The following is a 56713-nucleotide window of genomic DNA, read 5'->3' as shown; positions in this document are numbered from 1 at the left end:
AGGAATCTTGTCAGGATGCAGCCTGCCCCTAAAGTCGTGATAATGCTCATCAAAACAAGTCCAATGTTGTCTTTAACAATGAAACACAGGCATCTCACACGCTACATCAACTCTCCTCTTCTATCCGGAGACACACAAAGCTGATTGTCCCAAACTTTCTGAACCACATACGAGGCATGGGGGGAACTGTCGTGTCCCCATATGCTGCATCCCAGCATGCTCTCTGTTTGTCCCATGTCAACATTGAGTCCTATGAACATTCCACACATACTAACACCTAACTGCAGAATACCCTACCCACAATGCCTTTCACCAGGCACCTGTATTTATGGCCAAATGCCTCTCCCTTTCACCCAGTGGGCTTAATGGTCTTTAGGATTGTAAGAAATATCCAAACTTTAAGACCATTTTGGTCGAGCTCCCAAATGCTGCATTCTCCATTTTCCACTGCAGCCAAAAGCCAAAGTTAGTTTGACCCTCTAAACCTTGTCTCTCAACTTAATCCAAGATAATTTAGTTGGCGTCATCAATGTAATTTTCTAAAGCTAATTCAAATTGGCTATTAAGAGTAGGTAATTGGTCATGTAATCCAAGATACATCTTATTTCTGCTTCAATCTTTTTTTTCATAGTGACTATAATTGAGTGTCCATCCGGAGTTCTGTTTGAACGGGAGAACGGCTGAAAAAAACGACTTGGTCAGTGAACTAATCAGCTGATGGACGTGTCGCTCCTCATAGAGAATCGACGGGAGATTGGCAGCTCCACTTTGCAAGCTGTGATGACGTTGGCTTTACTGTTGATTCAAGAACAGCAGCAAGGCTTGGGTTAGGCAGCCCGTGTTAATCCTAACAATAAACAGAGTGTATATGTTGTTAAAGATAAAATCAATACGCACAGTGTGCAATATTTGGCACACAGCTATGAAAACTATCAATCACACAGAGGCTGGTATATATAAATGTACCTGTGAGGTCCATTTGTGTATGTGTGTGTGCTCACGCCTAAATGCTATTAAGTAGATTTAGTCCAAATAACCGCAGAATTCCTGACATGCCTAATTAAAAAAAGTTTACAGTATTCAATACACATTTATTTATAAAGTCAAAGGTCAGATGAGTGTTGAATCAAACAGCTGGTAATCCAATCGTAGTATTAAACTGGGTTATCGCAAGCAAACACGATAAGAGAGACAGACGGATGATAAACCAACACGAGAGGACAGCGACGTCTATTAGAGAGGTTTCAAAACAGTACATCAAGCGTGACAAGAGTCTGCAGACTGTCTGTCTGCCTCCAGCATGTCTCACACAATAAATCAGTATTATGAGTTTGTCTGTGGAAGCAGATGTGTAGCAATGTGTCAGTAGTAGCATAGTGTGACGAGGGAGTATGGGAGGTTCTGTACATACGTGTGACTGTAGGGTGTTTAGGATTGTCCAGCAGGTGAGACTTTACATTCCCATAAGGATTCCCTCCACAATAAAACCGTGTGCACACATGGGCCTCAGCAGCGTGAACACTTTCAATACATATGAGAGGTACATACAGTATGAGAGAGAAGGGCATGTTCAACGGACAACCCAAGACTGTTGTATGATTGCAGAGGTTTTCCTTTGAGTGTTAAAAACATGTAGATGGTCTATACAGAATTATTGTGTCCATCAAGTCTGCGTTAAATCTGTCTGAAGCAACTTTGGTTGTGAAGCATACATCCGCATTCTTAGGCACTCAAAAGCAGGCCAAGAAATTGGCTTTCTTATGGCCATGTCACAATTTCAGGAAGGACAGTTTCACACTCCTATTTAATATGATTGAGGACAGATTTTGGTTTTGATCTCCATGCAGACATGATGGTAGAACACCTGGCAACTTCCCAGTAACATGTCATAACTTTCAGACGCCGCCTTACAGACAGTATGAGTTAAGAAAGATAGATCAAATGTGATAATATTGTACTTATAGAGGTATTGGTCAGTTTCTTTTCTTTCACTTCTCTCAGACGTTGGTGTTAATCTTTTCATTTTTAATCATGCGAAGCAAATGAACATGATACAGTACGTATTTTCCCCACATCAGACGTTTCTACATCACACATTCACAAAGGGAGCGTTCCTAAAAGAGAAACTTGCCATGGCAGTTTTGTTTGTTCTTGATGTCCTCTTACGTTTAGCCAGTTTAGGATAAACTGCCATTTTTGAAATGGGCTTGAACCACCGAACCACGTCAGACCTGGTAAGCGGTCTCTCCCGGCACGGTGATGTCACCGCTGGACATCCCCGGGTGAGAGACAGGAATGTTACAGCCTGTTGACTGAGGCAATGGATCGTAGGCCTGCGTATGTGTTTTTCAACGTGTGGAATGAGGAGGCTATGGAAGAGAGGCCGTGCACATGTTTGCGTACGTGTACGCCTATGTGCATGTGGGGGGCTTTGCTGCAACACCGCTGTGTGAAGACTTGTCTCAGTACAGACCAACTGTGAGAGAGGGGGGGGGAGGGGGTACCGCCTGTACATTCACAGGAAACTCACAAAGCTAAATAAGCCCACTACTCACTTGGAGACAGAGACACATGTACAGCAGGATGTGAATGAATGTAGCCAGTGGGTTTGGACAGGTTAGACTGAGTGGAGACTGTGGGTTTTGGGGTCATGGTGCTTGGCCCTGAACGATAGGATCCCCCAGTCAGGGATGTATTAAACATTCTGTTCTGCTCAAAATACATGACACAATTATACAAATTTGTGTGTAACCTAAATTGTGCAGTAGATACAAATAACGTTCACATGCCAGACAGGACTATTCTATTGAGATAAAGCAAAAGCTGTGGGAATTTGACCTCGTTGGAACGCCTCACTTCTCAAACACCACAGAGTGCATTTGTTTCACGGGGTGGAGGTCTGGGACGGAGGGAGGGGGTGGTACAAGTCTTGGGAGCCCCACTGTGTGAGCAACAAGCTTATTTTCTTAAAAAAAACGAATAACAAACCTCTGGCCTTGTTGGTGGCGAGAGGGACATTTTTGAAGTGACACAGGGGACTCTTAAACCCGGTGATTTATTGCTACACCCACGGAGCGGGGCAAGGAACGAGCAGCACCCACCCCGAGTGTTGCAGGTGTGGGGTGAAGGCTGCACGGTCATCATAACCCACGTGGAACTGTACACTGTGGAACCAGTTGGCTAACATTTGATTAAACCAAATGCACATCATACGGTGTATTTTGCTGAATACGTTTTGTAGATGTTTTAAGGAAACATCCAGTCATAGAGGAGAAACTACAATTATTTATTCTTAATTGGAGCCCTTCAAGTAGATTTTTGAAAGAATAATAATGAAGAAGTAAGCATTGGAATCTTTAGGCAAATCTTTTGCAACTTGTTTTGGGATTTTTGGAGTCAACTAAAAAGTGCTCAGCGCTACGTGTGTTTGCAATCTGCAGGCCGCAAGTTTATCAGCACTTTTAACACAACAGAAAGGCTCTCATATGAATCTATGTATAAATCACTCGGCTGTGTTTCTCCGCTCTACCTTAAAGAGTTTGAACCACAAAGAGTTTGTTGAGCTGTCAAGTGTATTTTTCGACAATATGCTTGTGAACATTAGGTTGATGGCCAATAAATAGGCATGTAATAACTTTATCTTTGTTCGAGTGGTTTAGCATGTTAGCCTGCTAACCCTTTCTAACTTCCAAGATGAGGAATTTAAATTGGACCTGCTGGTGGTGAAAGCAGGATTTGTGTTGTATAAATATTCTCTTGACGTAGTTTGGAGTTGCTTGGTTTACTGCCCTCCATTGTTCACGTGTGGGGTTAGTTCAGCGTGACCTTTAAGGTCAGTGGAGGAAGGTCAACGTTCACTGTTCACGGGGCAAAAGTTCAAAATAGTAAATAGTAATAAGTCTTGAAAGAAAGACGCTGACTACACACTGATACACATTGAAAAGCATCGCAGGTATAACCAGGATGTTCTTGTCTGCGTGAAGAATCTCCCAGCCTCTGGATAACAGTGGGTGACATCATTCATACCTAAATATTTACCCAGAATCTGGCATGGGGACATGTGTTCTATTATAGCAGTACGGGGACCCAGCATTACAAATTTGAAAAAGAAAAGAAAAGGGAAAGTAGCATAAAGCATGTCACCCTCATGTTGCTGACACCGGCCGTTTCATAGATTCCTGGTATTTTTAGCTGCTCGCTGGCGCGTCTGAATTCCACAGCGGTCTGTCCCTGCGGACGAGAGGTGACACAGACACTGTTTACTCCTGTTTGCTCTGCAAATTCCGAGATTGCCTCATGGTGAAGAGAGGGGCAAGGAATGTGGCCGCCTTACAAACTCAGATGCCATAAACGCATCCGAATAAGTGATCAGGGACTATGGGAAAGCAGCAGCTTAATTGTTGAATACAGATTTTAAACTGTCATTTACTGAGGTGATGGGCTACTATATCACGGTAACCAATAAGCACACAGCTGTGCAAATGGTACCAAAGATGCATGTGCAGTTGCCGCGATGCCGTGAAGCAGAGACGGTGAGATGCTGAACGCCTTCGGATACCTTGATAGTCGCGGAGGCACGCACGGTTTAAGGAGTGGAGGTCACAGAAAATGATCCGCGAAAGTTGCAGACCAGGATCGAGCCACGGACAGCGACAAATGACAGAGAGCACACAGATTGCCCAGTAATTTACAAATACACGTTGAGCACATTTCCACACACCGACACACATACTGCATCAGCGGTCTAAATGCCAGTCTGTCTGCCGTCCACTTGTTCTCACTATTAATAAGCAGTATTCATAGTAGGACCAAATGAGTGTTTTCGTAGTGCTGCAAGTGTGCGTCTCATCCAGGGCCTCTGGACAATGTCATGCATAATACGCATCACAAACTCTCTCATGAGGAGGCGTGCCAGATGGCGGGAAAACAAAGACAGACAATTCTGTGTTTGGGTAAGTGCAACCAAAATATGCCCCCTGATTGTTTGTCTGGGTTTCTTGTAAGGAAAAATCTATAGGTTTATCATCAGGCAGTGAAGAGCGTCGTATGAATTTCTGCCCAACTCTCATGAGCGCCACTGCAACTTTACAACTATGTATCTTTACTAGCCAAGTATTTTAAAGCTGGCAGTTTAGTCTGTTTTATTTAACTAGTGGCTGACACGAAAAAGCCCAAATGGACACACCAAAAGCCGTTCTGGGCTACTGTAGACATATGGCAGCCGGCTTCAATACTTGTATCATGTCACATTTCCCTAAATGCTATACGCACTGTACCTTTAAACCTGAATGAACACATTTTTCATCACTTGACGGCATTCATGTATAAAGTCGTTAAGGCAAACACAGCGTGGTGCGAATAGTTAGCACACGGAACAAGTATTGAGTTTGTTTTTTTGGTTTCCACCAATTGCGGAGGGGGATGTCTAAATGCTCCACTTTGTTCACCAGTTTGTTGCCCACTTTGTGAGCTGTGAATGACCCGGATCCTGAAGGGAACGAAAACAAGCTGAGACGAGTCACAGGATCTGCTCTCACACGCAGCAGCGTGCAGCACGACAGGTGCGGGCCGGATGGAGAGAAGCAGTTTGAGGCCTATTGAGGCTTCATTAATGGAGCAGGAAGAGAATTGAAGCACGAGGGCAAACACACACAACTCATTACCCCCTGGTTATCGTGTACCTTTCACACCGAAACTCTAAGTGTGTGCCTGCGCCTGCGTGTATGTATGCGTGTGTGTGTGTGTGTGTGTGTGTGTATTTGTGTGGTGTAATTGCATTTATATGCGTTTGAGTGGGCGGCTTCTTCGAACCATTAAAAGCTAAGAGATAAAAAATCCATTATTTGATCTTATGGTTACATTAGATATACAAACATTATAACAATGAAGAGAACAGAAATATTGATGGTTTTCCAATATGGACAATAATTAAGCAATAATCTCTTAATGCTATCCTCAATCAACATGGAAACAAACATTTTAGGACCACTGAGAACATCATCGCATCATCACAAAAGACTGACAGTCCTGAGCTACAGACTGAGCTGACACTTGGCTGTCAGAGGTGCAACAGGACATCCACCCTTTTACACCACTGTGTCACATTGGAACCGCACGCAGCCACTATTCACACACACACACGCACACACACACGCGCACACACACACACACACACACACACACACACACACACACACACACACACAATGCCACCCTTAACCAGGACACACTGCTTGCCCCTGTTCTGTATCTGGAATTCCGTGAGCAAGAAAAACAGTGATTGACGTAGAGGAAATAAAAGAGAAAACACGCAGTCATGGCCGAGGTGCAGCAGACAGGGTCGTGCTGTATGTACACACCGTTTAATAAGAGTTACTGCCTGGACACGTCAGAGTTTCTAAGCTGTTTGTGGACAGGTGTCAAACCTGCCTTGGAAAGAGTCTGTCATCCCTGACCAACAAACACCCTCTGAGAAAGAGTATTTTTAGTTTTTAGTATTTTTAGGCCGGCCGTGCACTCACGCCAAGTCCACATGGAGAAGCTTTTCACCAGGTTTCCTGCTGACCAAATCTGCCACACCGTTGCTATGACAGGTGTGTGTGTCAGGATCAGAAGTTACTGTTTTCTGCTTCTGGAGAACAAGCTTTCACTCTTAGGAGATGACCCCTGTAGGACTTCAACAAAAAGCTTGGAATGTTGCAGTGTAACTTATGCAAATGTAATACATTTTTATCCACAGCCCTTTGTTCAAATTTGACCTCAGTAATGCCACAGAATTTGAAGTTTAATTACAGCAATACGTTTCGCTTAACTTGTATCGCTCATATTTCCAATATTTAATCCAGTTTTACGGTGAATTACGGTACATATATATATATATATATCGGTCATTATCTGGAAGATATATATGGTATAAGATATATGGACACACCATAATATATATATATACCTATTTCTAATTTCTATGTTACTTTTACGGCTGGTAATGTCTGTGTGTATGTGTGTGTGCCACATGGATTATTTTACAGTCGCCCCCCAGGTGTGTCCCAGGGCAGCTGATCTCTAAACCAGCTCCAGTGTGTTCGGCCTTAATAATGAAATACTGGTTACGGCATGCATGGGCTCAAAGATCACAACATTAATGAATGAATTTGGGAGGTTATAATTTTACTCTCAGTCCAGTCTCCATCCCTCCCTTGCCCTCTCTTTCTCCCTCTCTCTCCCACCCACCCGAGTGGCTCCACCCTCCAGTAGATATAAGTTGGGTCCTCAAAGTGTGCGTCTGTTATGAGCACAAATCCCAGGGTTCTCTCTGTGTGATTGTCTGTGCGCCTGCTTTTCCGGCTCTTAGCCTGACTGCATTGATTATTTCCCCATAAACGGCCGCTCACAAAGGTAAGCACTGTCCTATTATCATTATATTGTGTGTTTTACATGAGTTTAAAGCTCTTATTTGTACGATTGGTGCAACTTTTTATGGTGCAGCGGTTTGATAGTTGTTTGATTTCCTTTTCTTTCTGCTAGTGTTGTTCAACTAAATAATATGCATTCAATATATCTTCTAATTTGTTCACTTACATTTTGTTATGATAGAAATTGTAATTTGGGAGGAATGCATGGTGAAAATATTTTTATTGGGAAAATAGTTTTTTTCACTCTTTTAAAATGAAATGATTCCTTCTTCACAACTTATCCATTTTAATGCTATTTATAGCTCTAATTTAAATATAACATGATACACATACGTACAATAGTTTATCATTATTAACGTGACCGTTAGCGTAAATCCGGCACATCATCTTGCAGAGAGGCAGGCGAAACATCTGCTAAGCTGGAGTGGAGTTTCCAAGGCTGCTGCATCCCTACTTTGTCTGCTTTTTCCTTGAAGCCAAACTGTCAGATGTGTGTGACGGAGCTATAAGCAGCAGTTTGGTGAGAAGAGACTGCAGAGCAAACAGAGGCTCTGAGCAGCTCTGTCTCTCTGGCCTTTGCATCGATTCTCTGCCTTGTCAGTCACGGCGACAACTAAAGGACACACCTGATTGAGGGCAAAATCAGTTTATTTAAATCTATGTGTTTAGAGAGTTTAGGTTTTCACCTCATAAAGGCCTGTTAGAGTGATGCTACAGCTGAACTGTGTTTCAGGAAAGTCATCGGCCATTTAAACAGATCTGCCTTAAGAGAACAAAACCTTTTAAAAGGAACACAGTTTTTTAGTTGCATCACATTGAATTTATTATAAAATATTGGATCCATTTGGGAATTGTAGAATCAACATGGATTTGGCCTCAAGAAATTTCCATCCATTTCTCTTCTGTTCTTCAAGGTCATTTCACTTAATAATCCCTAAGCATCTAAAATTAAATGCATATTATATTGTGTTCAAATAAAACTATTGCACCAGTTTCTCAAGGTTTTCACTGTCCCTCACATCATAAGGGATCCTTCATCTGTTAATCCTATTTTCTCTCTCCTTTGCTTACTCACAGTATTAAATCTGTGTATGGTGCTTGCAGTGATCTTAGTGTGAGAAAGTGCAACAGACGCTGGTGCTGTGCACATGAATCAGCCTGCTTGCACTTATGTGTGTGTGTATGTGTGTGTGCACATTGTACCCTGCTGTACACATTATTCCGCCAACTCCAGGAATGCACTGGACAAAGGGAAGAAAAGCCAGAATAATGGTATATGGTGAAGGAGAGGGACAGAGGTAAACACTGCTCATTTAGCTGCACAGCTGTGGCACTGTGTGTGTGTGTGTGTGTGTGCAGTACCTCTATTCCTTTAGTTTGTGTACGAGGTCTGTTTGAACGAGGACGTTTGCAACGTGACTTGAAGAGGTGTTCATTTTATGAGGGGTGCTCCGTGATAAAAGCTGCATTTCGGGAGCCGAGGAGCTCAAAACGCTTTTCCCCTTTCTATGCGAAAACACGTCATCAATGGACTAACCAAGGTTGAGTGCAATGGGGCGGTTTGCTTATGTGTAAATTTGTAGATTTTTTGCGGCGCAGGGAGGAAGGCAATGTGCTTTGCTCTGTGATTTAAACACCAGCCTTTGGTCTGGTTACGAAAGGAGAAAGTGGAAGAGCATTTAGGTGCTAAATACCCCTTTCTTCCGTTATAAAAAATATAAACTTAAAGCACACGCAAAGCAAATACATGTGTACCTGTGTTAATGCTCAAACACAAGATGGATTGCTAAATCCTAGCACATAATGTGTTCATTGCTATTTCACCTCTTACATCCTTTCTGTGTTGCCAGTCCCTGTTCTGTTAGCAATGTGGTTTAAGGAGATGCTCCGTCTGCAAGGTCACAGACTGGCTTCAGGTCACTGAACCTGGATGTTTCCGAAGGGAGGAAGCGATAGAAACGAGGCAGAGGGGGAAGGACGTGCAGAACAGGCATTGCTCTGTTCACGCAGAGACACCCGCAGGAAGAAAAGGGAGATGGGGAGAAGACAGTTGTCTGACAGAGGAATGAGGATAGACAGATGTGTCTGGAGACAAGAGGAAGAATGTTGGGAGACCCGTCCCCCCAGCTGAACTCTGCCACTCAATGCGTGTGGAGTGAACAATATGAATCAAGCCCACCAGAAACAGGTTCATTTTGACACCTGAGGGATCCGCTGGCAGTTGTTCTAAATCAATATCAGTGATCCTGTCAAGCATTCGCAAGTATGTATGATGCAAACTTAAACATATCTGCATAACCTTTTCATTTATTACGCTATGCTTCCATGTTGCTATTTTTATCTTTAACGCACAGTGTAAAAACACTTTTCCACATTTCCCCAAAACAACAAGTTTGCAGCCTAAATCAAATAATTTGTCAATTTCCCCTAAAATAACTTTGACTCTTCAAATTTGACTAATTCTTATTTAACTCAGAAATCAGAAGTCAGAGGAAGGAGTAGCGTCACACTGGAGATGACTGAGATTCAGTACAAACAAGTCTGTAAACCTAGAGGGGTTTACTCGAGCAAGGATACCTACTGTTGGCAATACCGGTTGACTGCAACTCGTAACGCCGCTAAATACGCAAAATTAACCATTTTTCTTTATTTTTGCATAGCTGCCTTGGATTCTTAAGCCGTTTTTTGTAAGATTCAACCAACTTTAGGGTTCTGACTTAAGGCAACATTGAACGTTGAAATTTCCGACTGGCAATTTGGGAATTTTCAACCTCCCAGTTCATTAGCATTAAAAAGCTCCATACAGTACTTGTGTTTAGAGCGAAATACCCGCTAAAGATTTCTTATGAACTAGTTTTGCTAACAATCGATAACTTGAATGGCCATGCCAGCTCTCTTAAAACACTGCATTATTATTGTTATCATTATACTATTTGTTGTTAATGTTTAATGTTGCTGACCCCCCAAAAAACACAATCAACAATATTAATATAACAATAAACAAGTCACACCAAAGCATTTTAACTTGCCTCAATATTAATAATGAATTCCCACGCACTGTAGTTATGACAACCTTATTCTTTGGTACACATTTATTAAGGGTCGTACAGCGGCTGCATTTTTAATGAGATTTTCGCAGCTTGTTTAAACCATTGAACCAACTGGCTGTGGGTTAACAAAAACAACATCTCACAGACACATGATGCCCATGAGTCCTCACACGTCACACACCTGAATTTGGTGTGTTTTAATTAGTAAAATATAAAAATAAAGGATGGACATCTGGAAACAGTTGTGGAAACAGAGGCGGACACATACGTTACATAAAATGTAGACTACTTTCAGATCTGCCTTTTTTTGAGACTGTCTGGGCCGGCAGGACATGCTGACAGCTCACGGGTGGATGACCAGCTGCACGCAATTTTGGCAACAAATGTTGAAAAATTCGAGTCTGCGGATATTTGAACCTTCGTCGACCTCTGAGCTGTTTCTCAACGTAAATCTGTTGGCTTCATTTTGAGTGACAGAATTTACTGAATGTAATGGATATGCCAAGTGGGAAAAGGTGAATGATGAATTATGTAGAGTTGTTTCACTATTTCACTGTTGACTATTTATAAGGTGACATAAAAATCTACTGTTAAATGGATATTCAATATTGGTAACCTGAGCAAATTTCAAGATTTCAAGATTTTTGGTAGCATGGCTCACTTCACCACTTTTGTTAAGCCAAACCATGGGTGACATCTGAAAATGTTCCTGTTTAGTCACTGTTACGAATGACTGCTTGTCAGTGATTCATCGTTAAGGGAGGCGGATTGTTTTACACCTGCATGAAAAAGATTCAACTGTAAATCTCACAAATGAGAGAAACAGCCTACAACATGTTGCTGACACCATCATGACTTTGCAGATTTATAAGTGACTTCATGTCTGTCATTTGGAGGGAGACACTAAGTGAAGTAGAATTCTCTATAGTTGCTTTTGTCATAACTGAACTCTGCAGTTAGGAGTTTGGTGGTAAGTGTCAGAAAGTGGCCCGACTGTATAAACAAGTCTCTCTGCAAGCAACACGTATGTCGATTAATGTGGTGGAGGAAAGCAGGTAAGGACGGAGGGTGTTTCCATCACTCTGCGGTTGCCATGACAACATCATGGTGTTGCTAATGACACTGAACAGACCCTCGTTGTCGGTGCACGTTTTGTCAAAATATTTCCAACTTTTTAAAAACACCTGTGCACCCTCCCCACCCCATCTCACGCTACAGACACCTACACCCATTCCCCTACACACGCGAACAAACAAACAGAAACACACACGACAAAGTTTTTCAACACTCATTTTGTCATCTAATTCCTCTAAACAGAAATTCCAGTGATGAATATTTTTTTATAATGGGATCTTTTATGAAACATGTGAAAAAGAATATGTGTAAGCGAAATTGTGTCGGAACATTTTCATTTTCTGACCCCCACAGCCAGCCCTAACCTCTTAAAGGTAACCTACATAATACATCATCATATACAGAGTCACCCTTTGCAAAGAATCAGTCTCTCGCTCTCTCTCTGTATCAATTTCTCTTTACTTTTATTATTAGTAGCATCTAGAGAACCTTTTGTCGTCCACTTCCTTTACATCTGTGTATTGCCTTTAGACCTGACATTAGGATTTGTGGAACTGCTCACAGCTTCCATGGTGCGTTCAAAAAAAAGGTCTGTGTACTCATTGGGGAAAATTCAGCCGTATTCCTCCGAAATCTATGGTATGTTTGGCTTTTGTCGCTGTGGAAACTAAGTGGGCTTCTTTCAAAGGACAGCTCTCAAAGGGGGAGAGAGTGGCACGGCTACGTCAAAATCACCATTCGACTGAGAAAAGGTCAGAGGGCAGAAAAGATCCAAAGAGTTTATGATGGAGTAGACACAAAGATTGGGGCTTAGGATGTAAATTATAAATACAAAAAAAGTGTGGCAGAACATAAGTGAAATAAAACTGGCACGGAAATGGCCTTACTAAATGACGAAATAAAACAAGTAGACACTCAGAGGAGCAGTTTGTGGTTAGTTATTCACCTGCTTTTGAACCTGCTTTGCCTCGTTCGCTGTTACTGACCATTTCAAGCAGCTATAGGGTTAAAGACATAAATATACAGTTGAACCGCACAGCTGGAGCGTATCTCTGTTTGTTAAAAATTGCCCTTGTTTGACCAGACATCTGATAAGCACTTGCAGATGGCTATAGACATTTCTCACCAAATCATCCGTGCGTCATTGTGTGACATCTACTCACTTGAGTGTCTTGAGAATTTTTGAGTAAAATACCCGGTTAAATGTCGTCTGAGCAATGCATCAACAACAACAATGCTCTTTTGAACGGCCATTACACATAATGTGCAGTTTATTTGAATGGCATCCGCTGACAGGAAGTGAGCCTGGACACAAGCTGTTGCTTTGCAATGGAATTTCATAGAAACAACCTGATTTCACTCCCAACTCATCAAATACTGACTGATCAGAGATCAGAATTCAAGACATTTCTCTGAGGTTCTTCCTGAGATCCAAATGTTCCAAAATCACGTTCTAAAAGTAAGATTTTGGAAGACTCCAGATGGGTCATTTTTATCATAGCCCATGTGCTTTTCCTGATTAGAGATACATAGACCTGACAGTTGTGATTCACTTTTGTAGCTGTTGTTTGGCATTTACTTGATACCCCTCTTTCTATTTCTATCTTCAGAAAAGGTATTGAACAAATGTTTGTAATGTATGCTTCCAGTTCCAGTTTAATAGTTTCCAGTGGTTGATTTAAGGTGGTTATATGAAAAAATGCATACACATTCAAAAGGTTGGAATGATGTTTTTAACTATTGCAAAAGGCCCACACTTAACCAGTCTGTCTATTGCAAAGTCAGTTAGACAAAAAACGTCTCTTGTCTTCCTATGATAATATTACATGGTGACACTTTTCATCGTTTACACTTTTACACTCAAGTGCAACTGATCCAGATTGTTGTGTAGCTCCAATTTATATCAAGCAGTGGGTCACCTCATCAAGCTGCATGTTGAAAATGAGGCTGTTTACTTATCTCATAAACTTGAAAGTTCATCATTTTTCAGGAAACAATGTGCTAAAATAGCACATCTACTTTCTAATGTATGGGATTTAAACGCATAACCATCCCTCGTATCTGTTCCTCTCTACCTTCCATACAGGCCATGGCAATGCTTCCTCGTCCGCTCCCCCTGTTGCTGACACTATTACAGCTTGCAGTACTTACTTATATGAGTGCTGGGGCATACTATGGACACAAGCAACACCCTCAGCAATACCAACCAATGCAGCACCTCCAACACATGGGCAAAGAAGGCTTTCCCCAACAACAGTATCTTGGCAAAGAAGTACCATATATGCAGTATCCCCACTACAGGAAGGAGCTACACCCAATGCCTATGCACAAGGGCAAAGAAAACCTGCGTAAAGGGGGCGGCTATCATGGTGGCCAGGACAAAGGTGAGAAAGTTAAAATTTTCATAAACACATATGCACATTTTTAACACATGAGCTCAGACCCCAAAAGGTAAATATTTTTTAAATATATGTATAGTATCATAAACATACCAACTGGGTCTATATTATGTGTGTGTGTTTGTGCCGTTGATAACCAAAATGTTGTTTATATATTTTTAAAATCATAATCTCTGGCTGAATATCTATCTTATCTTATCTCATTCCTTGTCTGACCATTCCTCAGGTCAGACAATCCCAAGCGGGCCTGAGGGAATTCCCCAAGGAGAGCAAGGCCCTGCTGGGCCACCAGGACCAGAGGGACCCACGGGTCCTCCTGGACCTCCAGGGATTGGACAGCCTGGACTTGCAGGCCAACCTGGATCTCCTGGTCCACCAGGAGGGCCCGGATTTGGAAAACAAGGTTTGCCAGGACTGCCAGGAAAGCCAGGAGAAAAGGGTGATGCTGGACTCCAAGGAGAAATGGGCCCTGGGGGGGAAGAAGGGCCAGCCGGCCAGACAGGGCCTCAGGGTCCGCCAGGACCACCTGGGCTGCCAGGAATAGGTAAACCAGGAGGACAGGGATTACCAGGCCAACCCGGACCTAAAGGAGAGCCAGGTCACAAAGGTTTGCCAGGACTACCGGGACTACTTGGACCCAAAGGCAATAAAGGAATGGGACTACCTGGACAACCTGGTCACAAAGGGCTTCCAGGGTCTCCAGGACAGCCTGGCCCTCGAGGGCTAACTGGTTTTGGAAAGCCTGGCTTGAATGGGGCACCAGGACCACAAGGACCTCCAGGAGAGAAAGGACATCCTGGAGAGTTAGGACTATCTGGACCATCTGGTGAAAGAGGACAGCCTGGCCCACCAGGTCTACCTGGTCAAGGAAAGCCAGGTCAAAATGGCCTGCCAGGACAGCCAGGCATGCCAGGTGGGAAAGGTCATCCAGGACCACCAGGTTTGCCAGGAAAGCCAGGGCCTCCTGGATTTGGTAAACCAGGACTCCTTGGACCAAAGGGTGATAAAGGCATGGATGGGTCACTTGGACCTCCTGGACCAAAAGGAGAAAAGGGCCACGGAGGACTACCCGGTATGCTTGGACCCCCTGGAGCAAATGGTCCACCAGGTCCTCCAGGCTCAATGGGAATCCCAGGTGGTTTAGGCGCACCTGGTCCAAAGGGAGACTGTGGAGAAAGAGGGCATAATGGGTTAGATGGAGCCCAGGGTGACCCTGGTGCCTCTGGAATACCTGGTAAAGATGGTCTGCCTGGAGAGCAGGGAGAGCCAGGACCAAGAGGCCCACCAGGACCAAGTGGTGCAAAAGGAGACGATGGACACAAGGGTCTACCTGGTACCCCTGGTTCCCAAGGAGTGCCTGGGCCAAAGGGACAAGTTGGATTACCTGGCGGTGTTGGTCCTCAAGGTCCTAAAGGAATCCCAGGAATGGATGGAACAGCTGGACCAATTGGGTCGCCTGGGGTTCCTGGGCCAAAAGGAGATAACGGTGTACCAGGTCCACCAGGCATTGCAGGTGTGGGAAATCCAGGAATTCCTGGACCTATAGGACCTCCAGGAAAAGAGGGCTCACCAGGAACCCCTGGACAACCAGGTCAGCGTGGCCTTCCTGGACCGCCAGGCCCACCTGGAGCATCTGGTTTGTCTCCAGACCTGGTAGGAGTGCTCTCTGAGATGGGCCCTGGGATAGATGGTGTTAAGGCTGGTGGCTATAGTAAGAAGGGCAGGTATGGAGGCGATGGGGCCGAAGTGATGGGTGCCACTGGTTTGGAAATGCCAGCGTTCACAGCAGTAATAACAACTCCCTTTCCACCTGTGGACACCCCAGTCATCTTTGATAAGCTCTTGTACAATGGTCGCCAAAACTACAACCAAGAGACAGGAATCTTCACCTGTGACCTGCCTGGTATTTATTACTTTGCCTACCACATTCATTGCAAAGGAGGTAATGTGTGGGTGGCTTTGATGAGGAACAATGAGCCAGTGATGTATACGTATGATGAGCACAAAAAGGGATTTCTCGATCAAGCATCAGGGAGTGCAGTACTACCTCTAAAACCCGGGGACACTGTGCATCTTCAACTGCCCTCGGGTCAGGCGTCAGGACTTTATGCTGGGCAGTATGTGCACTCCTCCTTTTCAGGGTATTTGTTATATCCAATGTAAAGCCATAAACCGCAGGGGGAGAGGGGAGCTTCAGTGAGAACAAAGTGGGAGCATATTTTTGTATAATATAAAACATGATCAGAAATCCACTTTCTATGACTCAGCCGTCTTTGTAATGTAAAGTCAAGAAAAATGTTGATCTTGTCAGCTGCGATGAGAGGTGAGGGAAATTTGGAAGTATGCCGTTTTGCATGTACAGCAGCTTTTATACTTTATAGCCTTATAGTTCTGGCAATAAAAAAGTATGTTTAAAAAGGTATTGAAAGAACACCTCAAAGGTAAATGTATTTTCATGCCAAAAACCCATTGGAGTGGAATTCATAAAAAAAATATAAAGGGAACATGTGAAGAGTATACCAAAGGAGATAAAAGAAAACCGTAGAATTCTGGTTGCACAAAGGCACATTTCATTCCTGCACCTCCTCATACCTGGCAGCTACCCCATGCAGCAATGAATGTGAAATACTGTAGATGATCAAAAAGGCATATTCATTTTGATGGAAATCTACATTGTTTGCATATATGCTTCAGTATGAATACAGTTCCTTGATTAATACTGGCACGCATGTAAAAGGATCTCTTAAGATTGGCAATGCATTGGAAGCAACGCAGTTTGTTTAGAAACTAACACATTCCTGTGTAACCTGCAATGAGGAAATCTATTGCAGGAAGTTATTGCGTTGCTCACTAAAAAATTACCACATTTGCAGAATATAGTTTGAGAGCATCTCAGTAACTGTACAATGCCTTATGAATACAAATATTGGTGGTGACATATTGTAGGGAAATTAACGTGTCACTTGTAAGAGCACAAAAAATTATAAAATGAAAAAAAGGTAAGAATTCAATAACAACACGCATAGTATTTGTTGCTCACTGACATTTCCTCCAATGAGTAAGATTCAAAGAATGTAATATTAATTGTTAAATGTTTTAATGTTTGCTTATAGCTTCATCAGAGTGCAGATACGTTAGAGGTCAAACAAACACCTCATATTGCCTTGAGCTATAAAAATATTAAGAAATAAATTAAAATTAAATGTATTCTTACCTACTCTTTAATCTAAAATTTGACCGATTATATTCTGTAACTGTTTTGTAGGCTTAATACATTTGTAGTTGTAATGTCGGTATTCATAAAATGATGTCTGATTTGGGAAACAAATTGCGCATTGATCTCGATGAAATGAAATAGAAATGGTCGTTCATTCCCGCTGGTGTGATTTGTTTTGAAGCACGAAAACCGAATAAAGTTCCACAGCATCCTCGGTGGGTTACATTTAGTACATTTTGCAAGTATTGAATGTTACTGCAATTCATAAACACGGTAATGTCAATAATTTATTATTTGATGTGATGATGGCTGATCACCTGCAATGACAAGGGCATAAAGCATGATATAATTTCAAGGAAAATAAATGTTAATTCCACCATCCGACTATGGTGCTATTACTGTCATTGTAAGCAAAGATTTTATGTCTTGATGTTTTACGTTTGTTATTATTGTCCATGTTGTTTTTTCTAAATAAAATCTGTTTAATTCAAAAACAAATGATGAACTATTTGACTAAATATATATATATATATATATATATATATATATATATATATATATATATATATATATATATATATATATATATACACATTATACATTACATTGGGAGAGAGCATACCTGTCCTCATTGACACTTTGGGTCGGATTTCCTTCTACTAACGTTACCTGGTTGGTTGATAGACTAATAGGTAGATAATTAGGTAGATAAAGGTACACAACAATGTAACATACATTAGATTATACCAGCTATAAAACCTCGGCTCTATGGCAACTGGGCTGATTAGTTTGACCATATTAAGGATATGCTTTTAAACAACAGTTATGTTGATATCTTTGATCAATGCATTTTATGTTATCTTATATATACACGAAATACACAAAATGGTGCATTTTCCAGCTGTCTTTTCTGTCTCTCATCAGCAAAGCAGGTTAATTTGCGAATGGGCGTCCCGGCTGCCTGTGTGGTGTGTGCAAAGATGATGCTGATGCTGCGGTGGGAGGTCTTTACAGTGGGTTATGCGCATGCGCACACCGGCTTAAAACATCTGTCACATCTTTTGTTGGTAGATATTCAAACAACGAGCTCAGCCAGAGAAATACGCAGCGGTAAGTGTGGTTACTAATTGAAACAGTACGTGTTGTCATACTCGTACTTGCTGATAACTAAACGATGCCAGCTCCAACATACAGCACGTACCGTATCTGTTTAAATGTAACGTTAATGCTCGATGACATTAGCTAGCAAAAGCAGCTAACGCGCTAGCATGAGGCTAATCGGTTCGACCAATCTGCCCGAAATAACTTATTTTCGTTTTAAATCGTCGGTAGCAGTCCTTGGTAACGGGGTTAGACAACGGCCTGACTTCTTTTTGAATGATTTTAGGTTATTATTTACTTGATTTTGTGTCCCTTCCGATGTCATATTTCTCCTCAGTTCGCGTATCACTCTGTATTATGAAAAGAGTCGAAGGTTTTGTCTAGAACTGAAATAAATAGGCTAGTTGAGTAATCTATTGAGCAACCCAAAAAAGGAATTAGTAACTATTTTAAATATTCGGTTATTGTTGTGAGTATTTCAAGCCCAAAGTCCAAGCCTTACACAATTCCTCTTCCAGTCGTGCTCCTTTGTCCACCTCATGTGATAGACAATGAGGAAATATCTTTGACTATATGTGGGCTTTGGATTCCTGCTAAACAAGACATTGGAAAACATCACCTCAGGGTTTATGAAATTGTGATTGCCATTCACTATTTCCAAACGTATTAACCAAATAATCAAATAAGTATTCATTAAAAATAGGTAATTTTAGCCGATGTTGTTTCACTATTGGTCTTTGTTTTTGAGTAGGTCCCCCTTACCATGACATCACGGGTTGGTCTCAGAGCTGCTGGTACCAATGGAAGTGATTTCAGACACAGAGAGAGGGTGGCCCCAAAATACCAAATGTGGCAAGTCGCTTTTATTTATTCATGAAATTGGTTAATACACATGAATATTACCTCTGAATACGACAATGCTGCTTAACTAACCTTGTTTATCATTTTCATAGTGCTGCCTTGAAGTCAGAGGTGCGTAAGTTAAACCTGGTCCACCTTCTCCTCTGGTTGCTGGTGGCAGCGCAGGTGACCGTCAGCCACTTCGACCTGGTGTCACATGATACAGTGTCCATGCCGTACCAGTGGGAGTACCCTTACCTGCTCAGCCTCCTCCCTCTGCTCTGCAGCAGCCTGTCACTGCCAAATAACAATATAAGTTACCTGGTCTTATCCATGATCAGTGCAGGGCTGTTCTCTGTAGCACCACTCATTTATGGTGGAATGGAGATGTTTCCTGTAGCGCAGCAGCTCTACCGCCATGGAAAGGCCTACCGCTTTATTTTTGGCTTTTCTGCAGTGACTGTTATGTACCTCATTATGGTGGTTGCTGTTCAAGTGCATGCCTGGCAGTTATATTACATGAAGAAACTGTTAGACTCATGGTTCGACACCACTCAGGAGAAGAAGAAGAAATAATTGAGTGAAGAAAGCTGTGACTGGTCAAAATTGTTTATTTCCTAATTTATTTATGTGATCTGCATCTTATTCATGTATTTATCTATTTATTCAGTCACCAATTAATTATTGTTAAAAATGATACCTATACGAGTGTTTTCTAATGCAGATACAATGGAGTGAGATATTTCCTTAAATTATTATTTAGGTGTGTAGTGGCATCAAAGGAACATCCATGCATAAACAGGTTCTGCAATCATCCTGTTCCCTCTTCATCACTGTGGGATTGTGATTTATTTAACTCACAATACATTTTTTCAGAATGCATGTAAGCCATTAAAAAGAAAGTTGATCCAAAAAGATGTCTGTAGTGTTTTGTTTTCAGGTGTTCCCATTCAGCATCAGAAAGCCAGCTCAATACTGTCTATTGTAATGTGCGTTGTAAAAAAACTAAATACAATATGTTATATTTGTAAGTTGATCATCTTGACTATTAGGCGAGTCAGTCACAACGCACTTAGTTACTGACGGTCTGCGCCTGCGCACAATGAATGCCACGTAACGTTACTGGGTGACGTTGACGGTCGCGGTGGACACTTCCTGATGCTGGTAACCGGGTCTAGCCAGGCCAGCTAACAGATTTGATTTTCACGGTTTGGGGAAACCTGTGAGGCACAGCGGGGTCAAGTCGTCTGATTCAGGTCAAATACTTTATTTTGTTCGGGTCCAGCCGTATAATGGCTTTGTTTCAACCAGTTACAGAGCAGTGGCCGTCCGCTCTCTGTTTGAGTGGTGTTTAACTACGTTAGCTAGCAAGCTAAGTGGTTAGCTCCTCATATAGCAGCTAACATTAAACCTAACGTTATGTTCGCTGCGCAGGGAGCTAGCGGTACTCTAGCTCATCCCAAACAGTTGTCGAGGAAGATTCGTAGGAGTTACAAATAGGTCCGACACCAAGCAGTTCTTCCCTTGAGGAAGATGGACTTGATGTACGACTGTTTTCAGAAGGCTGGTGTAAATCGCCTTAGCTATGAATGCCAGTTAAAACTAACGTTAGTTGTTTCGTTACACTGGAAACCGATTCTGTTTTTTTTTGCTCAACAATTAAATTAAAGCAAGGTCCTTTTATCCAAATCCATGAAATGATACATTGGGGGATAACCAGTTCTATTGCTTTTAGCTGTGCATTTATGTGTCATGAATTGGGCTGTCAGCATTGACAGCAATACTGAAACGGCCTAGCTAACGTTAGCTGCCGCTAGCTGTCCACATACTGACAGATGACTATGCGAATGAGCGTGTTTTTAACGCAGCGTTATCTTGGCTTAAGTGACATTTAAAAATATAATTCCCATGTACCGAGGGTTTCTCCAACTTTTCATATGGTGCCAGTCTCCGGTGTTGTTATCCCCATTTAATTAACTGAGAAATGTAGCTATGTAGTGCATGCTAAACATTAGCTACCACACAATCCCTAGCATCCAGCCAATTATTCATCTGGCTTGGACAGTCAAAGCCGCAGCATTTAAGGAATGCAATTCACTAGTGTTTATTGTTCAAACTAGAACATCATACATTAACGTCACAGATAATCCAACTGCTGACTACTTACTATCGATGCGAGACGTGTTTTTATCACGAACCTTTAAGGCTGACTGACTAAACGTAGGGGACAGTTCCAGGATCACACACCAGCATTGGCGAGTTCTTGTGTTATATTTTTATCAAATTGTATTTTCGTAGTAAATCTAATCGCAGTTGAAAGATTTGATTATCATATCACCGGTTATTCTAATCTGTACTATTGGAGCCTTTGCCACCTCACAGGCTGATGTTTGACCCTTAGACTGGACTACAGAGTCTAACTGTGATAGACTGACTGCGAGGTATAATCTTTATTTTATTAGATAATGAGTATGAACATCTGTACCCTACGTGTCGATAGCCTCATTATTAAGGGTACTATTAAATATAAGAGAAGCACTTATCCTTAATATGTAACTGTCTTTAAAGTTGGCAAAACAGATCAGTTACAATAAAGAGTTCCATTGTCCTTTTTAATGTAATAAAACAACACATTTATATCATAAATAACATTACAGCAATGACTTGCCTGACCCTTACACAGCCAGTGTATTATCAAAGGCTCCCCTTTTGTCTATAATGATACATCTATATATTTTAATTATATTTTCTTCATTGATAACGTTTTCTATTTCCAAGACGCATGTGCATTATTTAGTAAATAACTGAGATCTGTCAATAATAAACAGGGATTATTGTGAGTATTTTTATTTAAATTTTCTTATCTTGTTGAAGCCTGAAGTTATACAAGACCTACTTTACGGTTTTATGAAAGTAACCTTTCTTCTGTAACTATCAACATGTGATCAAATTTAGTTCAATTCGGCTGTTGATAATTTGTCGTACTTTCTCAGCATTGAGAAAGAGGATGAAAGGTAGTGTGGCAGACTTGGTTCTTTTTTAAAACTAGCTTTCCTCTGACCCTGCGAAGTTGTGGGAGCAGAAGAGGTCGGACAGCACCATGAACGGCCAGCTGGACCTGAGCGGGAAGCTGATCATCAAAGCCCAGTTGGGCGACGACATCCGGCGCATCCCGATCCATAACGAAGACATTACTTATGACGAGCTGGTGCTGATGATGCAGCGTGTCTTCAGGGGGAAGCTGCAGAGTAACGACGAGGTTGCCATCAAATACAAGGATGAAGGTGCGTATATACATGGGCCCATTGCTCTAATTGGTCTCAAGGGTAAAAGTGGGAATGTAGACGGGGAGTGTTCCTGATGAACTAGTGAACTATTCTAATATACTGATTACATAACCACGTCATTTGTTTGACCTTTTCCTAGATGATGACCTCATTACCATCTTTGATAGCTCTGACCTCTCCTTCGCCATCCAGTGCAGTAGAATACTGAAGCTGACTTTGTTTGGTAAGATATCAAATGCATGTACTTTCTGCCCCACCCACACAGACATACACAGACATGCTGTGTGGGTAATTTTGCAAACTTTTCAATGTCTTAAATCATGTGATGTCTTCCATAATGATGAACTGTAACCCAAGATGTTTCGCATCAGCTGTTACAGCAATCCGTCACTGGGGGGCAGTCCAGTTTATGTTTCGCAAAACAAATCTTCGCTCCCCTTTGTCTGTAAGAAGTTTGACTACACTCCCTTCTGACTAATTTGGGTTGGAATTTCTGTGTGTTTCTAAGCGCTCGTTCAGCAAGCAAACAAACAAACAAAATGACCGTCACTAGATGATTGTATGCCCAAAGTATTTCCATTCAATTCACTATCAATCAAGTTTGATTTTCATCATTTTAAATACTTGAATCAGATATTATGAGTTGATATGAGTTACATGAACAAAAAATAAAAACAGAAATTTGTGGGCACAAAAGCAAAGTTGAAAGCTAAGTATATGGTAATGTAGGTAATTCCACCCTCTCCTTCATCCATCCATCCATTAGTTGTACATGCTTCTTCAGGGTCACAGGGCCCTCGAGCAAACTCCCAGGGAAATTGAATTGGGTCTCGGCACAGTGGCGAATGACCCTGTGCATCTCTGTTCAGCATCGTCCAACCAAACAGGGAAACCTGTGTGAGAAAACAGCCTCCTGCGTTCACCATTTGATAGCTTTATTTCTATTTCATCAAAAAAAGCACAACAAAGTGGCTTTGCTGGTGACACTGAAGATTTGTGTCCCTCTGTCGATCCGGCTGCTGTGGTGAGCTGCTTTGTCGGTTCAACCATGAGATGTATGAGCGCTGTAATCCCAGGTATTTAGAGCATGGAGCCGACCGCATGGGAAAAGGTCCTCATTCATAATGGGTCCATACTAATTATAGTAGTTTAACAGCTTTTCCAGACCAATGAACATCATGGCTATTGGTGTACACTGTTTAATTTACATCAGCAGATAATACTGCTTGTGATGATGAACACGTATGTCAGTTTTTGTTTGGTTTAGAAGCTGTTGACACATTTGTGTACGGTTTGATTTTGATTATCCTGTAAGCTGATGGCTATAACGTTTCTCTAGATCAGGATTTATGTGATTGGGCAGCTCCTTTTTAGAGGCAACCTCAAGTGGTTATTGATTACAAAAAAGCCCCATTAATAAAGGTATGAATATGTGACTGTTGTCTGCTGCGTCCAGGTATCGGGTACTATCAATTACCCTCTTTGAGGTGTCACACACAAATGGAGTGAGCTGTGCAGAAGCAGAGAAATGTTTGTCTTTTTTCGTCTCGTGCTCCCAAAAAATACGATATACGATTTGTATAATTTGCTCACTCGTACCCGTCTCCTGTTATCCGCAGTGAATGGTCAGCCGCGGCCTTTGGAGTCTAGTCAGGTGAAGTACCTGCGCAGGGAGCTCATTGAGCTCAGGAACAAAGTCAACAACCTCCTGGATAGCCTGGAGCCCCCCACAGAAACTGGTCTGGCTGCTAAAGCACCTGACAGTGGTAAGCGCACACACACGCACACACACGCACACACACATGCAATCTGGCTGATCGGTTGTTCACCAAGAGTGTATGTTAGTCGTTCATAATCAAAGGAAATGTAAATTAACATGCCTATGTGCTATTTGTCTACCATGTTCTCATTTCTATGAGGCTCACTGTAAGAAAGAGGGCACGCTTGTTTGGGTGGAAAACCCGTACAAAGAGAAACGGTCACAGTGGAATTAAATGAATACTCCGCTTCTCTCTCAGTTAGTATATTATTATTATTATTATTAGAAATAATAAAAACATCATTCTGTGTTTGTCATTTAGCTTGAATCTAGGAATGAAATGAATCGGTGATCTGGATAGCATTGGCTTTAAAAAAACACTTTAATCCTCATACCTCTTGTACCAGTCTGTGTTATTGGTGTGATGACAAACAACTGGTTCAAATGCTGCGTACGTGCATCCCGTTAGTGCTCTGCATTTTGTCTTTGTCTCTGCTGCTACTGAAACATTTCTGTCTCCGTGGTCTTTAGAATCGGTGGATGGTCGTGAAGGCCGAATGATGGCAGCAGACACCACAGTGAAGCACGCCCCCCCGGTCAGCGCCGCCAGCATGTCTGCTTTCGACCCGCTAAAAAACCAGGACGAGGTCAGCAAGAATGTCATCTCGGCGTTCGGCCTGAGTGAGGACCATGCGCCAGGTACTCCACCCCGTTTGGAAGCAGAGCGATTGAATGTGTTTGCTTCTGATGTGCAGCTCTCGCTTAAAGCTCTTTGTGCTTCCTCCCCGTGCCGCCCGTAGCTCCTCAAGCGCTCGCCCCAGAGGAGCGCTCAGGAACCCCTGACAGCATCGCCTCCTCGTCGTCAGCAGCCCCTCAGCCAGTGGGGCCCCCTCAGCCACAGGCCCCCTATGCCGGAGTGCAGCAGGGAGCCCCAGCTGCCATGGATGGTGAGACACACACACACACACACACACACACACACACACATTATCCAAATGTCCTGGTTCACACACAAACGGTAAATAAAACCCTATAGAACACATCTAGATGTACGACAACACAAGAAATTAAATTGCCACTTCAAAGTGCAGTGAATCCTTGTTGTCATGAGGTCACTCAGTCAGCCATTCAGATCATTGCTTTGTTTGAGATGTAATTTCATGCCCTCTCAAAATGATTACACATTCAAATTTAATAGACTAAGATCAACTAATGCACCAGATCCTGCTACACTACCTTTGTTTAGTTAGCTGTGTTGAGGAGAACCTTGTTCTTTATGTCTCTGTGGATAACAAGCAGCACTCTTATCCAGCCAGCCGGTAGACCAAGAGAACTGTTCGGAATCTCCGAGAAACAAAAAAAATACTTTGAATAATATTTTATGGACAGTACTCCCTAAAAGCCTGCACATCTAGATGACAAATACTAGTGGACACGCATAAAACAATTCAGTTCTCCTATGAATATTTTATTGATTACTTCCAGTGGCAGAGGAGGAATTATCCAGCTTGTTACTCCTGTTTGTGTAAAGATCGTCCCAGGCAGGTGCAGCCACAGAGCACCGGCCCTTTGCATTGTTTACCACATTGTTGTAAGTGGATCGGATCGTTTTCGTGACTGGATGAGGAGACCACTGGAGGAATAAAAAAGGGCGGGGGGGCCGGGGAGTTAATGTAATGTTTTGAGAGCTGTAACGTCCTCAGAAAACTGTGGATTCCCAACCTGCTACGCTGAGGATCAGTACGCATGTGGTTTGACTGCTGTGGTTTGTGGTCCGGCCTGACGGCTCGGCTCAGGCCGTAGAGCTCAGTAAGAGCCTCGTCGATCCGAATGTAGACTTATTCAAGCACAAGGTCAGCCTACAACAACAAGCCTACAACAACCCCCCCCCCCCCCAGAATCTTAAATGATGATATTGAAATAGAGTATCAAAATATGGTCCCCACATTCTGACGTACACTTTCCCTTTCCTTTCCTGTTTGTGATCCAAATCGATAGACCATGTGCCGTGTATTTGGCTTTTGCTGTGGTGTTCTGAGCAGGTGAGCCGGGGGGACTCTGTGCTCTGCAAATGGGTTTTCCCCTTCAGCACTTTGTGGCTTTATGAGCTTATTTGGCAGCTGCAAGGAAGAAAGATTAAGAATTGTATTATGCCGAGTGATTGCGGCAGCTCCGGAGGCTTTTCTTGTCTTCCAAAGACCCACACAATATATTTCAGGCTTCGTAATCATATTTTGTTGGATCAGGCTTTATTGTTTAGGGTCCTTCTTCATCTCTTGAATCACTTCCAAGGCTGGTTGGCACGCAAAGCCATAAAGATCCTCCCCAGCCTCATCTCCCACTCGACCCTTTCCTCCCATTATTCCGCTCTCTGGCTGCGGCCTGTTTGTCTGTACAACAGCCTTAAGGCGAATCAAAACAGATGCACAAGACTTTACAAGAGGTAATACTTCAGTTCGGATGCCAACTGAGCACATGTGGCCTTTTTTAAAGCCAGCCATAAGCTCACGTTCAATGCAAGTTTACGTTATCTGTTACCATAAGAATGCTGCTAACGAGATCCATACGCAGCCGGCGTACCTGTTGTCTGTCAGATGCTGATCGACCGCTGGCAGTATGTGTGCAAGACGGAGAGAAAGCGCAAACACGTGTACACGTGGCGAGAGCTTAGGCACTTGCACGAGGCTCTTAATCAAATAGGCCAGCACGATATTGGTGTGTTTATTTAAGAATAGGACCTCGTTGTCATTAATCTTTGTTGAGGCATGTTTGGAGGTCAGCAGGACTACAGCCAAAACGCTTCTTCGTTCCAGTATTTTGAATTATTAGACAAAAAAAGTTGTTTCTGAGTGCATTGATGTTCTCTGATAAGTCACTTCTCTGCTGTAAAGTGTTCATGTCTGTTCAAGCAGAGCTTGTACCTGTTTGTCTTTACCCCGATATGTATATGACAGGCAGGACATCTGGGAGTACAGTTTAGGTCTTATTAAGGAGAGCGCTACTATGCAAAGTCTTTGTCTGCTCGATGAGAAAATTAGTTTTCATGTCTTTCGAAACGTGAAAATGTGCAAAAGCATCACTCTCGAGTAGAGATGGGTATCGTTTGGGGGGTTTTCTGATATTGGTGCTGCAGGGGTAGAGCGGGGAACCGCAAAGTTGGTGGTTCGAGTCCCTGCTGCCCAATGTCCCATCTCGAAGCGTCCCTGAACCCCTAATTGCTCCCTGGGCAAAAATGTAAAAAGCCACGGGTTACAAATGTAATGTAAATCGCTTTGGATAAAAGCGTCAGCTAAATGACCTTTAATGTATCTATTATTCATTGGAATTTTGGGAATATTAATCATTTTAGATGTATGCTCATTGTGCAGGAACTAAAATTGGATTGACGCTCCTTGTTCGTCTCATTTATTGACGTAATGATTGAGTGTTGCCACCAGAGGCTCCAGAGACTCGTTTTCTGATCTAACGTAACTTACGTGGGATTTTCCAAAACCAAAAACCCTAAAGGCAGACGCAGCTCCGCTCTTGGACTCAAGTTGTGTTGGTGCGTCTCTGGTCTCTCGTTGTTCCTCCGGTTTCGCTCTTTTCCGTGTTTTCATGTAGCAACAGAGTTGCTTCTGGTTGTGAGCTCTACCCAGCATGCAGTTTGGCGGGGTCATTTTTAAATGTACAATTATTAGTGTTACAACATCAGTTGTTATGGCTAAACACCGGTATGAACGGTACCGTATCTACACCGATACTACACCGACACTGATAAGTGTTACATAAAGCCTCAGGCCGCCCTGTGTGTCCAGAGGCCTTTTAAGGCACGAGAGTAAGAAGACTGGAGCTGTGGAGATGATGATGGCCGTCCCCCTCTGCAAGTATGCAGCGCGGACTTGTCAAGTTATTGTTAATGAAGGTGCAACAGGAGGTCACCTACTGCAAACATGACACACATACTGTAACACAACTCCTTGCCTGAGCTATGGATGTAGCTGTGCGCCAGGTATTGTATGCATGCAGCTAACTGAATTTAAGTGCTTTACAAACTTTAACTTTGTTAACTTTTATACCGATAGATGTACTGGATAATTGCTCATTTTGGCATTGGCCGTCACTTTGGTTCTGTCTGTTTTGCTGATGATGCTCATCCCTGTCTCTTCAGGTCAGGTGTATCAGCAGTACCAGGCTCCAGGTGGATACCCACCTCAGCAGCCGGGCGCCCCCCCTCAGCAGCAGTACAGTATGCAGTACTCTGGTAAGAGTCAAAATGAACGAAAGAAGTAGCCGATGTGTCTGGGCTCTCCTTCCTCTCGAGGATGGATTAAAGAGACTCCATTCCTCCCTCCCTCTCTCTGCAGGATACAGCACTCAGCCCGGAGCCCCTCAGCCCGGCCCGCAGCAGCAGCAGCAGCAGCAGTTCCAGAACTACCCTGCTCCCTCCTCCCAGGCTTCTGCCCCCGCTCCAGCTCCAGCTCCGGGCTTCCAGGGTGGCCAGCAGCAGCCCCATCCAACACAGGCAGCCCAGCAGTATCCACCAGGAGCCTTCCCTCCCCAAAACTATACCTCCCAGGCATCCCAGCCTGCCAACTACACCCTCCCTCCCAGCACCCAGCCCGGCTCAGGATACCAGCCCCGCCCGGGGTACACCCCGCCCCCGGGCAACACTGTTACCCCTCCACCAGGAGCTGCTAACCCGTACGCCCGCAACCGCCCACCGTACGGCCAGGGTTACGCCCAGCCGGGCCCCGGGTACCGGTAAAAGAAGATGGCGGCTGCCACTGATCCACACCGGCCCCTTAACCCTTCCCATAAGTGTGGAACAGTTTTAAGTGGGTGCTAGAAACACGGCTCTGTACAACCCCCCCCTCCCCCCTCCCCACCTCCACCGTCCCATACAAATAGCAAGTCCAAATATGAAACAAGCACCCCCACCCCCACTTCCCCAGTCTGATGGTTTGTATACCGCTCTGGCCCTGGTGTACGCTCCCTGCCTTATTCGCCCCCCTCCCCTCTTGTCGCCACCTCTACTGTCTGCTCTTCCCTCTTGTATCAGTAATGATGTGATCTGTCTGTCTGTCTGTCTGTATGCACACACCTGGGAGACCAAAACAGGCTGCTGCACAAGTCCTTCGATCTTTTCATGGTCGCCCTCCACAAGCGAGTGAGATCACGCGCGACGATGAGACGAGACGATGAGATGAGACGTTCATAAGACACTATCTAAATTAAAAGTAACCCTTTCGGTGTTTGTTTCTGTCAGTTTTTATCTTGATTTGATCAATTTCACAACCATGTCGGTATTAATGATGTGTGAATGAAACTGCCCCATGTTGGGAAAACTAGTAAAGTGATGGCTCATGGGAAGTGTAGATCCCAGTGTCACAAAGAAGGCTTCTTTTGTATAGCGAATTATATCATCTCCATTAAAGCTTGCTACTCCTCTTTATCTTATCACTGGTTTTTACTAATAAATCAAATTCTGCCCTCATGTGAGATTAGTTGTTTATGTATAAACTGTAACTTTTTGTTCTTGAACCTAATAAAAGATTGAGACCCAGTTGGGAGTTTTTATCTTTTTGTTATGACTTGCTGTTGGCCTACATGTTGTTTTGACACTTCCTCACTGTTTGGTTTCTGACTGATTCTTGGCTTCTCTCCCCCCCCCACACCAAGAGTTGGAAAAATGCAACGCTGGTATCGTTTTCGTGCCTGTGTAATTGTGCTTGGCCTCGACATGCGGCATGGGAGTAATGTGGATGCATTTCATGTCGTCACGTTGCTTGAAAGAAATTGAGCCCATCGGGTTTATTGAAGATAATTTGGAGAAGTGTGTTCAGCTTTGCCCTTCAGCTTATCTGCCAAACCAAAATCCACTTCCTGAGGTGTTATTAGTACTGTTCGCACAATGTTTGGAATTTAATAAACTGATCTACTAATGCCCTTCTGCATGAGTTCAATGCCATATTAAATTCTTCTTCATTCATTCTCACTCATCCGTGGAAGATTTGAGTTGAAGGTGCAGCCAAGCGTTGCGAGCTAAAGTGCAAGTTTAGTGATTCACGACTGAACATGCTACACTGTCAACATTAGCCCTGAATGGTACCACATATTTTATTGTATAATTAGGTGTAACGAACATACGACTCAAGAGTGTATTGAAATTATTATAAGTCTACTGAGTTACTTTTACGATTTCCCAAAACATAATTCACCGTACATTATGTAGCATAGCATAAATACATTTAATTTTAAATGGAAATAAAAATCAGTCCTTAGAAAAAAACATTTATTGCTGGAAACATGGTGCATTAAAGACAACGGCAGTTGTGACAGATGTGTAATATCTCTTCAATGATTCAAAGCACTAGTTTAAACACAAACATGTATTTTCCTTATTGACGCTTGGTTCAATTATACTTTTTCCATATTCATTTGAATTTCTTTTGATAAAATGCAGGACTGCACAAGCATTAAACTTAGCAAAAGACCCCGTAGAAACATTGGGCTCAAGCTTCAGCTTCCTTACAATAGATTAACAATTTGGCTAATAGCTGTTACCTAAAATCTATCAAACTATATGATCCCTCGTTTACATAATGAATTTCACACCATATACATATATGAACAAAGGTATAATACTGTGCAAACTGCAACTGCTAATAATCCCTCAGGACCAGCAGAATGTCAATTCTGCATCTCTATGTGTACGTATATTTTACATAGTCCAAATGTACAATGGAAGTAAACAAATTACAAAATTTGTGTGCTCATTGACATCATGTTGGTATTGGGAACTATTTTTACTTTCTTCATCTCAAAAGCATAAGCACATACAGAATACTCAATAACGATCCCCTTTGATAAATAATATCATACAAGTTATTACACTTTGGGAGCCAGCTTCCCAACACCTTCTCTGGAATTACTGTATATTCAACATTTTGGTTCCCTTAGACCCCCTTTGCATTCCTTTGTTAAACACCTTTTTGATAAATAGGAAAATAGGACTAATGTTACAAATGCACTCAATAGAGTTTTGTGCCACAATAGCCCGGTATAGGTTCATACCTGTAGGAGTAGGCTGAGTTCAAACCCATCAGATAGACCTATCTACATTGTCCAAGGTAACAGGAAAGAAAGGAGACATCTTCTTCCCCCTTCGGGAGAGGCCTGTGGGATCTTACCACTTCCCCGGTATGGGTGTGCCACACTCGTACCAGCCCACGTAAGTCACATGTGACTTCCCGCCAATCTCTCCAAAGTAGACAGGTTCTTGTCTCAATGCCCTATAAAACCCTGGTGCATTACAAAGACACGGAGCAGAGTGTAAGAGTCAACGGAAATGAAAGCTTGGTTCCTTCGTGGTTGTGATGAACCAAAATACCTGGTCTGCTTTGTAGCTGGTCAGCCAACAACTGGGTGCCGGTTCGTCCATCCAGAAAAGAGTCCACAAATTGACAGTGGTCCTCACCATGGCCCGACTGATCTCCAATGTTGTAAAACTTCCCTGTGGGGAGGAAACATAGAGCAGATTTCATGAAGAAGAATTCAGTCACAGCACAGTATGTGATAACAAATAAAAGACTTTCCATGCTAAAGCTCGTTGTAAAAATGCCTTAAAAAGTGACATAATTTATAAGCACATTCAAAAGAGTCCTTAAAAAGTCATAGTATAGTATGCCATAAAATATCATAGTATGGTTTGGCATTAAAAATGTAGTGAAAAATGATATTCCAATGTCATTAAAATGTCCTTAAAAGACGCTATGGTACAGTTTGTCATAAACATGTTGTGAATTGATAGTATACTATATTACCTGGTAATTATTTTAAATAAAACATAAAAAAAGTAAGAGCATCGTGAGTCAGTCTGTAATTACCGTTGAGGGAGTCGCTCAGGTAGATCTTGTATCTCAGGGAGTTGCAGAGCTGGATTCCCACAAACTTACGGTACCAAGTTCTCTTCACATACTGCTTTCCGTTGCATTCAGAGTAGTCGTCGGATTTAAATGGGAACTGAGTCCAGATGGCGTCTTTGCCTGTGACGGAATCGTTAGAAGCACAGGCATTGTTTGATGTGTGTCATCTGTTCAAAGAGGAAAGTTGTACATTTAATTTTGCTGGAACACACTAAAAAAAATTCCATATTCACCTGACACATGTTCACTCACTCGCGGATCCGCTAAGAACACCAGAAAAGGATGCAACGAATAAGGTCAATAAAACTTGAATCAACAGACATGAGACATCTTGAATCCTCGTGTTAGACAATTCTAGTTTGGATCAGTTTTCTGGTCCTTACTATACAATTATTTAATGTCTTCTCTTCCCTAAGAGCAGAGCAGAGCAGGTTTCTCTAGTAGGACTTCTCTTCTTAGCATTGGTTTGTAAAACTTGCCTGATTCTGTGCTGAAAGAAACCGGATCACTGGAAGGTCCTACTCCCATGTCATTCTTTGGTGTAACTGTGAATTCATAACTGAAAGGAAATGGAACAAAAATTAATAAAAGGCACGATTCCCACTTCATGGAGTTTTTGTTCTAAATTCCTACAAAACCTCGAGAACTGGGATGCAAAAGGACATTTTAATTTCTTTGACAGCAAAGTATAAGTCTCTCTCTTTCGCACACACACACATTGCCACACACTCGCACACATAGCTGATAGTTATTCCATATGCTGCATTCAGATGTCCCGGCAATAGTTTGGCCGGCCGACCCGCCCAGGGGAGGGTTCTGCTGAGTGCTGAGACTCCAGATGCTGAGATTTAAGTGAAAACCTCTGTGAAACTCTCCACCCAGATTTCCTCAGCTTTTGTGTCGCTCTTGCCATTTCTGAGTTGCAAAACTAAAACATAACTCACTGCGCATTTAAAGTAGTCTATTGGCCATTTAGTTCTCCTCTTTTTCAGATCAGCCAGCAGTTCAAGCATTCATCCTTTTTTCTTAGAAAATGACTGCACTCACTGCACTTCATAAAACACAATTATTCTTAAAAAATTGAAACCTGTGGTTTTTCTATCCATGTTTACTGGCTAGAAGAATGCTTCACAGTGTTTTGGGGAGCATTGGTGTCTTTCTTGACGCCCCCACCGATTCATCAGTGGAATAATATGACACCATGGTGCAAGCATGAAGCTACGCCTGCATTGGATAAAACTACGGGGAAAAGGAGCAACCTTTTATTAAATGTCTTATGTTGACAACCTTAATGTAATGTAGAGCTGGTTGTGCACAGACCCAAGGGGAGTAACACAAAGGAAAGAAATGTTAAGGTAGCCACACACCTGCTCTCCGGTTTGAGATTCTCCACGGCTGTGTGTGTCTGGTTTGTGGTCAGTACGGACACCTCGTCTCCGTTTGGTCCTTTGGTGGTCGATACGACTTCGTACTCTGACAACAGGAGCAGGAATGTCATGGTGCTTTAAGTTTAAGTTTAAACTCCACAATTCGGCTGTGAACCGCTACAAATGATGCAATCTCATTACCTTGTTACCACATGCAATAAGTTCATTTAAAGCCTTAAACCCCAGTGATGTGTTTTTGTTTCAAAAGTTTATTTTGTGTACTGTACATCTAATTGCGTTTACACTACCTCTGGTATCATTGTCAGATTTCTGCCAGTCGAGAATGACAAAAGACGGGCAGCCCTCCACGGTCACCACAGTGAGGTTGGAGGGGGGGATGCGGGGAGGACCGGTCACGTTCTGATCCCCACCCTCCTCGTCAGGGAAGAAAGCGAGGGACGAGGTGATGGAGCACGGCTCATCCGGCTTTTTGTCCGTCTTGTATATCACGTGCGGAGCTGCAGACAGGAACAAGAAACAGATCTAAAATCGACTGATCCAACCCGCCTCACGCCAACGATGGAGAGAGAACAGCCGCGTGACGGAGTCCTACCAACGAAGCGCTTCTTGCCCATGAAGTCCACGTCTGACGCGGGCATGGGCCTGAATATGGACGAGTTTTCGTTTATGTCGAAGCGGCTGGCTGAAAAGAAAACAGGAGATAGGAGTTCGGGGTGAGATTGTGGTGGCCAGCCGTAGCCTGGCAGCTCTACCGGGCCTCGTTTTCCGTAGCTCAGGCGCTGGGGCGACGGCGAGCCAGCTCAGCACCTGCTCTGGCCTGCATTCTGGCTCGTGATTAAAGCCATCTCGTGTATCTCATTACCTTTCAGGCTTCTCACCTGCACGCTGCATGGGCCGAATCCCCTCATTGCTATGACACACGTACATCTCTGTCTCGAAGACAGGAAGCTTTTAACAACTATTTCCTCCCTGGAAGGTTAATTAGCGTCACGCGTACTGTTTACTGCCGGGGCAGAGGTGGTTGTCTGCTGCTGTCTGCGCTCCTGCTTGGGCTTGTCTGTGACCGGAGGGAATGTCTTCAAGATGGACTCCTTGTTTCCCTGCTTCAGGTCCATGGGTTTGTCTGAGGACAGAGCAGCAGGAGGAGTAGAGGAGATCAGTCGTTCACCCTCATTAACTGACTCATAGTCATGCACAGTTGTGATCCATTTGCTTTGACCATCCTGCACTGAGCAGTTCAGTGGGGTTTTCCTGGCTGCAGACATTGCTTGTTGAGTATTATCTCTTGTGCTCCTTAAATGGGGGGAAAAAGGTCACCCAGAATACATCTGCTGAGACCAAGGATGCCCAGATGCTTAGAACCATAAAAACACACGTTCTGTAACCATATAAGGGAGAACAGGCTGAATGTCAAGAAAAAGGTCCTGGCGAAAAGGGCTTCTCAGATGAGCTGCAGCCTTAAGTGTTGTTTTGTTCATTAGTAAACAGTACATTTTATTACAAGCTGCTTTTTTCAGTTGCAAACAAGAGAAGAGTTCAGGCTGGTTAAAACATTGCAGCCGTGGCTTATTTGACCTTGTGGAAAGATATGTGAGTGGGACTAATAAACAAACAGGAGAACTTTCACACTAGCGTACAATAAGGATTAAGTATAGAAAGCTTCATTCAGACAGCAATAAAACATTAAAAGAAAAATCATCAGCATTTTTTAAAAAGGAAAATAAGAGCACTCTTTAAAGGAATAGTTCGTCTTTGTTATTGAGAGTAAAACAATTGAGCAGACATGAAGGACGCTCTCATGTCTGCTCAATAAGTATAAGCAAGTCAGCTTATTTACCCTACGAACGCGGTTTCACCCGCAGAAGGAAATCTAATTTACTTTTTTCCAAAGGTGTTGAGTTATTCCCTGTGAGTGCACTTTGGCTTGTTTTGTCAACTCCAACCTGGTGGATTTTAAGGAGGCATAAAACATGCTCAGCATTGGAAGGAGGAGATGAAGGAACAGTTTGAGAAGCACAGGCTGAAGACGAGCCTGCTGTTGTGTGTATAATTACAGTATACAGGACAAGGTGCAGCAGTGGTCAGAGCGGCCATCCCTGTTGCCCTCACCATGGTCACTAGGTTTCCCCACCAGGTTGGGTCTCTTGTTGACAGGAATAGAAGGACGCTGGACTGCAGGGACTTGTGGGAAACAAGATAATCCATTTTCAGATTAAGAATCACATTGATGCAGAACAGGCGGTCGGCACTGAAGAAGAGATAAAAAGAAACTGGAAACAAGTGTTGTTGGTTATTTTTTATAGTGCAATAATGAGGAAAGAATGTGAAGTTTATGGAGGGACCATAAATAGGGAAGAAGACTGCAGTAATACTTTGTTTGTTAAAATGTGAGTGTACAAACCCAGACATAATATACAAACAACAACAAAGCACATGAAAGACGACAGGCTTGCATTTAAAGTGCTTTACTTTGTAAAAGTGCTGCCACAGAGCATTTCCATGGTCTTTGACTAATGAAAACCATGTCAGTGTTGAAGAACGTTGAAACTAGAAACCGGGGCTACAGCCATTCACCCAGAAATCCCCGCAAGAACAACTTTAGAATGGAAAATCCTTATTGGATCTCAGATCCAACCGTTTTTTGTATAATTTTGACTGTCGTCATCTTGGATCTAATACTGTTCCGCAATATTCCTGCACCATGGAGAAAATAATAAAATACGCCCTAGCCCCCCTGAATAAGTCCTGCAGGTCAGTTAAACTGAGCTCTAAACTGCTTTAACGAACACAACGGTTACATTTCCTCAACGAACTAGATGAGTAAAAACAATTTAACATTAGAGATATTTGTTGAGCAGGTCTATGACTCAAGTCCTGAATCTTTCTTGGCATATTGTTGGGTGCTACCCAAACCGGTTAGGTGTGAAAACAACTTCAGAGATGTTGGGTAAACTCAGGGGAAGTTGGGAACATTCTATTTCCTTGCTTTTACCAGTTAAGAGTTCATTTCCAGAGCATCCCCAGCCTTCACCATCACTCACGTCCTTATCTAGGAGTCATCATTGGTAACTGTGTAAACACAATTCAGTAATTGTTGCGGCCAAAGCATGTTCTTTTGGATTAATTCCCTCCTTTGGAACGGACCTCCCTTTAAGTGAGCATAAATCAGTGATCTATGTCACGCACTCCCAGGAGAAATTAGTTAAACCTATCAAGACAAACTACAATAACATCTGCCAGCAAGCCTCGCTGATTAGCCTTGAGAGTGCATTCAAGGCAGGCCTGTTACTACCACGCGGTATAACGGACAGCAGATGGCAAACATATGCTCATACAGAAGGCCACACAATATGGTGTTGCAGTAATTTAAATGCCAGTCTCAGGACACGGTTACGTAGCGCAGTGAAGGACAGTCAGTCCAGCCAAGTGATGTCATGCTAAATTGGGCAGAAAATGACAATCGGGGCCATTTCATTTAATGTGAAGAGAAGTGCGCCTTGGTCCTCTCTGGAGAGGCAAGTTTCTGTTGATTGTCAAACCTCTACAACCTGCTCTGTCAAATGAAGGCAAAAATGCCCCGAAGCGTGCGTGTATATGAATATATATGCACAGCCTGCTCCTGATGTATAATTTGGCACCATACACAGCGGTATGCGTCGTCATTGTATCAATGTGTGTGAATGTTGGCATTCAACAGTTTCTACAGCGGGTGTGTTTAGTTTGCTGTCGCACAATAAACCCCTCAAACAGCAGGCCGAGTCTCTGCTGAGCCAAAGGCCTCGGTTTCAGTTCTGCGATGATGTAAAACAGCAGCCGTGTTGTGAGTGCTGGCTTCTGTCAGAAAACTTCAGGGCGAGAACAGGAAAATAATTTGAAACAAAACACCAATATATTATATATATATATGAATATATTCCAACTGAAAAACATACCCGTGTCTCCCATCACTGGGCTTTGTTGCTTTTACTCAGATTTCATGCATGGGATTCATGGATGGACACTGCCCATTGCACACCTGCGGTCCGCTAAAAGCAGATCTTTGAAATCATTTCAAGTAGAAATGCCAACGTGAAACTGAGCTCTATAAAACTGTCAAGGAAAGTCTCTAATTCACAGCAAAAGCAAACGTTGTTCTAGCTGCTGTCTACTATACAGGGTCGCAGTGTGCCGCGTAATATAACAAATAATGACGATAATGTGCTGTTTTACATCTTTTACTCCATGCGGGGGAAAGGTGACCAATGTGCTGCGTCTTTGTGGAAAGGAAGAAGCAGTAACAAGAAGCTTTGTGCAGGAAAGCGGGCAAAGTTACTTATTTTCTGTAGAGTTCCTTCCAGAGAGCCATCTGACTCCTTGAAGACCTCTGAAACTGTCAGTTTCCAGAAATAACACACATGAGGACTGGACCTGGGACTGAAGCACAACCTGTGCTCACTCCATGCAAAGAGTGAGCAGAGCGTCAGCATCGATACATGTGGTCAAAACTTGGTTTGCATTACTACTTGAGATGGATTCCATCGCTGTAATTACCCGAGCCCGCCAGGCACAATCGAAACAATGTGAGAGACCAAAAAAAGGACAGAGCACATTCACCTTTCGCAACAAGCAGGCTCAAGCTAGTCTAAAACTAATTGAAACCAGTGCCCGATTACAGGTCCATATGTGGCTAGACTAAACAATGTGAAGAGGGCCGGTATGTACCAAAACGAAAAGTATGGCTTCAGTCTCAGTGGAGGTTATGGGGACGAAAGGACCACACAGATGATGATCAGACACAAAACGTCACGCTGACACACGAGGTCACAATCACAAAGCATGAGAGGATTGTGTCAAAAGCAAAAACCCGTGTGAGATGGGACATAGCAGTGCCTCTTAGGTTAGTGAATGAGGAACACTCAGGAGGTGGTTATCTTTGTTTGTTTACCAGGTTTGTCTTTCGACCACACCACAGGTTTAGGTAGAGCATTGCTCTTATGACGCGCCCCATCGGCTGTTGGAGGGAGAAAGAGGTTTGTTATATAGTCATTTGTTTCACTGTGATGAACAAATTCCAAATAAGAAGAAAGAACGTCAGAAAACAATAAATGCTTGTTGTCTTTCTTTCTTACCATCTACTTTTCTTTCTGTCTACTTTCAGTTAAAACAAAGCTGCAGACTTTGTTGTTGTGTGGTTTTTGTTCTGGATACACAATTGGGAATGCCATGACTATAAAACCGCTCATTTTGTCGTTTGAAATTTGAATCTTTATTTTTCTCCAACTCTTTGGGGAGAGCGGAGGAGACGCAGTGACAGAAAGAAAAGAGTGACTGGCTATGGAAGCTATACTGTCTGCACAGTGCTTGGCTTGGCATAGTTGGTGTAAAATGTGATGTGTTCTGGCCAGTTTCTGTGGTCCAGAATTCCCACCCGGCAAGATGGACTGTAAATCATGTTAACGATTCTGACCCGAGAGACGTCCGTGCTGCTCGTGGCAAAACTGTGAAACACTCCTGGAGCACATGTGGCAGAGTGTGAGAATATATGGACTGTGAGCTGAGGTAGACGAGGAGATCAGAAGGGAGGAGGAGCATCCAAATGGTGGTGCAATTGTGTGCATTCACACAGATAGAATGCTACATCAAGGACCATCAGTTTCGGTTTGTGACGCACAGTTGCAGACAACAGCACGAGAAGTGCCACCAAGGGAGGATAACCTGAGGGAGCTACTCGGGAAAAGGGAAGGAAAGGAAATTCGGATCTCCATTACCCTCAGGTGTGTGGGAGCTGTGAGGAGAGGTGAATATCTTGGGTGGAGAAAATGGCCTGCCATTATTACGAGTGGAATGAGGAGGAGCCTTGGCGCGGGACCCCGTGGAGTTCCTTCCCGAAAGACGAACTGATGAACTAATGGGAGAACGAGGAACTTCAGGTACGGATGGCCTGTGGACGCCTGTTCCTAAATAAGCAGAAAGGCATTTTTGGTGGTTAGAGATGGTCCACTCCGGTTAACTTCACCTAGATGGAATAAATGAGACAACACATTGGTGAAAACAACGTAGAACAGTGGACAATGACTGGAATGACAGAAAGGCATAGATGAGATCGAAAGCTGGCAAGACTGTTCTGGCCGTGAATGGGGCGGGGGTGAAGTGAAGGCACGCATGGAGGCAGGGGCAATGATGGGGTGGGTTGTGTAGGGTGGTAGGATGGAGATGGAGATGGGGAAGCAGTGATATCATCCAATGGTTTGAAGTACAACTGAAGCACTGGGCTCCATGTGACCTGACGAAAGCAGAGATGATAATGGGACAAACTCGTCATGGCGTTTACCCTGATTGTAACTACCGGCCTTCTCTGTAGCCAGGGCAGGTCTTGGTAGAGGTTTGCCCTCTTCTGGTGGACTAGGAGCTGTATAAAAGAAAACTCACTATTTATCTAACATAGGACCAATTTATTATTTACTTTTAAAGGGGGCATAATGGAGATAATGGAAGAGGAGGTTGTTGTATTGTATTTAAATAAAATCAGCTGTGGGTTTCTTGTGACTATGATATCCACAAAGAGAAACTCACGTAGTCAGAAAACTCTCAACTCTGGACTAGAGTAAAACTTTTAAATGGTGAACATATACGGACTCCAACATTGTCTTTCTTGTATGAGTTTCTCAAGATGACTATATCAACCAGATTTTAGCAATGTCTATCTAGTTTTTCTTTAAAAACTCAATACAAATAAACATCTTCTAATCAATATGCCCCTTTTAAAATGAAATTTAGAGGCGGTCTTAGTACTTAATTGTACTGATGGCAAAAAGAAGGGTCTTTACCCGTAGAGACTGCCTGCCTTGGGGTCACCTTGGTGGGATCGGAGTAGGTCCTGGTCTGAGATGGAAGCCCAGGTTGAGGTTGTGGCCTGGGTAGAGGTTCAAGCGGGGATTGAGTCTGGGCGTTGGGGGCGGGATTTGGTTTGGGAAGGGGCTGAGTATGAGATACAGGTTGGGCCTTGTTCTTCGTTGGAGGTTGTGTTTGGAGCAATGGCTGAATCTTTGTGTGGGCTTCATGCCAGTCCCTTGTTCGGGGCTTTCCTTGAGACTGATTTTTTGTTTGAGGCTGTGTTTTGAGCTTAGGTTGAGGAAAACTGATTATTGGTTTCCTAGATTGTTGGTCCTTCGACTGCTGCGTGGTTGTAAGCTGAGCCTGTGGGTTGGTTTTTAAAGAAAATTGTGGGTTGATATTTGTTTGAGTTTGTATTAGGGTTTGTGGCAGAGTTGTAGTTGTAGATTGTGGTTGAGGTGTTTGCACTTCAGGCTGGGTCGTTGAATGAAGTTGTGTTTGAGGTTTGACCAGGTTCATGGGCTGGAGTGTTGGTTGAGGTTGTGGTTCGTCCCGGGGATGGGTTGAGGTCTGAGGCTGTACTTGGGGATGTGGCTTTTGCCGAGATTGTGACTGAGGTTTAGTTTGGAGTTTGGGCTGAGGTGTTGTTTGGAGCCGTGATAGAGGGTGGGTTTGGATTTGGGACTGGGATGGACGTTTGGTATGGGGTTCGGGTTGTGACATTGGGAAGTTGGGTTTATGTTGTGGTTGGGTCTGGGTAACGGGTTTTGGTTTAGGTTTTTGAACTTGGGAATTAGGTTGTGGTGGTTTTTGATCCTGTGTCTGCAGCAGAGAATTAGCTTGAGGTTGTGTTGGAGGTTGGGCCGATGGCCTTTTTTGTGGTTCACCCAGAGGATGTTCTTCATGTTCCTTAATATTTTTCTGAAAAACTGCCATGGTAGTGGCTATAATGTGTAGTGGAAGATGGGATTTGGGGGCTTTTGTAACCTCCATAAAAGGAGGCAACACAGATGTGGAGAGGTCCCCTCCTCCTGGGTTGTGTGAGAGAGAAAATATATCCATGAAGGCTCCATACCTAGCTAGAAAATATCATTTTGAATATAATATTATTTAGGCAAGGTTCTTTTACAAAATTAAATAAAAAATAAAATTACTGGAGGGAGAGAGAGAGAGAGAGAGAGAGAGAGAGAGAGAGAGAGAGAAAGAGAGAAAAAAACACAGGAAGGCAGAGAAACCAATAGAAAACATTGATATTTGAAAGATTTAGAACAGTTTTAAAATACCTCTCATTCTAGAAGATGTTGGTCATTTTAGTGTAATTTGTCCACCAACCAAACATTTTTATGATTTGGAAACTATGGAAACTATGGCTGTCCCAACAGAGACTGGATCCTCCAAATCAACCTATTAATTTGTTCATATTCATTTGACTAACTTCCTGGTGCAAAATGAATTGTGGTATAATGTGATTTAATCTTTCCAATCCAGGCTGCGTTTGAAGGAGCCTTTGAAATTATAAAAGTCTATTATGTTTTTTGGATGCATCCAGGTTGGTTGTTTGATGCATTCAGCACAACATTGTGACAAAGCAATTGAACGACCAAGCTTTATAATAATCAATAGAATTAAGGTTACCTGTAAATATTGGAAAAAAATATAAATAGGCAAAAGACCGTCACTTGCTCTATGTGTTCGTTCCTGATCACGTCCTTTCGTCTGAATACAAACATGTCAATATTAATTTGGTTTTGTGGTAATTCTTTTCTGGAGAATGGGCTGGTATTTTATATTAAATACTGTAGATCTTACATACATTTCAAAATCAGTTACTTCAACTTCACTTAAATGACAGAACCCAGAAATTATTACAAATCCCTGTTAGCTTTGTTGCTTTGCTAAAATATCCTATTCAATCAGAACATGCTTTTCTTAATCTTGTAGCTAATTACAGAAGACACTGTGAAGCATTTACAGCCGATTCTGCCACGTCTGTGACTGAAGAGAACCTGAATAAGAGCGATGGCATTTTTTCAAAAGGAACCATTATTCACTGATTACCGATTGTCTGTTTGTTGGCCGCGGGCCGTGCGGATCCACTGGTCAACAGAGATTCCTGAGCAGTAGTTGTGGTGGGAGCTGAGAAATATAGTGTACATTAGTAGACCTGGGGGAAAAGTTAATATTGTATGTGCTGCAGAATGTAAACAAATAAAACTGTGGAATAAACAATGAAAAGGACAGTGAGAGAAAACACATGTTCACATATAAGGTCAAGACTGTTTTTCTGACCTCAGATCTCTGAGTTTTACGCCAGAAAAGTAATTACCAACGGTTGTCTTTGGGGCTATGTTCCGCAAAACAAGTTGTCCACCGTGGGTCCTGTTATGGGGAACTGACATGGAAGTAGAGATTTAAGTCAAGGTGTCACACATAAGATCTCCTTAAAATCCTGAAAAAAAGAGTTGTGTAGATTATAAATATTCATGCACCTACTCCAACACAATTCATTCTCATGAAAAACTTTTCTGGCTTTCTCCAATGACTGACTCTTACTATATATATAATACTAATGTTAACAACCTAGTTGTTATACTTCATGCATATGCTGTTTGGTGCTGTACTGGCAATGTATTGCAGGGTTCTGACCCTTATATGCTGAAGACTAGTGCCGGCAGTCAACAATTAAACTGGAATGAACCGTAAGAGAAAATCTAAAAGGTGGTGTGCTTGAATTCAGAAATACTTTGTGTGATTATTTCACATTGCACACACTCTTATTGGTTGTAACTTGTTGGGTTGGGTTTATCAGCTTTTTTGTTATCTTGATTTGTGGAGCACACAGTAGATATTGCAAAACCGATCAGCATGGACTCAGAGTTGGCATAGTTTCTGCAACAAACCAGCAAGATGAAAATTAGGAGTTTAAAAACATTGGACTCGATATAAACAGGTCCTGACTGATAAACGAGGAATCATAAGTCTAAGATAAAGTCCCTGCAGTGCACAGTAGAGTACAGTAAGGGTCAGTGACAATGGCTGAAAGAAAATCTTTTGCGTGGTGATAAATCACAGTATTTCATAAACATTCTGCTTCTCTATAAAAAAAGGCTCAGTGGGCTTGACCCAAAGCGGCATGTCTCTATTGACTTACCATGGTGTGGAGAAAAAGGGAAGGAGTGTGGACCTGGCGTTAAAGGTTTCTGAAGAGTGAAAGACAAAAAGAAGAAGATTGAAAGACATATTCCTCAACTTCACGTCAAATGTATAAAGTTATTTGAAGTTTTCCTCTGGTAGGGCAACTGTTGTGGTTGATTCAGCTGTGGTGTTTTACGAGTGCGGAGCCAGGAGCATGGCACATTGGCCCTCCGGTGACAGTAAACCTATTTTATCCTCGTATGGCACCAATCACCAAGACAGATTCCTCCATGTGTAACATACGTGGCAATAAATGACTTCTGACTTCTGATTCTGAACTCAACGCCACTAATTTCCACAGTTAGCCCTCCTCTTCTATCTTGTCTTTTTCTTTCCTTTTTTCCTCTTCTTTCTTCCTTGCTAGGTACAGACTGCTCTCTTGGCGTGGTTGGTCCTGGCTGAACTTGTGCTGTTTCCATTCGACAGTTGGATGGAAAACTAATGAGGCAAACAACCCAGAGAACCGCGTAGTGCTCAACATGGACTCTAAAGCATTTTGACTGTTCCAAATAAACAACCTGTTCCCAAATGTAGTCATTGTGAGGAAAGGAGGTGTCCCTGAAGTTTCACTAGTTTATAGCCACTCAAGTTTAATTTCACACATCCATAGTCTAATATAAGACAATCTACAAGATACAGCCTCATATTAGAAATACTGCTTTAATTTAAGTGATAAAATGTGTCCAATACTTACCACAGGGTTGACTGGACGCTTAAAGATTTTCTTGATGTTCTTTTCTAGAAATATGACACAAGATGATCACTAAAGACATCAGCGCACTGGAACTAATGTAGCAGGAAATGGACTAAACAAAATCAACACTTTCCTCAAGATGCATTTCATCTTGGAAGAATCAATGAGAGAGTTCCTCAGAAGTGCCTTGAATGTTTCCACACGATGGTTTTTATTCAGGCTGAATAAAAACCATCGTGTGGAAACATCAGATGGATCTGATACGATTGAAGCAATACTTTGTTGAAGCGGGGTTTAATTTGTCCACAGAGGACAAGACCGAAGTGGTCCGACTGACCCTTTCTACCTCCAAATAGGCCCAAGCATACATACATCTTGTGTTTAGCTACCTATTTAAACCTATATATGTCACTGTGACTGACATAGCACTGCATGGATATTTGATGATTCACTTTTAATGGTGCTTGTTTTTAGTCTTTTTGCAACCGCTGCAGTGCCGTTGGACACTTTCAAAACGTACCTTCTGTGCCCCCTGAGCTGATGTTGTGAATGACCGGCTTGCTCCACACTCCCGTGCCGTCCTTGGAGGTGGGCTGAACACCGAACTCATAAACCGCGTTGGGCCTCAGGTTGTCGATGACCGTGTCGCTGGTGGGGCAGGTTTGATAGTGCCACTTCCTGCTCCGCTCGCGGTAACGCACGGTGTAGTGTCTGAGCGGGACGAACACGAGGATAAATCAGCAAATCAAATTACTTTAAAGAAACTCAGACATCGAGATGGACGAGTATCTAGAAGTACAAATATCAACTGCTGAGTACATTCAGAGCCCATTAAACTTCATTTTCTTGTCCTAAAAATGTTCAGCAGGGGTTGATTTTAGTTTAGGCCGGTTTTACAAGAAAAATACAAAAATACATTTTCCAAACGGCTTCTAGTCTAATCTTTTTTTTTTACCAGAAGACACACATGAAACTAACATTAAACATAAAACCAGGGAGAGATTTTTTCTGAAAAGCGGAGTAGAATCTGTTCAATCAAACCCTTTGAGAACGTATTTTTTAAATTACATGACAACTTAATAATAATAATGATTTACTGTTAATAGTTAAAATGTGTGTGTGGAAAGAAGAAATGAAGTTATATTTTTTCATGCTTACCCAAACTAAAATAAAAGAAAGACATACAACTAAATCTCCATGCATTAGTGCTTTTCTCTTTTCAGTATACCTCTGCCACTACATTTCTACTACTGTTGGCTTACTTTGAAGTGTTGACACAAGCTACATTTTTGTGGTTGGGCAGAAAATTGTAATAATATACACCCAAATCCTACCAAACCTACTACCAAAACAGATCAGCACAAATACACATGGGCATTGACCACACCATAAGCCCACACTACCACTAATACTAAATAACTGTTTGGGGACATTGAGCTTTTTTGGGGTTACTTAGTTGATGTTACAATACATTTGGTAGTAATATATGGTTTGATTTTTGGTATTAGGCCTGTTTTGATTAACCATTGGGGTGACTTTGTTACTCAGATCTGGCAACCCTGGAACCAATCGCAAATCTTGTAAGGGGAAAAATCACAATGTGTACATGATGTACATATTTTACATCCGGTTAAAACTCCATCAGCATATCGTAACTGATGTCAACTGATCAAATAAATGGCCATAACTCTCTGTTTAGACATTATAGAAAACCTCTTACTCCAGAACTTGTGTTTTCCTCTTCAGTCTTTAAGTTGTGCTGTGATAGATGTCTGTACATACATGGATGTCTCTAGCTTCTGCAAGAGCTACTGCATTCTTTTAGTGTGGCCAAATTCCACAATGTAAACAAATACAGGGGCTCAAGTAAAACCCAGCAAGCTATTTGAATGCATTGTACCACTATATATCCTGTTTAAAGCAGGGTAGATGATCCACAGCATGATTGTGTATTGTTTGTTAAATGAAATGTGTGTTATTGTGTCATCTCACCCATCCTCAAGGCAGTCATTCATGATGTTGCCTTCATAGGGAGTTTTCAGTAGGGTCCCCCAAGACAAAAGCACTGAGGTGGGCGTTACCGACCCGATAACCAGGTGAAGTGGTTTCTGCAGTTCCACTTTACCTTTGAACAAATACACATGTTACTTTAACCTCCATGCTCCTTTCCCCCATATGAGCTCGATGACGATCTTGTAGTAGCATTACCTGTGCAGTGCTTTTTCACCTCGTTGTTTGGGATAGGCTGAACGGCGATAAGGTACTTGGGCTCCGCATCTAAACACAGAAATCAACCAGAGGTTAACATCTAAGCTCTCTTCACCACATAAAAGGTGAAAATGCCGATCGAATTTGCGTCAAAGCAGTCTGTTCCTCCTTACCAAACTCCGTCTCATACGGCTGTCCATTCTCGGGCAGCTGGATGAACTGTTTGGAGAACATGCTGCTGCCGTAGCCCAGGATGTAACCCTCGAGCTTGGTGCCAGCGTTGGGATGCAAAAACTTCATCACGATGGTGTCTCCTGTGGCGTTTATGCGGACTTTCATATTCTGACGTCTCACTGCGGAGGAAAGAGAATTTTATTCAAGACACAGTAAAGTGGAAGAGGGCAGCTACTTCAGTACAATGCAAGCATTTAAAGATACAACCGAGCTTTCGGTCATTGCACGGTCAGGGCTAATCCCTACAGACGGCAGCCAGGAGTTCAAAATACACGTCGAAAAAAAACCTTCTCTTACGTTCCTGTCTTGTTTCGTGAAAGGAGAATGCAAGGCTTGTAGGAAGACTTTACAGATTTACACCTGCTTCTATTTTACAACACTTCTGTCCTCACCTCACACTGGTCCCTGTTCTGCTGAGGTGTAAGTTTTACTGGAAGGTAATAATGGTGATTTTAGTGAGCTGAAAAATTGAAGTGCCTAATAACACGATTTTTATTTGAATTTAAAAGCATCATAAACTGCATACATTGAAGCTTTTATATTGGGTGTCAAAATATTTGTCAGTGCACAGCTTGCTTTTCAAATATATATGTTATTTCCAATTAAAATATGCGAACAACCATTATTAAAACTTTAGGTTGACTCAGGCTTGTGTTTGTTTGACCAGAAAGTGGAAGGATGTAATGTGTTTTTGTGTTTCTCCCTCCCGTCCTGTCCTCACATCACTTTCTCAAGAAACTGCATATTTTGTGCCAGAACTGACTTTTCCATGATACAGTCCTAATCAGCAGAGCCTGGGGACAAATACTAGACAAGTACCGGCATCAAAGGGTGTGATGCAATAGACCTAGGGACTCGGGAAATAGGAATTTGTTGTTTGGAAAAGTTGTTAAAGATTGTGTTTCTGGCATTATTTTTTTTCTGCTTGCTGAGGTCACTCAAAGGTCATGAGGATCACACCCACTGCAGCGACCAAAAAAACCCTGTTGGTCTGTGTTCAAAATTAGGATAAAGGTTCTTGAGTGGTGAAGTAAAGGGCAGCTTCTCGAGCCAAACCAATTTGGATACATTTCCTTACCAATTAGGTTACGTATTGGAGGATAGGACCTTTATTACTATTAAAAATATGTAAGTGTGTCTCGGTAAAGTGAGGCATGTTACAAAATAGCACATTGAACTGACAAGCAGCTCAAGAACGATAACGGATGGATGAATTTTCAAATCTTTTTCTTGGCTCTGCTACGCCGAGAACCAGGCATGTTAGCAATTAGACAGTTTCTAACAGGAATGCTCATCATTACTAGATAACTCCAATGAGTGCAGCTGGGCCAGAAGTGTGACTTATGAATGACAGTACATCAATAAATAACCACACCAGTCTTGGATGATAAATGGTGAGGCATGAATGTAGCCGTTTTTTATTACCTCGCGGTTATGTTTTCACCATATTCAGTGTGTTTTAATTCAATGCGTAAAGCCCTTTAAGTCAAGAAAGAATTAAGAGCTTATTTATGAATTCAATTATATTTCCATGCTCTGTTTCTTTTATTTTTATGCGGTGGAAATCAGAAAAAGACCTTACCTCCATTAGTCTACCAGGCTTAGAACTATGGACTTGCTGCCTGGATTATGGCTTGTGTTTAAGCATTAAATGAAATAGTGGAACTTTGCATGAGTAATATTGCCAACGGCTGCCAGACGCCAAAACAGACACCGACAGCGAAAGAGGGGGAAGCCCTGCATTTGAAAGATACCCTCACACTTTTCCAGCTAATGTGCTTGCTACCAAAACTGCATTTGTTGTGATTCTTCCATCAATGTTTCCAATAAAACATGAGCGGGATTGGCTCTGAGGGAGAAGGGCTCGGAGAATTTTAGGAAACTTCTGGCAGCGTGGATTCAACTCCAGTACAAGCAAACACTGGCTCAGTCCAACGACAACCCGTCCAGAGCTCGGGCCATTTGGCCCACACACCACTTAGGGACTGTTAAGACTAATCAGTATTTCCAAAGTTAAATGAATAAAGCTTTAGGAAAACATCCAATCCCATTCCTGGTAATCAATCAACTGCAGCGCAAAGGGAAACTATTCACATTTAGCTAGCCAAAGAAAAATCTGCTAAGGAACAAGGTCATACTGTGTGTTTATGTGGATGAATAATAGGGAAAATAATAATTGATTATTTGAATTCCAAATTCTTCCAGAGGGTATCTCTGCTGGTGACGCTGAGACTGTCAACAGCATGTAAAATCAATAAATTATAATTTAATCCATGATCGTACCCTTAATAACCGTGGATGGATTACTGAACAGACCAACCAGGCAGAAACGGCAAGAACAAGATGCAACGTTTAGACACAGTAGCCAAAAAGAGACGATGACACGAAGACACAAAACCACCTCAAAGATATGCAAAATGACTGTGAAGAGACACAAAACCATGACATAGAGAAGCACAACTACCACCAAGAGATGCAAATTACCACAGAACGCAAAAAACAGCATAGTTGCAACCACAAATAGAAGCTAAATGAATAGAGAGAGATGCAAAGAGCATTTACAATAGGGCTGTCAATAGATTGATGTTGATCTTGATCTAGATTGATCCCCACATTTAGCAGGACGTTTTCAAACCACGGTCTTTTAGGGACACAGTGGTGGTCCTCTGCAGACTGTGTGCCGCGCAGGGTAACATTTGATGCCCTGAGGCAGCTGAAGAAATTCAACCTGCCAAAGACGATGGTGGTCCACTTCTACACGTCCATCCTCTGCTCCTCCATCACCGTCTGGTACGCTGCAGCCACAGCCAAGGACAAGGGAAGGCTGCAGCGTGTCATCGGCTCTGCAGCCGTCCGGAGACAAACAGGTTTTGTCTCCGGACAAAACCTGTTTGTGCCCCTTCCATCTGGCAGGAGGCTGAGGTCCATCACGACTAAGACCTCCCGCCACACGAACAGTTTCTTCCCGTCGGCAGTCGGGCTCATCAACAGAGCCCGGTCCCCCACTGACTGACAATAACATTCCACCGGTCACTCCCCTTCACACTGCACATGTCACTTTAACTGTAATTTCTCACTCATCACTTTGTCGTCACTCGTCACTTTGTCACTTGTTCGATAGTGCACTTTATTTTTTAACTTTTTAAATATTTTTAATTTTTAACTTTAACTTTATTCTTATTTTATACTAACCCATAGCCTTATTCTACTAACACATTGCATTAGGATCTCATTTTATTTTATTACTTGTGCACTGCTGTCTTCTTGTATGTTTGACATATTTTGGCAATAAATATTTCCTGATTCCTGACAGCAGCTAGCTTTGCCTAGCAGCTAGCTTAGCATAGCAGTGCTTTAAGTGGTCTGTTTGCTTCTCAACCCCCTTTGTTTGACACATGGAGTAATTCCTCTGCATAGCTCTCTGCTCCATGTTGCACCACTGTATGTTTTACTTCCAATGCTAAAAGCTCCGTCTTGATGTAACGTTAACTGACTGCAGCTAGCGGCCGTTTTGTTTCCGCGGTTAACTTCCCGTTTACTTCAGGAACCGAAAGTAAACAAACGAACGTTAACTACGTTAAAATATTTTGTTGCATTAATCTAGGCCACATTAATTGCATAGATTATTACATTAATGTTGACAGCCCCAATTTTCAATATGTGGGTCCTGCTCTTGGAAGAGGTGGGGCACTAAATAGCATATCAGAGTATCATTATGCTTCACTTTATAAACATAAAACAAGGGAAATGTTAAGAATAAACATGTCAACTATGCCAAGATATAGCCAACAATAAATTGTTTTAATAAATACATTTTTTGTTACGTTTTATCATGTAAAAAGATGGTGTCGGATTCTGGAGACAGCTTCACAAATGTTGTCTATCAGATGGCCTACTGGGAATCTCGAAGTGAAGAGAGGACCGGACATAAGCTGTCTGCCTCCCTCCCTCACCAATTCGTCAACTATCGATCAAGATCCATCAATGTGCCGGAAATCTACCAATGCACAACGCCACATTCTTCAATAAACGTTTCACCGTGGTATTAATTCGGTTTTGGACTTGTTTCAAGAGTATGTAATCGTCCTGGCCCGGAAAGCAGAGACGCCCTCAAACCTGAAACTCAATCTTGGCTCAGCACAGCATCTACCTTGAATCATCATCAGTGATGGATGATCCAGCGGGAAAGGGAGTAGGTTGACATGGTTGTCAGCATAATGCGCCCGCTTTCCACATTACACATGATATGCAGCATATGGCAAATACATATTACAATGTGCGCGGTGCACGTGCAAACATGTTTTGGCATCAACACGTTGCGATTTTCTGTCTGACATGGAAGCTCTTTCATGCTCAGCTGTCTCTCTCCTTTGAGTTCACACGAGAAGCAGGGCAGTATTAAGGTAAACACTGTTAGCATAAATAAAACATCATCTCAAGACTTTTCCACTCATGTTGGTGTAGGAACTAATGAACTATAAATATCTTAAGCAAAGAGTCAAAAAAGAGAGGGGGGCTTGGAAAGAGACTACAAGGCAGGTTTTGTTTTCTAATATGCAATGGAAAATAACTTTTCCACTCTTTGAAATGAATGTGGTGGTATTGGTGGTTTGTGGTTAGAGGTAACATGTAATGAAGTCATGTCAGTTTGTTTTGAGCATCTGAACATCACAGCTGAGCTGTACAGACTATAAATACCCCCTGACCACTGGCAGAATCAGGCTGCCTGAAGGCAGGGGAAAAACATAATTCAATGCTTATGTATTTATGCATATATATAGGCTACTTTAGGGTGGAAGAGGTTTTAAACTGACTGCAGATGAAACACTTCCTGACTTTTATGCAGCTCTGGAACTCTGTATTTCAGCCTCTCAGGTTTCTGTCCAGGAAGAGGATGGGTAAGAGAGGGGACTTGGCTTGCAGCTCCGTAGAGACAGAGTACGTTTTATAGCCCCTTGGTAATAAAGTCACCTTCTTTTAAGGCAATGAAGTGTGAAAATATTTCTCAGCTTAGTTCCAGCCTGAGCACGTTGGGTTTGAAATAATATAGCTGTCGAGCAAACGACAGTTGAACTGACCGCTATTACCTCTAAACGGAATGTCCTGAGCCTGCAGACTGAAGACATATTCATTACCGGAGCCTCTTTGATACAACCAACAATCATCTCATATGGGTCCACGTGAGGCCTCGCCTTGCCGCCCAGCTGGAATCATACTTTGGCGTTTTCCCCCACCATGGCGGCTTCCATGCTGGTCACTCCACTCGCAAACTATATATTCCACCTGTCAAATTTAACATCAACAAGCTGTTTTCTCTTTCCCTGGAGCTCCTCCACCCCACCCTTCTCCTTCTTCCCGCAATCTTTCACTTTCACAACTATGTGTCAGCAACAAGCATTCAATCAACCTGATCCATGTAGACTTCTTAATGTCCTTTAAATGAATCTATCCTGTGCCCTAATCTCCTCTTCCTCATTCCATATTTCCTATCTGTTAATCTGAACATGATACGTTTGGCCGACGTTTTGTCCGACTCAGCAGAGGTTTTACAGTCTATATATTGTCCTAAAGTGGGGTACGGGTAAATCATTTCGTATACTACAAAAGAGCATCTGCAATGTTAAATGATCATTAAAACCTGAGGAAGTAGCGATTGTCTGACGGTGCCTAAACCTGTCAACGCTATAATATCTATGACATAAGAAAGCAAACACACCTCATTCCATGAAGAAGAGAGATGCTGCTGTTTAACTCCCAAAGCAATAACAGTTTCCTTTCATCTGGCTGCCAGAGCACCCGGGGATTTTGCTGCAAGCCATGTTCGCCCAGCAAGTTACGCACCGGGCGAAGCATTTTCCCTACTGTGCTGACCTCGTTACATCAACTCCAGTCTGATCACCTCCAACCCCCTTTACTGCAATCAGATCTCCAAATGGGCACCTAAGTTTAACTTGGAAAGCTACAAGGCATAGAGCCACATGTTCCTGTGTGTGTGTGTGTGTGTGTGTGTGTGTGTGTGTGTGTGTGTGTGTGTGTGCAGTGAGATAATGAGGCAATATGGATGATGTGTGTCTCCAGACTGAAACCAGACCGAGGCTCGACACAATATAATTCAATGCTTTTCAGTAAATCTGACTTTATGGCATGTCAGAGAAAACACTGCACAGGAGGCTTTGGGAGCTCTGACACTGCGTCATCTTCATCTTCAAATGCAAATGGCTGTTTGGTTTGAATGTTTTCCATAATTAAAAGACGCTGTTATAATCGTAAGTTTAGCTGTGGATGGTTTGAAAACATTTCGTACAAGATTTGACCAAAAATGATCCGTTTGCCTCAATGTCCATTAAGAAGTTATAATAGTTGAACCATGAAAATAATATTATTGCCAGAAGATAAAAATGAAAAGAACTACCCAACTTACAAACTCATCATCATCTGTTGAGTGGGCAGTAGGTTCCAGGAAAATCATATACAAGTCTAACCTCTGACCCACAACCTGGAAACACATCGTTAAAACCTGCGAGCAGTAACTGACCTGTTTTTATTGGTTTGCTCCCCTCATTTCAAGGAAATATATATATACACTCCAGTCTATACATATATATATATATATATATATATATATATATATATATTTATGTACAACATAATATGAAATACCTTTGTTCCAAGAATATAATGTCAAGAGTCATACATCAAAAAATGGAGGGAAAGTGCTACTGAAATGAGCTCCTAATTCAAAATAATAACATAATCGACTAACCAGTATATTAACAAATTTAAAAAAGAACCAAAATATAGCAAATTTCTCATAATTTGGCAAAATGCCTATCTAAAATATTTGGTACGCTGCTCTCTCTAATAAAAGCTAAATATAAAATACAATCAAAAGAATAGGAGGTTATGCTTAGCGAATATCAGGGTGGAAGGATGAGGAAAGATTTCTACTGGTTGACTTTACTACACAGTTTGTTCACCTTTGGCTCTGTTCTTATGCATTTGGAGATTTCTGCTCATCAGAAGCTTCCAATTCTTTTTAGAATTTTGTATTTGTCAAACCGGATCCATCACTGAAAATACTTTGTAGTCGATGGTTGTCTCAATATGCGTGCAAAACCTTTTCTCTTGTAATTTATCCTTGAAACAAAAACACATCAAAATATGACATAATGTGTCTCCAAGCGTGTCCCAGCATGTCTTTGGCAGAAGGCAGAGTGAAGCCATGGAAAGCCATCAGTGAATCACAGGGTTTCCATGGACAATCACACAGGCTTTAATGTGCATGCGTTTGGGACATCATGACAAATAAAAACAACTTACATGCATTCAGCTGTGTCTCCAGATGTGGTTAAAACTGATGCAAGCATCACCTACCTCTGCTCCTGCGAGGAGTCGAAGGGCCGGAGAGAACTATCCCAGTGATGAAAATCATGAGAAAAAGGACCTGAAAGCGGCGTGGGTGTTGCTGCATCCCCATCATCAGCTCGGCTGTGGTCTCCAACTCCGTTCAGAGTGAGACACAGAAATAAGATGCTGTCACCTTGTTGATTGATTCAATCTTTGCCAACAGGTGGAGTTAATGTGTGCTGCAGCTCAGGCTTAGCGTGACTGGAGTGGCTGGACTACTTCTCTGAGCTGGTGGCTCTCAGGACTAGTGCAGCTCACTGAAATGGACTTCTGGCTGCTCCTGCAACATGTATACCTCGACAATGGAGGGAGGGAGCAGACGGTGCCGGACACACCCACTCACATTGCACACCCCCACCTCTCCTTCTCTTTCACTTTCCATCTCACACGGTTTTTCTCTGGAAAAGGAGTGAAAGTTTTCTCCAAGCTTCCTGCCGCTCCAGACTACGCTTTTCTTCTCTCTTATGAGTCTGGTGTGTGCCCAGCAATCCTACTTTCCATCCACAGAGGCCCTTTGATGCTTTTAATTGTTCTCACTCTCTATTTCTTTTCCTCTGTCTCTTTTTCTTCTCTCACTCTGAGCACTGGGAAATCAGGGCTTTGGAAACAAGCGTGAAACGTCATGAAGAGCAACGGTTTGCAGAGGGAAACTGGAGCTCCTGAGAGAGTATAAGACAATTCATTGCGTGAAACAAGTGATCCAATACCTGAAGCAATGCATCCGATAACAAAAAAAACAATGACATCACATGCACAGCATATCAGCTGACAAAATAACAGCCACCATGTTGCCTAATTAAATATTCAAACACACGGTGGAAGCGTTTTAGAAATAAAAACTTTTATTATGTATGTATAATGAACTTGTAAGTTCATTTTAAAATGAGATTAGTTTGTGTGTGTGTGTTTGTGTGTGTGTGCGTGCGTGTCTGTTTCCTAGAGCCTTTTAATCCTGATCAGCCAAAACTCTCAGTCAGAACGGGGTGTTTGATTTTGTGCAACGCACACACACGTTTGCTTGCACGTGCATGTCTGTGTGTGCTCCAACATCTCCACCTCCCATTGCAGTCGTTTGTAGCCCACATGTCTTCACACGGGACAGGATATGATGTCACAGGCCAAAGGGGGTGTGTCTCCTGAGGAAGTCCCTAAACAGACACAGCGGAACCCCGGCCGTCATCTCGCCAGAAGCCATTAAACACAAATGAATCATAAAATGCAGTATGGTTAGTAACCAGTTTGACCAAACCTGCTTTCCTGATGAGATTGTTTGTCTATGAAATTAATTTAACTGTGGCGAGGTGAACCATGGCACACAGACACGACCACATTAACAAAAATCTATTCTTTTGTTTTTCGTCATCTACTGTCTGCTTTTATTTTGTCTTCGTTTTGTCTTCCCAGTAGTGGAAAGTAAGAGAGGCCAGTGGCCCATTTACTTATTTATGTGTTTTCCACTTGATGTAACTTTTATACCTCTAATCCATTACATTCCAGAGGGAAATACGGCACTTTTGGTTTGTGACCAGTCTCCACCGAAGGGAGATTCCCCCTTTGAACTTCTCAGATGGTTTCATTTGAGTAACTGTTTGATTTCCAAAGTGATAAAATTATTCTTAAAATCACAAAAAAGGACTGAGGGGGAGGACTGAAACCGAGATTTGTATAGCTGAAATTTGCATATAGATGAATCGCAGTTGGGACCCTTTGGATTGGCCTGGCCCATATATTAGAAAACACAGAACTAAACTACCAAGCAATCTAATTAGCTCTGACATGTTCATTTTACAAATTTACAATTTAAATGTACAATATAAAATAGAAGACTTATTGTTGCTTGATGCACCAGTAATAACAATAAAATATTCTAATAATATAGCACTCACTGGGGGATTTCTTGGTATAATACTAGTACTTTGTACACTCTACGTACATCTGGTTGATCATCTCTCACTTGGATTTGGATAAGAATCTGAATCCAGCACTAGGGGGGATTTGAGTAGTTAAATTTGAAGGTTCCTACTGTGAAATGACCCGGACGTAGTGTAAGTGGCTGCCACGACATTGCTAAGGAAAGGAGCTTCAATGCGTCCCTACTTAGCTCCTTTAGCATAGGAACCACTGGACCATCCTTTACGGACAGAAAGGAGACAACTCCGTCCCACAATTCCTTGCAGCGGCAATATTTGTGACCTATCATTCGGCCGGACATGAGAAATGTTGATCATGACCGAGAAACGTGAATAGATCATCTAACCATAAACATAACTAATTCCTTGTTAATGAAGCAATACTTTGGTCCTGGTTGTTTTATGTAGTCTGTGTGACTCAGCACTGTAACAACACACGGACGAAGACATCCAAGATGCTTCTTTGTAGTCCATCTTAGGAGAACCGCTGCAGAGTGACGTCACTAACATCAGAACTACATATCTTAGTGAAAGTGGAGTCGGATTCCCTAAACACCGCGGTTGTCTTTTCCTAAGTCCTCATAAATTCTCCTAACCATCTTTCCTTGACCCCATGAAGTTTTCCACAGGGGTCAAGGAATAGTGGTTAGGAATAGACGCCATTTTTTGACATTTCGAATCCAGCCATTTACTTACTGGCATATTTATACATCGTTTTACTGGTACTGTTGCTTTATTAAAGTATCTGAGTACTTCTTTCAGCACTATTTTCTCAGATTGAGATTCTATTGTTACAGATTACACTAGTCATTCCTTTC

At 42.4% G+C, this 56713-nt stretch overlaps 4 protein-coding genes across 10 annotated transcripts; 3 read left to right on the top strand and 1 right to left on the bottom strand.

The window, feature by feature from the left end:
* The first annotated feature begins 7270 nt into the window (after nt 1–7270).
* On the top strand, nt 7271–17650 carry LOC120834090 (uncharacterized). Its single transcript, XM_040201875.2, has 3 exons — nt 7271–7395; nt 13623–13920; nt 14162–17650. The coding sequence occupies exons 2-3, from the start codon at nt 13711–13713 to the stop codon at nt 14477–14479; spliced, it is 528 nt and encodes a 175-aa protein (XP_040057809.2). The 5' UTR covers nt 7271–7395; nt 13623–13710; the 3' UTR covers nt 14480–17650.
* A 501-nt stretch (nt 17651–18151) lies between these two features.
* jagn1a (jagunal homolog 1a) lies at nt 18152–20008 on the top strand. The gene is made up of 3 exons (XM_040201932.2): nt 18152–18262; nt 19005–19105; nt 19207–20008. The coding sequence occupies exons 2-3, from the start codon at nt 19017–19019 to the stop codon at nt 19667–19669; spliced, it is 552 nt and encodes a 183-aa protein (XP_040057866.1). The 5' UTR covers nt 18152–18262; nt 19005–19016; the 3' UTR covers nt 19670–20008.
* A 145-nt stretch (nt 20009–20153) lies between these two features.
* On the top strand, nt 20154–29684 carry tfg (trafficking from ER to golgi regulator). The gene is made up of 8 exons (XM_040201909.2): nt 20154–20349; nt 22164–22377; nt 22520–22603; nt 24000–24146; nt 24671–24838; nt 24940–25086; nt 28290–28382; nt 28486–29684. Exons 2-8 carry the CDS (start codon nt 22194–22196, stop codon nt 28884–28886), a joined length of 1224 nt encoding a protein of 407 aa, XP_040057843.2. The 5' UTR covers nt 20154–20349; nt 22164–22193; the 3' UTR covers nt 28887–29684.
* A 715-nt stretch (nt 29685–30399) lies between these two features.
* On the bottom strand, nt 30400–54283 carry abi3bpa (ABI family, member 3 (NESH) binding protein a). 7 transcript variants are annotated; one of them, XM_040201851.2, is made up of 23 exons: nt 53953–54283; nt 46518–46697; nt 46345–46413; nt 46129–46261; nt 44657–44847; nt 44137–44180; nt 43399–43447; nt 42574–42639; nt 42306–42383; nt 40241–41278; nt 39745–39822; nt 39182–39370; nt 38359–38424; nt 35544–35615; nt 34432–34557; nt 34027–34116; nt 33722–33931; nt 33414–33519; nt 32526–32605; nt 32280–32309; nt 32008–32166; nt 31512–31634; nt 30400–31423 (listed from the first exon to the last, which is right to left on the bottom strand). In XM_040201851.2, the coding sequence occupies exons 1-23, from the start codon at nt 54056–54058 to the stop codon at nt 31308–31310; spliced, it is 3399 nt and encodes a 1132-aa protein (XP_040057785.2). In that variant the 5' UTR covers nt 54059–54283; the 3' UTR covers nt 30400–31307. The 7 variants fall into 7 exon arrangements, with proteins under 7 accessions (XP_040057785.2, XP_040057786.2, XP_040057787.2 ...); XM_040201852.2 differs by lacking the exon at nt 38359–38424 and having other exon boundaries at nt 53953–54277; XM_040201853.2 differs by lacking the exons at nt 39745–39822; nt 40241–41278 and having other exon boundaries at nt 53953–54277.
* Between the last annotated feature and the right edge of the window lie 2430 nt (nt 54284–56713).

This window comes from Gasterosteus aculeatus, chromosome 16 (genome assembly GCF_964276395.1).
Source record: "Gasterosteus aculeatus chromosome 16, fGasAcu3.hap1.1, whole genome shotgun sequence".
Taxonomy (NCBI): Eukaryota; Metazoa; Chordata; class Actinopteri; order Perciformes; family Gasterosteidae; genus Gasterosteus; species Gasterosteus aculeatus.
Note: the sequence above shows the minus strand (reverse complement) of the source record. Positions and strands in the feature narration are given on the sequence as shown.

Excerpts from the sequence above, each read along its gene's own strand:
- jagn1a (XM_040201932.2), top strand. The coding sequence starts at position 19,017 with ATGACATCACGGGTTGGTCTCAGAGCTGCTGGTACCAATGGAAGTGAT. Across the intron at positions 19,106-19,206 it reads GCCCCAAAATACCAAATGTG|TGCTGCCTTGAAGTCAGAGG; the intron begins GCAAGTCGCTTT and ends TCATTTTCATAG.
- tfg (XM_040201909.2), top strand. The coding sequence starts at position 22,194 with ATGAACGGCCAGCTGGACCTGAGCGGGAAGCTGATCATCAAAGCCCAG. Across the intron at positions 24,839-24,939 it reads GAGTGAGGACCATGCGCCAG|CTCCTCAAGCGCTCGCCCCA; the intron begins GTACTCCACCCC and ends TGCCGCCCGTAG. Across the intron at positions 25,087-28,289 it reads AGCCCCAGCTGCCATGGATG|GTCAGGTGTATCAGCAGTAC; the intron begins GTGAGACACACA and ends CTGTCTCTTCAG.
- LOC120834090 (XM_040201875.2), top strand. The coding sequence starts at position 13,711 with ATGGACACAAGCAACACCCTCAGCAATACCAACCAATGCAGCACCTCC. Across the intron at positions 13,921-14,161 it reads TCATGGTGGCCAGGACAAAG|GTCAGACAATCCCAAGCGGG; the intron begins GTGAGAAAGTTA and ends ACCATTCCTCAG.
- abi3bpa (XM_040201851.2), bottom strand. The coding sequence starts at position 54,058 with ATGATGGGGATGCAGCAACACCCACGCCGCTTTCAGGTCCTTTTTCTC. Across the intron at positions 38,425-39,181 it reads CAGCTCCCACACACCTGAGG|CCGATGGGGCGCGTCATAAG; the intron begins GTAATGGAGATC and ends TCCCTCCAACAG. Across the intron at positions 33,932-34,026 it reads GGGCAAGAAGCGCTTCGTTG|CTCCGCACGTGATATACAAG; the intron begins GTAGGACTCCGT and ends TCCTGTCTGCAG.